The sequence below is a fragment of the Eubalaena glacialis genome, chromosome 10 (assembly GCF_028564815.1).
Source record: "Eubalaena glacialis isolate mEubGla1 chromosome 10, mEubGla1.1.hap2.+ XY, whole genome shotgun sequence".
In the NCBI taxonomy this organism is placed as follows: domain Eukaryota; kingdom Metazoa; phylum Chordata; class Mammalia; order Artiodactyla; family Balaenidae; genus Eubalaena; species Eubalaena glacialis.
The window spans coordinates 39,204,565-39,276,653 of record NC_083725.1 but is presented as its reverse complement, the minus strand read 5'-3'; the positions used below and the strand labels follow the sequence as shown (position 1 = coordinate 39,276,653).

The window sequence follows — 72,089 nt, the reverse complement described above, 5'->3', positions numbered from 1 at the left end:
AACTCTGTATTGCATATGATGAGAGCCAGACGAGTGCGGGACTTTATCTCCTTTATTGGATAGATCTGAAGGAAATTGATATGCAGTGAGTTTGATTTACCTAAATCTCTCCTAAACCCTCATACACCAATCACTGTTGCTTTTAAGGGCTTGCATAGCTGTCCTCTCTCTTATCCTGTACCAGAATACACTATCTTCCTCTCTTTTAGTAATGGATTGAATTGACAATAGAAAGAAGTACAAATTGGAAGGGAATTATTTTTCAAAAGCCCAGACAATGATCCAGATCATATTTGTGATGGTTACTCGAGAATCCTCAGGAGACTAGAACAATTCCTACCTTCTCCTTCTCCTCTTTCTTCTCCACCTAGTCAAATCTTTCTTAACAATCAAGGCTCAGATCAAATTTCATAAAAACCAGGAGATATTTGCCATTGACTCCAGCTAAAAATAAGTACACCAAAGATCCTTTGCCTTGGGTAACATTATTTTGGTACTATTTTAACTTATAATGTTTTGCAGGTGTTAATAATTTTTAACTGGAATGCAAACAATTACTACTCAGCCATGTTATCTTATAAATATTTTGATTCTATGACTACAGCTAAAATTCTAATAAATCCCAAATATATAGGACAACAAATAAATGAAAAAAGTGAGAGACTTGTATTTTGTCATAGGGCTGAAAGAGAATTAGAATCTGTGTGAAGCCATGTGATTTCCTCCTGTTCAAAGCATCTATGAAAAAGGAATCCACTGTCCCCACCCTGCCACTCTGTAACTAATGCTTTAAGAAATTGTGTAATTACTGAAAGCAATTGTTTTTCTCTCTTTCTCTCTTTCATGTACAGAGCACAATACCTCTTCAGCCCTTTCTTTACACAGTTTAAGAAATTCATCATGAGGGCAAAGCTTGAGGGTATCTGTAGTTTCTGCTGACTCATCTGGTCCAGTCACGATTTCCTCAGGAGCTGCAGGATACATCGCATAATATAAATTGTGATATCTGACTCTGTGACCCAGTTATCACCTAAGAAAACTGACAGAAAAGGGATATCCTGGGAAAAAGATTTTTAACATGTTGGGTTATAGTTGAATCTAACCTGTGTGTGAGGAGACAGATGTATTATGACTGGGAAAGAAGGGAGAAATTCTTGGTAGTAAAAGCAGATCCACTCAAAAATGCAATAATAGATTCTGATATTATGAAGGAGACACCTTAATGATTTAAGGTCAAAGTTAGCCTTCCCTTACTCACCAAAACAGTTTGATTTTTCCAGTGGTTTTACTCTAGGGTATTACTCATCTGTGTGGACTTTCTATTGTCTCTGAGCAAGAGTACATTTAGTAAATATTTATCAGAGTGCTATCTACTAGAAATAGTACTGAGTCACACTCACATTGAGTCACTTTTTTTTTTTTTTTTAAGAGTATGCAGCACTTATTACAAAGCCAGGAAATACAAATGTCCCAGGGCAGGAGGAGGATACAGCCACAGCACCTCAGACACAGGACAAGGTGCAAACACAGACAAACCTGTTGGGGGACACCTGACCCCAAACACATAGGTTGTGATAGAGTCTTGCCTCCTCCCTTCATCCCGATCTGATCTATGCACATTGGAGAAAAAACTGGTGGGCAGGAGTCTGTTGGGGTCTGTCCCTCAGGGGTTGGACCACTTGACTTCTTGGGGATGGAGCTGAGGTCAGATCTCACAGGTTTTGCCTTCTTGTGCTTTTAGATGACTGTTGCTCTTTCCTGACTTGGCCTCAGCTGCGGGTGGGGAGGGCACTGCAATTTAAAATTTTCTAATGTCCACATTGAATAAAAATAGACAGAATCAATTAATTTAATAATATATTTTGTTTAACATAATATATCCAAAATAGTATCATTTTAACCTGTTACTAGCCACAATTTATGCACTTAAAAGCCACGTGTGCCCAGTAGCTATCATATTGGGTAATGTTACATCCCAAGTCCACTCCTAATTCACACAACAAACACAGACACATACACACTCAAATACTTAATAGAATCCTAAATCCTGTACCATCCAGGTATTATTTTTTCAGCAACCTCAGCGTGAATTCTTAACCTTTCCAGAGGAGCTAGGCTTCAGTGATTCACCAAGTTGTGAAGTCAGCTATTTTTTTTTTTAAACATCTTTATTGAAGTATAATTGCTTTACAATGGTGTGTTGTTTCTGCTTTATAACAAAGTGAATCAGTTATACATATACATATGTTCCCACATCTCTTCCCTCTTGCATCTCCCTCCCTCCCACCCTCCCTATCCCACCCCTCTATGTGGTCACAAAGCACCGAGCTGATCTCCCTGTGCTATGCGGCTGCTTCCCACTAGCTATCTATTTTACATTTGGTAGTGTATATATGTCCATGACACTCTCTCACCCTGTCACATCTCACCCCTCCTGCTCCCCATATCCTCAAGTCCATTCTCTAGTAGGTCTGTGTCTTTATTCCCGACTTGCCACTAGGTTCTTCATGACCTTTTTTTTTTTCCCTTAGATTCCATACATATGTGTTAGCATACTGTATTTGTTTTTCTCTTTCTGACTTACTTCACTCTGTATGACAGACTCTAACTCCATCCACCTCATTACAAATACATCCATTTCATTTCTTTTTATGGCTGAGTAATATTCCATTGTATATATGTGCCACATCTTCTTTATCCATTCATCCGATGATGGACACCTAGGTTGCTTCCATGTCCTGGCTATTGTAAACAGAGCTGCAATGAATATTTTGGTACATGACTCTTTCTGAATTATGGTTTTCTCAGGGTATATGCCCAGTAGTGGGATTGCTGGGTCGTATGGTAGTTCTACTTTTAGTTTTTTAAGGAACCTCCATACTGTTCTCCATAGTGGCTGTATCAATTTACATTCCCACCAACAGTGCAAGAGTGTTCCCTTTTCCCCACACCCTCTCCAGCATTTATTGTTTCTAGATTTTTTGATGATGGCCATTCTGACCGGTGTGAGATGATACCTCATTGTAGTTTTGATTTGCATTTCTCTAATGATTAATGATGTTGAACATTCTTTCATGTGTCTGTTGGCAATCTGTATATCTTCTTTGGAGAAATGTCTATTTAGGTCTTCTGCCCATTTTTGGATTGGGTTCTTTGTTTTTTTGTTATTGAGCTGCATGAGCTGCTGGTAAATCTTGGAGATTAATCCTTTGTCAGTTGCTTCATTTGCAAATATTTTCTTCCATTCTGAGGGTTGTCTTTTGGTCTTGTTTATGGTTTCCTTTGCTGTGCAAAAGCTTTTAAGTTTCATTAGGTCCCATTTGTTTATTTGTGTTTTTATTTCCATTTCTCTAAGAGCTGGGTCAAAAAGGATCTTGCTGTGATTTATGTCATAGAGTGTTCTGCCTATGTTTTCCTCTAAGAGTTTGATAGTGTCTGCCCTTACACTTAGGTCTTTAATCCATTTTGAGTTTATTTTTGTGTATGGTGTCAGGGAGTGTTCTAAGTTCATACTTTTACATGTACCTGTCCAATTTTCCGAGCACCACTTATTGAAGAGGCTGTCTTTTCTCCACTGTATATGCTTGCCTCCTTTATCAAAGATAAGGTGACCATATGTGCGTGGGCTTATCTCTGGGCTTTCTATCCTGTTCCATTGATCTATATTTCTGTTTTTGTGCCAGTACCAAACTGTCTTGATTACTGTAGCTTTGTAATATAGTCTGAAGTCAGGGAGCCTGATTCCTCCAGCTCCATTTTTCGTTCTCAAGATTGCTTTGGCTACTCGGGGTCTTTTGTGTTTCCATACAAATTGTGAAATTTTTTGTTCTAGTTCTGTGAAAAATGCCAGTGGTAGTTTGATAGGGATTGCATTGAATCTGTAGATTGCTTTGGGTAGCAGAGTCATTTTCACAATGTTGATTCCATCAATCCAAGAACATGGTACATCTCTCCATCTATTTGTATCGTCTTTAATTTCTTTCATCAGTGTCCTATAATTTTCTGCATACAGGTCTTTTGTCTCCTTAGGTAGGTTTATTCCTAGATATTTTATTCTTTTTGTTGCAATGGTAAACGGGAGTGTTTTCTTAATTTCACTTTCAGATTTTTCATCATTAGTATATAGGAATGCAAGAGATTTCTGTGCATTAATTTTGTATCCTGCTACTTTACCAAATTCATTGATTAGCTCTAGTAGTTTTCTGGTAGCCTCTTTAGGATTCTCTATGTATAGTATCATGTCATCTGCAAACAGTGACAGCTTTACTTCTTCTTTTCCATTTCGGATTCCTTTTATTTCTTTTTCTTCTCTGATTGCTGTGGCTAACACTTCCAAAACTATGTTGAATAATAGTGGTGAGAGTGGGCAACCTTGTCTTGTTCCTGATCTTAGTGGAAATGGTTTCAGTTTTTCACCATTGAGGACAATGTTGGCTGTGGGTTTGTCATATATGGCCTTTATTATGTTGAGGAAAGTTCCCTCTATGCCTACTTTCTGCAGGGCTTTTAACATAAATGGGTGTTGAATTTTGTCGAAAGCTTTCTCTGCATCTATTGAGATGATCATATGGTTTTTCTCCTTCAATTTGTTAATATGGTGTATCACGTTGATTGATTTGCATATATTGAAGAATCCTTGCATTCCTGGAATAAACCCCACTTGATCATGGTGTATAATCCTTTTAATGTGCTGTTGGATTCTGTTTGCTAGTATTTTGTTGAGGATTTTTGCATCTATGTTCATCAGTGATATTGGCCTGTAGTTTTCTTTCTTTGTGACATCTTTGTCTGGTTTTGGTATCAGGGTGATGGTGGCCTCGTAGAATGAGTTTGGGAGTGTTCCTCCCTCTGCAATATTTTGGAAGAGTTTGAGAAGGATAGGTGTTAGCTCTTCTCTAAATGTTTGATAGAATTTGCCTGTGAAGCCATCTGGTCCTGGGCTTTTGTGTGTTGGAAGATTTTTAATCACAGTTTCAATTTCAGTGCTTGTGATTGGTCTGTTCATATTTTCTATTTCTTCCTGGTTCAGTCTCAGCAGGTTGTGCATTTCTAAGAATCTGTCCATTTCTTCCAGGTTGTCCATTTTATTGACATAGAGTTGCTTGTAGTAATCTCTCATGATCGTTTGTATTTCTGCAGTGTCAGTGGTTACTTCTCCTTTTTCATTTCTAATTCTATTGATTTGAATCTTCTCCCTTTTTCTCTTGATGAGTCTGGCTAATGGTTTATCAATTTTGTTTATCTTCTCAAAGAACCAGCTTTTAGTTTCATTGATTTTTGCTATTGTTTCCTTCATTTCTTTTTCATTTATTTCTGATCTGATCTTTATGATTTCTTTCCTTCTGCTAGCTTTGGGGTTGTTTTGTTCTTCTTTCTCTAATTGCTTTAGGTGCAAGGTTAGGTTGTTTATTCGAGATGTTTCCTGTTTCTTGAGGTAGGCTTGTATTGCTATAAACTTCCCTCTTAAAACTGCTTTTGCTGCATCCCATAGGTTTTGGGTCGTCGTGTCTCCATTGTCATTTGTTTCTAGGTATTTTTTGATTTCCCGCTTGATTTCTTCAGTGATCACTTCATTATTGAGTAGTGTATTGTGTAGCCTCCATGTGTTTGTATTTTTTACAGATCTTTTCCTGTAATTGATATCTAGTCTCATAGCATTGTGGTCGGAAAAGATACTTGATACGATTTCAATTTTTTAAAATTTACCAAGGCTTGATTTGTGACCCAAGATATGATCTATCCTGGAGAATGTTCCATGAGCACTTGAGAAGAATGTGAATTCTGTTGTTTTTGGGTGGAATGTCCTATAAATATCAATTAAGTCCATCTTGTTTAATGTATCATTTAAAGCTTGTGTTTCCTTATTTATTTTCATTTTGGATGATCTGTCCATTGGTGAAAGTAGGGTGTTAAAGTCCCCTATTATGATTGTGTTACTGTCAATTTCCCCTTTTACAGCTCTTAGTATTTGCCTTATGTATTGAGGTGCTCCTATGTTGGGTGCATAAATATTTACAATTGTTATACCTTCCTCTTGGATCGATCCCTTGATCATTATATAGTGTCCTTCTTTGTCTCTTGTAATAGTCTTTATTTTAAAGTCTATTTTGTCTGATATGAGAATTGCTACCCCAGCTTTCTTTTGATTTCCATTTGCATGGAATATCTTTTTCCATCCCCTCACTTTCAGTCTGTATATGTCTCTAGGTCTGAAGTGGGTCTCTTGTAGACAGCATATATATGGGTCTTGTTTTTGTATCCATTCAGCCAGTCTGTGTCTTTTGGTGGGAGCACTTAATCCATTTACATTTAAGGTAATTATCGATATGTATGTTCCTATTCCCATTTTCTTAAATGTTTTGAGTTTGTTATTGTAGGTGTTTTCCTTCTCTTGTGTTTCTTGCCTAGAGAAGTTCCTTTAGCATTTGTTGTAACGCTGGTTTGGTGGTGCTGAACTCTCTCAACTTTTGCTTGTCTGTAAAGGTTTTAATTTTCCATCAAATCTGAATGAGATCCTTGCTGGGTAGAGTAACCTTGGTTGTAGGTTTTTCTCCTTCATCACTTTAAGTATATCCTGCCACTCCCTTCTGGCTTGCAGAGTTTCTGCTGAAAGATCAGCTGTTAACCTTATGGGGATTCCCTTGTGTGTTATTTGTTGTTTTTCCCTTGCTGCTTTTAATATGTTTTCTTTATATTTAATTTTTGATAGTTTGATTAATATGTGTCTTGGTGTGTTTCTCCTTGGATTTATCCTGTATGGGACTCTCTGTGCTTCCAGGACTTGATTAACTATTTCCTTTCCCATATTAGGGAAGTTTTCAACTATAATCTCTTCAAATATTTTCTCAGTCCCTTTCTTTTTCTTTTCTTCTTCTGGGACCCCTATGATTCTAATGTTGGTGCGTTTAATGTTGTCCCAGAGGTCTCTGAGACTGTCCTCAGTTCTTTTCATTCCTTTTTCTTTATTCTGCTCTGCAGTAGTTATTTCCACTATTTTATCTTCCAGGTCACTTAACCGTTCTTCTGCCTCAGTTATTCTGCTATTGATCCCTTCTAGAGTACTTTTAATTTCATTTATTGTGTTTTTCATCGTTGCTTGGTTCCTCTTTAGTTCTTCTACGTCCTTGTTAAATGTTTCTTGCATTTTGTCTATTCTATTTCCAAGATTTTGGATCATCTTTACTATCATTATTCTGAATTCTTTTTCAGGTAGACTGCCTATTTCCTCTTCATTTGTTAGGTCTGGTGTGTTTTGACCCTGCTCCTTCACCTGCTGTGTGTTTTTTTGTCTTCTCATTTTGCTTATCTTACTGTGTTTGGGGTTTCCTTTTCACAGGCTGCAGGTTCGTAGTTCCCATTGTTTTTGGTATCTGTCCCCAGTGGCTAAGGTTGGTTCAGTGGGTTGTGTAGGCTTCCTGGTGGAGGGGACTAATGCCTGTGTTCTGGTGGATGAGGTTGGATCTTGTCTTTCTGGTGGGCACGTCCATGTCTGGTGGTGTGTTTTGGGGTGTCTGTGGCCTTATTATGATTTTAGGCAGCCTCTCTGTTAATGGATGGGGCTGTGTTCCTGTCTTGTTAGTTGTTTGGCATAGGGTGTCCAGCACTGTAGCTTGCTGGTCATTGAGTGAAGCTGGGTCTTGATGTTGAGATGGAGATCTCTGAGAGATTTTTGCCGTTTGGTATTACGTGGAGCTGGGAGGTCTCTTGTGGACCAGTGTCCTGAAGTTGGCTCTCCCACCTCAGAGGCACAGCCCTGATGCCTGGCTGGAGCACCAAGAGCCTTTCATCCACACGGCTCAGAATAAAAGGGAGAAAAAATAGAAAGAAAGAAAGAGGATAAAATAAAATAAAATAAAGCTATTATAATAAAAAATAAGAAAAAAAATTATTAAGAATAAATTTATTAAGAAAAAAAAATTTTAATTTTTAAAAATAGATTTATTAATTTTTTATAATAAAAGATAAGAAAAAATTATTAAGAAAAAAATTATTAAGAAAAAAATTTTTAATTTTTTAAAATAAAAAATATGAAAAAACCTATTAAAAAAATTTTTAATTTTTTAAAAATAGAAAATAAGGAAAAAATTATTAAGAAAACATTTACTGGGAAAAAAAATTTTTTTTAAGTTAAAAAAAAAAAAAAAAAAAGGACGGACCTAACCCTGGGACTAACGGTGAGAGCAAACCTATACAGACAAAACCTCACCCAGAAGCATACACATATACACTCACAAAAAAAGGAAAAGGGGAAAAATTAATATATCCTGCTCCCAAAGTCCACCTCCTAAATTTGGGATGATTCGTTGTCTATTCAGGTATTCAACAGATGCAGGCACATCAAGTTGTTTGTGGAGCTTTAATCCGCTGCTTCTGAGACTGCTGGGAGAGATTTCCCTTTCTCTTCTTTGTTGGTACAGCTCCCGGGGTTCAGCTTTGGATTTGGACCCGCCTCTGCATGTAGGTCACCTGAGGGCGTCTGTTCCCCGCCCAGACAGAACGGGGTTAAAGGAGCAGCTGATTCGGGGGCTCTGGCTCAGTCAGGCCCGGGGGAGGGAGCGGTACGGAGGAGGCAGGGCGAGCCTGCGGCGGCAGAAGCCGGCGTGACGTTGCAGCAGCCTGAGGCGCGCCGTGCGCTCTCCCGGGGAAGTTGTCACCGGATCACGGGAGCCTGGCCATGGCGGGCTGCACAGGCTCCCGGGAGGGGCGGTGTGGAGAGTGACCTGTGCTCGCACACAGGCTTTTTGGTGGCAGCAGCTGCAGCCTTAGCGTCTCATGCCCGTCTCTGGGGTCTGCGCTGATAGCCACGGCTCGCGCCCATCTCTGGAGTTCGTTTAAGCGGCGCTCTGAATCCCCTCTCCTTGCGTGCCACGAAACAAAGAGGCAAGAAAAAGTCTCCTGCCTCTTCAGCAGCTGCAGACTTTTTCTCGGCCTCCCTCCCGGCTAGCTGTGGTGCGCTAGCCCCTTCAGGCTGTGTTCACGCCGCCAACCCCAGTCCTCTCCCTGCGATCCAACCGAAGCCCGAGCCTCAGCTCCCAGACCCCACCCGCCCCGGCGGGTGAACAGACAAGCCTCTCAGGCTGGTGAGTGCTGCTCAGCGCCGAGCCTCTGTGCGGGAATCTCTCCATTTTTCCCTCTGCGCCCCTGTTGCTGTGGGATCCGCGCTGATAACCACGGCTCGCACCCGTCTCTGGAGCTCGTTTAGGCGGCGCTCTGAATCCCCTCTCCTTGCCCGCCGCAAAACAAAGAGGCAAGAAAAAGTCTCTTGCCTCTTCGGCAGCTGCAGTCTTTTTCCCGGACTCCTTCCTGGCTAGCACCGAAGCCCCAGCCTCAGCTCCCAGCCCCCGCCCGCCCCAGCCGCTGAGCAGACAAGCCTCTCGGGCTGGTGAGTGCTGAAGTCAGCTATTTAAAGGAGAAATGCTATGCATTAATCATAGTATTGCATCCAGTGTCGAAGGGACAATTTTTTTGTCAGAGATTCTACATCACTCTGAATGTCCTTGCCTCCAAAGTGCTGAATAACCAGCCTTAAATTTTCAACCCGTTTTAAAATGTGAGGAAATAACTTCTCCTAGTTGGAAAAGTTTGTTTCTGACTCATCCTGACCTAATCCCTTGAGAAATGTAATATTTTCTGAAACTGTTTGGCCTCATGTGACTAAGATTGTGCAAGAGACTGGGAAAGTCCAGAGCCCTCCCTTGGAGAGGGAAGGAAGAGATTCCTCATAAACAAAAATCAGAAGAGGTTTGTCAAGACCTAACATAACAAGGTTTTTGTCTATGAAAGTAATAAACTTTTATGTTCATTTACATGAACGAACCAAGACAGTCTCTTATTTTATTTTATTTTAATTAGAAAGGCAATAATATCTTCTGCAAATTTTTCAGTTTTTAAACTTTATAATTTTTTCCATTTCACTTATTTGTTTCCATTAGTTTTTAAATAATATTTTTTTATAAATGTCTTTCTAAAAAGTGTGCAAAAAATGTAAGCTCTGGAGATGCAGCAAGTGGTATGTCTTTAAGGCTACCAAACTGTCTTAACATGTATTTCTGTAGATAAAGTACTGACACATACTCTCCTTTCCTACTCCAGAAGATTCTGCCAACGTGAAGAAGTCCAGGATCCTGGGATAGTCCCTGGTCAGAGGGTATGTTTTGTCATTGAAAGTCTCCTGTTTCCAGGTCATTTACAGGTTTGGTGTACTCTTGAATTTAATAAATGTCATCTCCTAATGACAATTATATGTCTATATATAGATACGGTATTTACAGATAAAACTGAAAATTAGACTATCTTACGTCTAATAGTAAAATTAGCATGAAAATGAATCATTTCGTTACAATGTAATAAATATAGTGTAGCCTGCTGTTCAAAAGGAGTACCCATGGGCCTGACAGCACAGAAAAAAGAAATAAGAAAATTAGCAGTTTAGATAAAAACTTTAATATCTGAGTTGTATCTGTTACCTAATGAAATGCTCAAGAAACCCCTTAAACTGAAACAAAACTAAAGATACTGATATTAGATAAGACAAGTCCTTCTCCCTTGGCAAGTAGGAATTTGAGTAATTATCTCTCTGACTAAATAACAGTGCTTGGCACATAGTATGTACATATACTGCTAAATAATTGAAACAAATAGCTTAGGTTCTTCCTATCCCCCACTCCATTTCCTCAGTACCTCGTTAAGAACCCTCTGAATTATATCCATGCCCAAAAGGCCTGGCTAGGGCTTTTACATATTCTAATAGCCCTACTCACCAAGCTTCCTGGTCTCCTGGGCCAGCATACTCGAGGTGTCCTGAGATTCCTCTGGAGGTTCCATGTACAGTAGAACTCAGGGGGCTACTGGATACTTCATGAAACGGTCTATACCTGCCTCCTGCCTGCCACAGACTCTGCTGATGGGATAGGTTATTTCAGTTTAAGGTTCATTCTGGTTCCTGGGGTTGCTAAAATCATTTTGAAGTTCCCCTTATTTCAATTTTGATTCCCATTTGTTGAATTATCTCTGATCTTTTTTTAATTTATTTTATTCTATTCCATTCTATTCCTTTATGGCTTATTTTAGGATACTGAATATAGTTTCCTGTGCTATACAGTAGGACCTTGTTGTTTATCCATTATATATGTAATAGTTTGCATCTGCTTACTCCAAACTCCCAATCTATCCCTCGCCCACACCCCTCCCCCTTGGCAACCACAAGTCTGTTCTCTGATTTTGTTTTTAAATCCAAATTGTTTTTATCCCATCCCAGGTTTAAGAGAAAGTAATAAACCTGCACAAGGACCAATTTAAATGTTAATGATAACATAGATTAAGCCACAATCTTGGACATCTATTAGACTAGTGTGTACTTCCTGCTGGTGGGAGTGTCCCTTCTCCATAGAGAAGGAATTATTGAAAAAGCTTATTTGCTATAGTGAGGTCTCTACAGTTATGTTGCATTTTGTTTATTATTGCTTATTATTATTGATAAACTCTAGTATTCAGGCTGGAATTTTAGGTTAAACCCTATACCAAATTGAGTCCATCACTGGTGAACTTGGATCTGAGGATATTTAGACTTTAGTAATATTCATAATTCAATTAAAGTGAAGTTTTGAAAGATGTTAATATATTGGACAGTTTATATTGAATAGGTATTCTCCTGATCATATTTTGTAACTCACAGAAATGAGTAAGCACAGTAAACATTTAAATATTATAAGCTAAAGAATAATTCTGATAACTAATATTTATTACATGCATGTTCTTCATTTGCCTATTCATCCTATATTCATTACATGCCTGCTATGTCTCTGGCACTCTGCTAAGAGCTATTATTCATTGGTGAAGAAAACAGTTGTGATCTGGATTAAGAAACTCAGTGGATTATAGTCTTGTCTAATGAGATAGACAGGGGATAGAAGTGTAATAGATTTGATGTGGAGAATAAAGAGTTTCATTTTATATATCTTAGCTTTGTGAAGCCAGTGGAACATTCAAGTGGAAATGTTGAATATGCAGCTAGAGCTAAATATATCTGGAGTTCAGAGGAGAGTTCCAGATGGGAGCTAAAATATTAGGAATTATCAGTCTGTGCCTGCCATTATGTTCCTAGCTTTACAAAGCCTGTGATGAAGTGACTGAAATTGTCCCCACTTCACAGATGCTCATACTGATGCTTAAGGAGGTTAAGAAACTTGAATGAAGTCACATAGTGTCCAAAGTGACAAAAATGTGAGTTCAGCTCCAGGTATCCCTTACTACAAAGTCTCTGCAATTAGCTATCTCTATGATCAACCTAAACACAAGGACTCAACTTCTAAGCTAATTGGAAATTAGATGCCCTCCCACAAATGACAAGGTGACCTCTAAAAGGACAATGATAGGTTTAGTGAAAATTATACTTTAGTAATAGGAGGATGGGGGACTTAGAGGACAGTGGAGCAGCCTTGGAGCCAAGTAGATCTGAAAAATTTAAGATATCCCTTGAAAACAATTCCAGTCTTACCTTTTATACTGGTGGAATTTTTTTCTATGTTTAGGAAGGTTTGAACAAAGATTTGACCTGCCTCATGGCGTTTCTGTCGCATAGAGTCCACCAAGACCCGCGCCTTGTCTCCAAGCTTGGCATCATAAATTTTTTTCTTCTCCTCTTCCTCCAATTTCAGGACATCTTTTCCCACCAAGTCATCCAAAACGCCAGTAATGAGTTCTTTGCCCACAGATTCCAAAATCTTAAGTGGGTTTTTGTTGCGTGTGTCTTCTGTCAGAAATACAAAGCTTCCTTTGACTTGATCTTGTCTCAATAAAAAATTCAGAATTGAAAATAATCTGATGACTGATCTTTCAATATGGTAGATCAATATGACACCAGGTTAATATATTACTGTCTGGGATAATTAGAATTTTTGTGGGTGAATAAGGAAGTCAAATTAATAAGTATTTTATTGTAATACCACAGGTATTATTTGAATGGATAGTGCATGGGAAGGCAGGGTATCTCATCAATACTTAATTAAATCTACAATGACAAAGTCCATCTAGATATAAAGATAGTCTTAACACAAAATGACATATTCTAAAAAAATGCACCAAGACATTGAACAAAAACTTTGCCCCAGAAGCACCAGCCTCATTGTTCATGTTATCTTGAAGTATTCTTTCAATAAATGTTTATTGGGCAACTATTATGAGAAAGAAACATGGACATTACAAGGCATGAATAAAACGTTACCCAATATCAGTTCATTTAATAACAGCTAACATCTATTATGCATTTAGGATTAAAAAAGAAATACATATAAAACAATACACAATATTATTATTATTTACAAGTCTCTGTACTAAATACTTTATAAATATTAATATGATGGACCCTCACAATAATCCAATGAGATGGTTAATATTTTCCCTATTTTACAGATCATTTAAATAAAATGCCCAGATCACACAAATTAGGATTTGAATTCTGTTCTTATACCATATTCTATAAAGTTAAACATAGCACAGCTTCAGTAATAATAGTTGATTTTCATTGAGGCCCCATTGGTCTCAAGTGTTTCATGTGAATCTTATCAGTTAAAGTTAATAAAAATTCCATGTAACATATATATTAATATTTCTATTATGTAGTAAAGGAAACAGACACAGAGAAGTTAGTTAAATATTTGATCCAAATTGTGTGAATAGTACACCATGTTTAGTAAGAGGGTAGGAAGGGATTCAAACTCAGGGGTTCAGAATCTAGTCCCCACTCTTAAATCATCAAACTACTTTACATGATACTTGGTAAAGAGTTACTTATGAGAATAGAAAGTGATTCAGGGACTCAGAAAAGACTGGGTAAATTTCTGCAGATGAGGTCACAAAATGCTTCTTCTTAGAAAAGGTGGCAGAAAAACTGGTCTTACACTAGAGTATACACATGTCAGAACAGAGAGATTGAAGAATTATGAACAACATGCAGGTTAATCTATGAAATATTTACTCTGACTGAATTCTGGGTTTCTATTTTATTTATTTCTGCCTTCAACAAGGTTGAGTGTTGACTGAATAAGTGGTACTGGGAGAAATATGGTAAAAAATAAAACCAAAGAGTTTTTACTTTACATCCTCTTATTATCTACACATTCTCATGGCTTCAGTTATTAGCTTTAAATAATAAATAAATTATCCCTGAATTTATAGATTCAGCCCAAAGGTGGATCCCAAAATTGAGGCTCATATATTCATCCCTTCTCTGTATCCCACAAACTCATTAAACTCAACTTTTAAAAGCTGAACTGCTCATTTTTCATCACCTGCTTCATTCCCTATATGTACTAGTTAATGGTATCTTACAGTCAAGTGCACCAAATCAGTAAAAGCTGGTGATACTGAACCTCTTCTGCTTTCTTTATATCTTATTTTCCATCTCACTTCAAACTGTATTGATTTTATGTCCTAAATATTTGCAGAATCTGACTACTTCTCCCTTTCTAACTGTTTGATACTCTAGTTCAGGCCAACATCCTTTCTTGTTTAATTACTCTAAGAGTCTGATAAATCTACTCTTGTCCCCTTCTAATCTGTTCTTCACAATGAAGCAAAGTCAGTGTTCTAAAAATCTAGATGTAACCATGAAATGTCTCAGCTTATTCTAATCTAGGTCTTCTCATTCAGCCGCATCCTCTGCTACTATACCCACCTTGCTCATTACATTTTAAACGCTTTGCCTTTCTTTCAGATTCTACAAAGCCTTGACTTAGGGATCATTATGTGTACAGTTTCTCACACCCAACATTCTTTTCTATTTCTCAACTACTTCCTGTTTATCTTCAGGTCTCAGATGACATGCCATTTTCTTTAGGAAATTCTCCCTGATGCTTAAGACTAGACTGAGTGTCAGAGCAATATGCTCCCAGAGAAACTTGTTTCTCCCTAAGCTAGCATTTTTTTCCTTATAGTTGTTAATTAGTTAACAATGGCAACCAAACTCATTAGTTTATGTTTATTGAGTCACTTTACTTGTTTTGTCTACTGCTTTTCAGTTTATCATATCTATTAACTAATGATTCCCTGATTCCAATTCAATAACAAGTAAGGTCATCCTGCCTAGCTAAAGAGGCAGCCATGAGTGTGAATTTAACGTACTACTCCCCAGTCAAATGCTGTATGAGCGTCATGAAGAAGAAAAGAAAACAGTCAGTCCTTACATTTTAGGAGCTTAAATTAAATGTGTGAGATGAAAGAGAAACCCTGGAAAGAATTACACTACAGGGAAAATGAAAGAAATAAAGAAACACAATAGCAAGAAAGTATGAGTGGGGGGAATGCAAGTAAATGTTTGTTAATGAAGCTGAAATCATGCTTTAGAGAGATTAATGGTAAAGTGAATAAATATATTTTGAAAGGTAGGAAAACCTGTCTGACAAGTTCAGACATTTTTTAAAAGGCAATACAGAGCCATTGTATGTTCCTGAGTAAGAAAATTGCATTTGTAAATACCTAGAAGGTAAGAACTGAAAGATAAGGATCTGATCATCTTTCCTAACAATGCTAATCTGCAGACAAACCTAGTCCAGCTACATAAGAATCATTTGTAGATCTTTAAAAGATTATAAATGTTTACGGTCTATCCATGGTTGAGTAATTTGGGGTTATGAAGGGGGAAATAATCTAAGTTTGTTAATGTCTACAGATTATTTAGATTTGTTGTAAGGTTTAGAAACCACTGATCTAGTTGAACCTCTTCCTTTTCAAATGAAGAAAATGAAGCCAAAGAAGTGATATATACACTAATATGTATAAAATGGATAACTAATAAGAACCTGCTATATTAAAAAAATAAATTAAATAAAATTCTAAATTCAAAAAGAAGTGATATGATATACCTGAATACTAGCTGCATAAATAGCCAATGATTCCATCTCTTATGCTTTCCAGTTTCTGTGTGTAAGATATGTGACCTGAAAACAGTATGCAGGATGGATAGGAGGGTTAAATCCTGGAGAGAGGGAGACCAGTTAAAAACTGTGATAGCAATCCAAGAAATACTGTGTTAGAGTAGTTAGAAAGGGGGGAAAATGTAGTTACTTTATAAAGACAAAGAGCATAATTCAATATAGGATATAGCAAGGGGGGGTGGGAATTCAAAGACTCACTTATCTGATTATGGGGACAATTTTATGGAATCAAGAGGAAGCTGAGAAGATTTCAGAGTGCATTTAGGAATTTTCAGAGTTTTCTCACACATAAATAACTTACTATATTTGTCTTTATCCACCCTTCACTTTGATTACCAGGAGCTGCAAAAAAGGAAATAACTTCTTCCTGGCTCTGAGATAATCTGGACACCATACTCTCCTTCAGCGTCTCCAAGGCAGTGCCCCCCAGTTCAAGTTACACAGAGCTAATAAGGAGAATTTAGCTTGCACAGGATTGGCTCACTTCCCTTTTGTATATTTCTTCCTGTCACAAAGCAATTAATAAGTGTTTTCTAAGACCCAAGTTCCTGACCCTCAGCTAGGAAAGGACCCTTACTCACCAGCCATATGTAACAACCGTAGTCCCTTCCTGATGCCTCGAGAAGAGCACAGGCTTGAAAATGAAAGTTACTGGACACTTCCTCCATTCAGGGGGCGGGGACTCCTAATCATAGATTGGGAAACTGCTGCTCAGAACTTCTGCGTTCACTGTCAGGAAGTTCCCTGTAGTCAGCAAATGGATTTCCCAATCCTTTGGGAAGAATTATTTCTTCTTTTTGGAAGAAAAAAATTGAATTGACAAAACATTTTCCAACCTATGTTGGAATCTCTGACTGTTTTTTCCCTCCTTTTCTTTTTCTTTCCTCATTGCTCCACACCTCGTTCTCTCTGTCCTTCTGCTTCTGATCTCTCAGTATTTCTCCTTTGCTCAGCTACAAGTGCAAATCATGAAGAAGTTAAAACTAACAGGTTCCCTTTCATTTCCGGATAAGGATTACCCAAATAACTTTAGTTTCCTGTTTTAACTGTGCTGATCATGGCGGTATTATCCCTGCTCCATCTCCCTATCATCTTACACTTTTATTGGAAATAAGTTCTGAACCCTTGTCTCCATTCCTTTCATGATTTTCTTTAACTGCCTAAGCTTCCCTTAACATTTAATTTTTACTGAGGGTGACTATTCACCTCCCCTTTTTGTTATATTCTGAACAAAGACTGACCATAGAAGCAGTCTCAGGCTGTAGTAGAATGATTGTGTGATAGTACAAAAGATATATATCCAGAAGAACTGTTAGTGAAAGGAAAAAAAAAAAAGACTCTGAAATGCTAGACTTGAAGGTCTTGAAAAGGTCAGAAATTCTAGGTCCATCAATGTTGCTGCAAATCATACTAAGTGAAGTAAGTCAGACAAGAAAGAAATATCATATGGTATCACTTATATGTGGAATTGAAAAAAAATGGTACAAATGAACTTATTTACAAAACAGAAATAGTCACAGAAGTAGTAAACAAACTTATGGTTACCAAAGGTGAAGGGGGGTGGGAGGGATAAATTAGGAGATTGAGATTAACATATACACACTACTATATATAAAATAGACAACTAATAAGGACCTACTGTATAGCACAGGGTACTCTAGTCAATATTCTGTAATAACCTATATGGGAAAAGAATCTAAAAAAGAGTGGATATATGCATATGTACACCTGATTCACTTTGCTGTACACCTGACACTAACACAACGTCGTAAATCAGCTATGCTCCAAAATATACATATACTCCAATAAAAAAAAAAAAAAAGTGTATTTTTGACAAGTCCAAAAAAAAAAAAAAGAAAGGACAGAAATTCACTTTCACTTTTAACGGGTTAGAATTAGAAAAGGGTCATATTTGCAAGTAAAAGAGTAGTTTTTCCAGTTCTTCCTAAGTCTAACCTTGCTAAGTGAAAATTTCACCCCAAACTCATTGTCTGTGCACCACACAGGGACATTGTTTTGCATACAAGTCACCCTAGCACTTATTCATAGGGTGTCATGTACTGTCTGCTGATTGTTTTATGTTTGTTGACTGTCCCATCTTATCAATGAGACTGTAAACTACTATGTACCTAGAGTTGAATCAAATTACTTTGTATATTGAAGAATCCTTGTATCCCTGGGATAAATCTCACTTGATCATGGTGTATGATCCTTTTAATGTGTTGTTAGATTCTGTTTGTTAGTATTTTGTTGAGGATTTTTGCATATATGTTCATCAGTAATATTGGTCTGTAATTTTATTTTTAGTGTGATATATTTGTCTGGTTTTGGTATCAGGGTAATGGTGGCCTTGTAGAATGAGTTTGGGAGTGTTCCTTCCTCTGCAATTTTTTGGAAGAGTTTGAGAAGGATGGGTGTTAGCTCTTCTCCAAATGTTTGATAGAATTCGTCTGTGCATCCAGCTCGTCCTGGACTTCTGTTTCTTGGAAGGTTTTTAACTGCAGTTTCAATTTCATTACTTGTAATCAGTCTCTTTATATTTTCTGTTTCTTCCTGGTTCAGTCTTGGAAGGTTGTACCTTTCTAAGAATTTGTCCATTTCTTCCAGGTTGTCCATTTTATTGGCTTATTGTTGCTTGTAGTGGTCCCTTATGATCCTTTGTATTTCTGCAGTGTCAGTTGTAATTTCTCCTCTTTCATTTCTAATTTTATTGATTTGAGCTCTCTCCTTTTTTTTTTTTTTTTTCTTGATGAGTCTGGCTAAAGGTCTATCAATTTTGTTTATCTTTCCAAAGAACCAGCTTTTAGTTTCATTGATATTTTCTATTGTGTTCTTTGTTTCTATTTCATTTATTTCTGCTCTGATCTTTATGAATTCTTTCCATCTACTAACTTTGGGTTTTGTTTGTTCTTTTTCTTCTAGCTGCTTCAGGTGTAAAGTTAGGTTGTTTATTTATGATTTTTCTTGTTCCCTGAGGTAAGATTGTATTGCTATAAACTTCCCTGTTAGAAATGCTTTTGCCACATCCAGTAGGTTTTGGGTGGGTGTGCTTTCATTTTCATTTGTCTCTAGGTATTTTTTGATTTGATTTCCTCTTTGATTTTTTCAGTGATCCTTTGGTTGCTTAGTAACATATTGTTTACCCTCCTTGTGTTTTGTTTCTTAAAGTTTTTTTTCTTGTACTGGATTCCTAAGTTCCTTGTGTTTTGGTCATAAAAGATGCTTGATACTCTTTTAATTTTCTTAAATATACTGAGGCTCACTTTGCAGCCCAGCATGTGATCAGTCCTGGAGAATGTTCCATGTGCATTTCAGAAGAATGTGTATTCTGTTGCTTTTGGATGGAATGTCCTATAAATATCAATTAATCCTATCTGCTCTACTGTGTCATTAAAAGTTTTTGTTTCCTTATTTATTTTCTGTCTGCATGACCAATCCATTGGTGTAAGTCAGGTGTTAGAGACCCCCACTAGTATTGTGTTACTGTAGATTTCCCCTTTTATGGCTCTTAGCATTTGCCTTATGTATTGAAGTGCTCCTATGTTGGGTGCATAAATATTTATAATTCTTATGTCTTCTTCTTGGATTGATCCATTGATCATTATGTAGTGTCCTTCCTTGTCTCTTATAACAGTCTTTATTTTAAAGTCTAGTTTATCTGATATGACTATTGCTACTCCAGGTTTCTTTTGATTTCCATTTTCATGGAATATCTTTTTCCATCCCCTCACTTTCAGTCTGTATGTGTCTCTGGGTCCAAAGTGGGATTCTTGTACACAGCATATATATGGGTATTATTTTGGTATCCATTCATCCAGTCTGTGCCTTTTGGTTGGAGCATTTAAGGTATTATCGATATGTATGTTCCCATTACCATTTGTTTTTTGCTGTGGGGTTTTTGTTTTTGTAGGTCTTTTTCTTCTTCTTCTCTTGTGTTTCCAGCCTAGAGAAGTTTCTTCAGCATTTGTTTTAAAGCTGGTTTGGTGGTGCTGAATTTTCTTAGCTTTTGCTTGTCTGCAAAGCTTTTGATTTCTCTGTCAAATATGAGTGACAGCCTTGCTGGGTAGAGTAATCTTGGTTGTAGGATTTTCTCTTCCATCACTTTAAGTATATCCTGCCACTTCCTTCTGGACTGCAGAGTTTCTGCTGAAAAATCAGCTGATAACCTTATGGGGATTCCTTTATATGTTATTTTTTGTTTTTTCCTTGCTGCTTTTAATATTTTTTCTTTGAATTTTATTTTTGTTATTTTGATTAATGTGTGTCTCAACATGTTTCTCCTTGGGTTTATCCTGCATGGGACTCTGCACTTGCTGAACTTGGGTGGCTATTTCCTTTCCCATATTAGGGAAGTTTTCTACTATAATCTCTTTAAATATTTTCTCAGACTGTTTCTTTTTCTCTTCTTCTGGGACCACTATAATTCGAATGTTGGTGCATTTAGTGTTGTCATAGATGTCTCTGAGACTGTCCTTATTTCTTTTCATTCTTTTTTTTCTTTATTCTGTGCCTTGGCAGTTATTTCCATTGTATGTTCCACCTCACTTATTCATTCTTCTGTCTCAAATCAATCAATGTGATACACCATATTGACAAATTAAAGAAGAAAAACCATACAATCATCTTAATAGATGTAGAAAAAGCTTTTGACAGAATTCAACACCCATAATAAAAACTCTTCAGAAAGTGGGCATAGAGGGAACCTACCTTAACATAATAAAGACCATAGACAACAAACCCATAGCAAACATCATTCTCAATGGTGAAACACTGAAAGCATTTCCTCTAAGATCAGGAAAAAGACAAGGATGTCCTCTCTCACGACTCTTATTCAAGATAATCTTGGAAGTCCTAACCATGGCAATCAGAGAAGAAAAAGAAATAAAAGGAATCCAAATTGGAAAAGAAGAAAAACTGTCACTGTTTGCAGATGACATGACATTATTCATAGAAAATCCTAAAGATGCCACCAGAAAACTACTAGAGCTAATCAATGAATTTGGAAAAGTTTCAGGATACAAAATTAATGCACAGAAATATCTTGCATTCTTATACATTAACAATGAAGAATCAGAAAGAGAAGTTAAGGAAACAATCTCATTTACCATTGCAACGAAAACAATAAAATACCCAGGAATAAAGCTGACTAAGTAAGTAAAAGACCAGTATGCAGAAAACTATAAGACATTGATGAAAGAAATCAAAGATGACACAAACAGATGGAGAGATATACCATGTTCTTGGATTGGAAAAATCAATATTGTGAAAATGATTATACTACCCAAAACAACCTACAGATTCAATGCAATCCCTATCAAACCACCAATGGCATTTTTCACAGAACTAGAATAAAAATTTTCACGATTTGTATGGAAACACAAAGACCCTGAATAGCCAAAGCAATGTTGAGAAAGAAAAAGAGAGCTGGAGGAATGAGGTTCCCTGTCTTCAGACTGTACTACAAAGCTACATTAATCAAGAGAGTATGGCACTGGCAGAGAAACAGAAATACAGATCAGTGTAACAGGATAGAAAGCCCAGAGACAAACCCACACACCTATGGCCACCTAATCCACAACAAAGTAGGCAAGAATATACAATAGAGAAAAGACAGTCTCTTCAATAAGTGGTGCCTGGAAAACTGGACAGCTACATGTAAAAGAATGAACTTAGAACACTCCTTAACACCATACACAAAAATAAACTCAAAATGGATTAAGACCTAAATGTAAGATGGGAAACTATAAAACTCTTAGAGGAAAACATAGGAAGAACACTCTTTGACATAAATCACAGCAAGATCATTTTTGACTCACCTCCTAGAGTAATGAAAATAAAAACACACACAAAAAAAAAAACAAAAAATGGGACCTAATAAAACTTAAAACTTTTGCACAGCAAAGAAAACCATAAACGAGACAAAAAGGCAACCCTCAGAATAGGAGAAAATATTTGCAAACAAAGCAACTGACAAGGGATTAATCTTCAAAATATACAAACAGCTCATGCAGCTCAATATCAAAAAAAGCACATGAAAAGATGCTCAACATCACAAATTATTAGAGAAATGCAGATCAAAACTACAATGAGATATCACCTCACACTGGTCAGAATGACCATCATCAAAAAATCTACAAACAATAAATGATGGAGAAGGTGTGGAGAAAAGGGAACACTCTTACACTGTTGATGGGAATGTAAATTGATGCAGCCGCTTTGGAGAATAGTATGGAGATTCCTTAAAAAACCGAAAAATATAACTACCATATGACCCAGTAGTCCCACTACTGAGCATATACCATGAGAAACCCATAATTTAAAAAGACACCTGCACCCCAATGTTCATTGCAGCACTATTTACAATAGCCAGGACATGGAAGCAACCTAAACGTCCATCGGCAGATGAATGGATAAAGAAGATGTGGTACATATACACAATGGCATATCACTCAGCCATAAAAAGGAACAGAATTGGGTCATTTTTAGAGATGTGGATGTACCTAGAGACTGTCATACAGAGTGAAGTAAGTCAGAAAGAGAAAAACAAATATCATATATTAACGCATATATGTGGAATCTAGAAAAGTGGTACAGATGAACCTATTTGCAGGTCAAGAATAAGGATGCAGACATAGAGAACGGACATGTGGACATGGTGAGGGGAGGGGGCGTGGGATGAATTTGGAGATTGGGATTGATGTACGTGCACTGCCATGTGCAAAACAGATAGCTAGTGGAAACCTGCTATACAGTGCAGGGAGCTCCTGTGCTGCGGTGACCTAGATGGGTGGGGGTGGGTGGGTGGGAGGGAGATCCAAGAGGGAGGGAATATATGTATACATATAGCTGATTCACTTCTTTGTACAGCAGAATCTAACACGACATTGTAAAGCGACTATACCCAAATTAAAAAAAGGAAAAAATTACTTTGCATTCCTGAAATTCCTTAAGGAAGGGTTAGAATTATGTAAACTGTAGTCATGACTTTTTCATCCCAAATTCTGGGATTTTGGATAAGTTACTTATCACATTACCTTCTCTTAATCTCTCTTGTTGAGCTCTAAATTCTTTGAAGTCAGGTACCTACTGTGATTTTTTCTGTATTCCTAAAGCAGAAAGTCTAGCAAAATTGTTTCTAGAAGGAAAGAATGGTGTTAGCCAGTTCAGTTCTTATGAAGTCTAAAGACTCCAAATCCATTACTTGCTCCAAATTCCATCCCCTGCCTTCTAGGAGTGGTGAAGAAAAAAAATGACAGCCTTTCATTTTTATTTCAGATTTATTGGAATGTTTAAAGAAATGTCTCTTTTCTGCTGACAGGATCCCAAAACATGTATAGAGTGGCAGAACTCCTGGCTTCCTACAGAAAAGGAAGAGGAAATAAAAGAAAAAAATGAATTCTGCTAAAAGAAATTCAAGTTATAAAATCACTCTACCAAGGGGTCACACAGACTCATAAGAGGGAAGAGCCCATGTTATGTCTAAATATTGCCCTGCTGAGGTAGAGGGAAGGAACATCTAAAACTGAGCTTTCATCATCTCTGGCCACCTCTCAATCTATATCAGCTAACTTTGAGAAAGGGCCATCTATCTCTGCAGAACTTTGAGAGGAGTGCAGTGTGCTCTGCACTAAACAACAGAAAAGCATTCTTTCATTATCCACCGTTTATTATATTAGACCTTGAGATCGATCTTGACCAGGATGTAGTTCAGCACTCTTCCCCCAACCTCGCCCCACTCCTACCACACACACACATCTGTCCCTACAACTTACTTTTTTAATATCCTGGAAAGAGGTAGAAACATCTTGTCAAAGTTACTCTTTCAGCGGTGGGCATCTGTGCCTTACCATCTGGCAGCTCAAATGAAAATCGAACCTAAAAGTAAAAGAAGGTCTGTAGATTTTTTTTTTTTTTTCCTGAGTAGAGGATTTTCACTTATGCTGGAAAAATTGCAAAAAGTATAGCAAAATAAGTGATAAAAACAAAAAGTTTGTGCCTCTGTACAAATCAGCAATATACATATCTAAGGATGAAATGACCATGCTTTTAAAATCTACTGAATCTAATAGATATGGACACAAGCAAATTAAAGTCCACTCATTTGTCTATTCAGAAAAGAGGGGAGTTAAAATAATTGATTGTTTTCTAGGGGGTTTCTAGGTTATAAAACTTGGAACTGGCTTCCAGGTTGGCTGACTCACCAAAGACCCTCAAAACTCATTTGAAATGGAGAGCAGTTTTTAGTAGAAAAACATGTCCAGAGCTTCTCCCTAGGTTTCCAATTAGAACAAACAGGGAAGTAGAGTGTAAGGAGTATCTAGCACCTACCTTTCGGAAAATTTCTTCCAGGTCACAAAACCAGGCATATTCTTGAAAATTTTCAATGAGTTTAATAATAAAAAGAGAACCCAATATGGGATGTCGCCAAGAAACATTATCTGTGAAGAAAACACATTCCAAATTTCATGCAAGGTCTTGCCTGGCCACAAAAATGGAGTCCTAGGATTTCTATTCCAGCTAAGGCAGGCTGTTGAGTTTATGTTGTTTCCTACAGACTGTATGTCATTTTTAAGTGAATATATTCATCATTTAGTGTGTATATTTTCACTGATACTTGACAGTTGTTAAAGTCATATGAAGTATGCTATATAAGGTACAGATGTTAGGGCAGCACAGTCTCTGAGTTCAAGGAAACACAAGTCTAGTAGACAAGCAGAGAAAGGCAGAATGGGGTGGAGGGGAGTGACCGGGCTTTGAGAAAGAAATACCTGAGTGTGGATCCCAGGAGTACAACTTAGTGACTTGATAGTTAATTATATGTTCTGAAATGCAATGGCTTTGACTGCAATGGGTAGGGTAATAATTTCTGCCACAAAGATATATTTTCATATTAGATGTAATGTATCACAAGGATCTGGGAGAATATAGGATATGTAATACCCAGTCTATACAAGGTAATCATATTAATAATATTTCAGTTTATCTACTTTATAATTTAATTAAAATCAAATGATACTGATCATAAGGTATTTAGACAAAGAAAATATTAACTAAATATGAAAATGGTACCAACAGAAAAGAAGTACATACCTAGAAAAAATTTAAGAGGGAAAGATCATATTCTATTGGAGGACAAAACAGTCTTATGGAAAAGGCATTGAAAAAGAATAATTATACAAAATAGTAGGGACATAGAAATTATGAAGCCATTTTAAAATTATGCAAAGGAATATATAAGAAAAGTATCCATAGCTGTGCATTTAACATGGATACATGCTTTAAAAACCTTTTTGCCAATAAACATGGTAATAAAATGTAAAATAGTAATAGATTAATATCCTATCTAAAACTACAACTGTCTTACTAAGCTGGTTCCAGTTAAAGGAAGTAGGTGGGAGAGAGTTGCAGGCTGGTATCTCTGTAAGTTCTTTGTGAAATTAGGTAGGGGACGGTCACTTTTCTTCAGAAGAGCACTATGTAAATGTAATTGGGATTAATACCAGAGAATGTGAAGCTAGGTTTACTTGTGGAAACTGGAGACAACTGAACTGGAGTTTCTATGAATCATCTGGAAAAGAGGGTGAGGAAAGTGAATGAAAAGGAGACAGAAATCACCAAGATGGATTACAAGAAGACAGGGGGCTACAAAGCCTATAACTGCCAGAGGTAAATCGCTTGTGGAAGGCTGGGATCAAAGGATTTTTAAAAAATAGTTATGTCTAATATTAAGTCTGCTAAATATTGTTTTCAATTGTTGAAAAAAAATTGATTTCTACATCAAGATATAGTCAACACACGAAGTGAGAGAGTGGCCTGGACATATATACACTACCAAATGTAGAATAGATAGCTAGTGGGAAGCAGCCGCATGGCACAGGGAGATCAGCTCCGTGCTTTGTGCCCACCTAGAGGCGTGGGATAGGGAGGGTAGGAGGGAGACGCAAGAGGGAGGAGATATGGGGATATATGTACATGTACAGCTGATTCACTTTGTTATAAAGCAGAAACTAACACACCATTGTAAAGCAATTATACTCCAATAAAGATTAAAAAAAAAGTTATGATCAACACAATGCAAAAGCAGGCTATCTCCTGAGAGATGGCACCTTATTATAGAAAATAATCTGGAAATTAAACTATTTGATCAGAGGCAAGTCTTTAAGGTTGGAAGTAATCAAGAGAATGTTAATGTCCAAGAAATTCCAAAGCATAGTGGATGACTTTTATTTAAACCTTTATATGGAAAGTAACTCAAGGTAAAACCTTGAATTAAGTTACAACATAGAAACATCTTTAATAGTAGCCATCAATTAATGTGTACTTTACTCTGTCATGCTCAATATTTCATATTTATTATCTCATTTAACCCTTACAACAATGATATTTGTATTCACATATATTAGCGAGGAATTAAAAGAAAGCCCAGAGAAGCTACATACAGAGTACTAAATGACAGAGTGAAAATATAATTGGCAGTACTCTTAATCTAAAACCTAGACTTAAAATCATTCAGGTTGTTTCTGTTTCATAAACTCCATATTTCTGGTTGAAACAACTTTAACTTAGGGACTCAATATGCTTTGTCTGCTTTTCTCCTTCTCCCTACCCCTTTTATAAATACCACAGTTTTATAATACTTGTCTAGGCAAATTGAACTGTTGAGTGATCCCAACATGTAGACCTTTTTGTATGTGGAGTCAGATTCTAATTTACTTCAGTGTAGATAAGTTTCTATTTATTTCTCAGAGTCCAGGAAAATATTTTGCACCATGGGAGTTTACTAGTTACTAATTTAGTAAAAATATGTGTATATTTGTTTGGTCTCCATGGATAAGGGGAATTGAAAGTGTAACTGAGAGGAAGGCTTGAGTTAATCTTCAAGAGTCTCATGAAAAGTTCAACACAGATATCCACACTCTAATGGATGGTTGTGAGTTTCTGCATTGGTAATGCCCACAAACGTGTCTTACACAGACACCCATTACCTGGTGTTGAAGAGCAGAAAGCAATAAAATCCTTCTCTACGTGGGCTTTCTTAATGGCATCATCCTCAAAATCTTCTGGAGCCAATAAGGAACAGTTTCCAGGAGCTTCTACTGAATCTTTTAGCCATACCACCCCTTGATTCTCTGGAAAGACAAGATTTGGTCCCTTGTTACTATCAATAGTCAAGAGACCTTTCTCCCCTAAACATCTGTTCAACCATATTTACTAATTTATTTGTCATTAGCTTTAATTCACATGCAGATACACACATACCTTTCAGAAACTATCTTTTCAACATCTCTTATCTTAAGAGGCTTATCTTATCTCTCCTAACCCTCAAATGAATATATCCCACCCAAGTATCCCAACCAAGTATCAAAGTCTTAAGATTAAAAGTGGTATCTCAGTTGAAAATGGAACAAATATCTTCCAACCAGTCATACAATTCATAGAAGCTACAATCTTTTTTGTAATGTCAAAGAACATCTACTGTCTCCAAACAAGATTGTAGCCTTTTTTGAGTAGACTCAAAGGAACTGAAAAATACTGGATACATACAGATGATGAGATCAAAATTTCAGCGTCTGTATTCTAACAGACATCAGTACTCACCACCACGGCAGGCCTGGATAATGATCACCTTGGGTTTGTCTTTCAAACTTGGACAATTCCAGGTGTTCAAAATTTGAAAGATGGTGTTGACTTTTAATACATCCGGGACTTCTTCAGAGTATTTCTTCCCACAAATGCCAGTCCGGATTCCATGAGACATGAGCACCAGAAAAGTACTATCAGAGGCCCGGTGCTCTGGGCGAGCAGCAAATGACTTCAGCTCTATAGTCATGTCCTGGAAGAGACATACCACTGATTTTGAACTATGTGATTGGTTATCATGGCACCTCGGAATCCAATAAAGAGACATTAAGGATTTCCTGGATGATATGAAAATCAATGAAATACAAAAAGAAAATTTAAGTTTCAATTCACAGAAAGGTGAAGAAAGTGTTATGGGATGCCATTCAGGGATTTCTAGTAGAATGTAAGGGACTTTATTTATTTATTTATTTGGCTGTGGACATTATTGAATTAATAGAACACTTCCCAGTTAAAAGTTTTTACCAGATTCTTGCTAAAAGACTCTAGGTTAGAAGCATGAAGTACCCTACAAGAACAAATTTAGATTTTAGACTGTCAAGAGATTAAGTTTCTGGTTCTACAACCAATCTTTCTAACATTATTTAGGAATATAAAGGGCATGACCATTGTCTCTACATTATGACAGACTTTACCGAAGCAGTGAGATTTTCTTTCACATCCACACTGTACCCCAGACCTTCTAGTAGCATCTTCATGTTTCTGATATCAACATCAGCTCCATCTCTCCTGGGAAGATTTTCAAACTCTGTGTTGCAGATAATGAGGGCAATACGTGTGCGGATTGACCTTTCCATTATTGGGTAAATCTGTAAGAAATGCAGGTTGGATGAACAGTCTTGTTCTCTCTAATTAAATATTCATCTTGAGGGTATAAGACAGCTTCTCCTCCCTTAGTCCTACCTAGAAACCTAATCTCTTGAACCATAAATAAAAACAGGGAGGGAGAATGAGTCCTACCATAGAAGTGGAATGAAATTTGCAAATGCTCATATGGCAGCTGAGCACTTGATTTAATTACTTTTGAGAGGTAGGGCTGCGTGAGATGAACTGGCTTGGAGACATAATGACTCAATTTTAAAATTTATTCCTTGACTTACTGGTTTAGCCAAAATAGTTAACAATCCATGTCTCAGTTTCCTGATCTCTAAAATGGGTTATTTTGAGGGTTCAAGGTGTTATTACTTGCAACTTCCTTAGAACAGTGTCTGATTCATATTAAGCATTAAATAGATACTATTGTTGTTATTATTATAATTATTTACTCAGGGGATTGGACCAAACTTGGAAATCTCTACATAAACCTAGGAATAGGAATCCTTTATGTAAGGGAAGAGCAGAATGGTTTTCCAGAACCTCTCAAGGAAATTAGCTCTAAGGCAGAACACTGCAGTTTAGAATGGTCTCCAGTGTATATTTCACCCAGATCCTTATGTTCTGAGCACGGCACCTCTGCTGACTTTTCTTTCCATATCCTTTGGGCTGTTTCTAGGGGGCAAAGCTTGAGGTTCCCTCCTGGCCCTGAAGATGCAAGCTTAACTGGGTTGTCCTGCATTGCCTGAGGAGCTGCAAGAGACAAGAAACATTATGAATAATGGCATTCCTGAGTGTTCCATTTGGTGTTCCTCCTAGAATCATCTGTGTGTGAAGCCACAGAGGAGGAAATTAATCTTTAGGAAGACAATCCTGGACTAGTCCTTAGCATCATTAAATACATCTCTGCTAAAGGAATATATTCCAAGCCAGAGATTTCCAGTGGTGTGATACAGTTATCATATCCCTTCATCTCTTAGAATCAGCATTTCACAAATCTTTTTCATTAAAATAATTGAAAGGGAGTTTCTTAAGGCCATGCATGATAAAATTCTCAGAAAACAATATGTTAGATAAAATAGTTAAGATATAAATGTATTTCAAATAATTGAAAGCCTAGGATAATGGAGGTAGACCTTAATGAATCTATTTCAATGATTTTTTTAAAAAATTTATGTTTATGTATCTATTTATTTAGTTATTTATTTGCTTAACAGGCATGATAGTAGACATTAGAGATTTGAAGGAAAGAAAGAAAGAAAGAGAAAAAAAGTAAGAAAGAAAGAAAGTGAGCTTTTGTCCTAACCTTTAAGATCTCTCTACTGTGTGTACATATAGTGAGAAGGAGAAGATATTGAATACGTGAACTAGAATGAATATGAAATAGAATGATAAATACTAAATTCAAGGTGTACTCTTAGAGAGATTTATAGCACTAAGCATTGATTGCACAAATATATGAGGAAGAGTTTTCACAGTGGTTCATGTGAAAAAAGCCTTGGGGGTTTCTTTGATCACAAGTTCAACATCATCGAATAATGTGATGTATTTTCTAAAGAAATTAACATAATATTTGTTTCAAAATAGAAATAAGTTTTCTTGATATTTGGAAGATTCTTTAGAAACTAAACTATTCAAGCAAGAAACATATTCAATTTTGAAGAGGAATTTGAAGAAACTGTTGTATATTCAGGTAAGCCAAGGTAGCATGAAGTGTGTTGACTGTGGAGAAAGCAAGAGATAATTAGAATGGATATATCTGAGAAAACTATAGAAATCATTATTATGTGGAAGAAATGTATTCCTTCATAAAGGAGTCTGAAGAACAATAGACAAAATTAAAGATAAATATTTGGATTTTATTAGAACTAATTTTTCTTATGGCATTTGGTTATATAGTGAGTGTCCCATCCCATGAAATAGCTAAGAAAATATGCACCCTTATCTGATTCACTAGAGTAATTTCTAAACTTGCTGAAATATTTGCTTCTGTGACCTCTAAATTTCTTCCAAATTAAGAGTATTTTTATTTTAAGAGAAAAGGATCACTTTGTGATGAAATCTGCCCACAACTGTGGATGAAATACTGTTCCAGGACAAGTAAAGCAGTGATTATTTGGTAAGCAAGAGGCTGGATTCAGACAAATATAAGGTTTGCTAATAAGAAATCTAATGCATATTGACCTTGATTCAATAAAGCTGAGACCAACATTTTCAGGGTAGAGAAATGAAATATTTTTAAGAACTTCTTTGTGATTTGGAACCTAGGTATTTCTTGTGCTACCTTCAATATTGTGTAGAATGAAAAGTTTTTCATTTAAATTTTGTGGCAGAGACTGGCTAGCTGTTCAACAAGACACTTTATTCTTTTTTTTCCTGGACACATAGCTGATCTATATTGCCAACCAATCCAGTGACTTGGTGTGACCATATAACTAAGTTCTAGACAATGGGATGCAAGCTGAAATACTGTGTAATTCATCCAGGTCAAGCCTAGCAAAATCTCTCACAAATGATCCCACATACTCTTTCCAATGTCATTAACTTGACTGTTATTACCACAGTTATTCTGACATCATATGTTGCAGATATCAGAGCCATATGATGGAAGAGGCCTAGGTATCTGAATTAGCACTTGGAGGGAAGCTGCCTTCTGATGAAAATTGCCCATTTTAGAATTTTTGTGATTTGGGAAAAAAATTTCTATCATATCTGAGCCATTATAAATATATGTCTGTGTTATAACATTCCATATCATCTTAACTGATACAGATATGTGTAGTGTCATTTCCATCCCTAAATTTATGGCTGGCTTTAATTTGATGGTGGAGCTTCTTAAATGCCTATTCATTCACTATTCATATATTCATATAAGTTCAATAAAAGCAAGACCCTTGCTTGTTTAATTCATTGCTCTCTAAATAGTTTATAGAATAGGGTCTGTAACACAGTTGGCACGTGCTAAATATTTTCTAATGGCATAGCAAATAGTAGTGACTCTGGCCACATTATTCAGTGAAATAGTCTTAACAAATATATGTTCATACACATTACAGGCCAACTTCTATTAGATGTTATCTATAAATAAATCAGATATGTTCAATTTCCTCATTAAGCTTAAAGTCCTGTGAGGGAAAAGGATGTATTTACTAAAAAAAAATTACAAGAAAAATATATTGAGAGTTATGACTGGAGAATTATGGAACACTGTAGCAATGGGGGCTCTGAAATCTAATTGTAGAAATAGAAATGCAAGGACAGATCTGAATTTGAGAGAGGAATCAATAAAATCTTGCTGCTGCTTGAATGTTGGAAGTGAGGAAGAAGAAAGAGTCTAAGATAATTTCAGGTTTCTGGTTTGAATAACTGGGTGATGGTGGCACCATTAATCAAGATAGAGGAAAGTGGAAGAGAAGCAAGGTGGGGGAAGGATGGCAGGCTATCTCTGGGCCCATGTAGATTAAATGTGTCTGCAGGAGATATGAGTGCATATGTTCAGTAGACACTTAGTGAAGTGTGGCACTCAAGTGGTTAGTCAGGATTTGAGATACAGATTCAGAATTTGTTGGTATAAACATGACAGTGAAGCTGTAGGAACAGCTCCTGCTAAAGCAGAATAGATTAAGAAGAGAAAAGGGTACAGAATAAATCTGTGAGAATTACTCATAGCCCCCCTCACCCTGGATTCATCCCATTAATCTGTAGTTAATGTCAGGGAAAGTGGGGTTCAAAGAATGTCATTGCCTTGAAAATACCATTACCTGGGAAAGGAGGAACCACTGCTTGGGATTCTTGTGTATTAAAATAATTTGCAGATTGTGAACCTGAGGAAAGATGAAGGACATTAAAATAGTCACAGTCTCTGAAGATTCTTACCCCAATGTGTTAGACACTCAGCCTCTGTAATCTGCATTTGCCTTACTCACTCAAATCTATTCATATCTTCTCTGGGGTCACTATGCATTGTGATTGTCAATTTCAAGGACAAGAATTGAAATTAAATTTATTTAAGGTTTTATAAGGATCTCAATGTAGCAACACACACCTGAGAAACTTATTCCAGAAACTTAAGAATTGGCATGAGCCAACAAATGAAAAATACTCCAAGTTTTTCTCTCATAGTACCTATTGAAGACAAGATTTCCATAGGCAAAATATGGTTCATGTCTCTGTTGTGAATGGAGGAGAGCCATAGGACATCCCACAAAACTTCAAGTCCAAGGCAGCAGGCTGCAGTTTCGCATGTAGATTGCTGGACTAAATTAACCATCAATAAATTCAAGAACATTTTCTGGAGGAGGCCTTGTTATTGCAGTATTGTGTCTGCTAAGAAGTATTTTTATATCTCTCCCTTTACAGTACATTTAAATATTATATCCAATTATCATATACTAGCACCCTGAAACAACTGGCAAATAGATGAGGAGGAAACAAGTCATGACAACCCTGACAGAGGAGGCATCATCTGACAACTAGGGAGGCAGACTCCAGGAATTAGTTATCACGAGTTGTATAAGTACCTCTAGGGTTCAAGGACTATGAGTTGACAGAAATATGACAAGGAAGAAGACACTTTGGCTATTGTACAAATATTCTAGACCCTTACTGTTATTGATTGATTGTCTTTAATTCTTGAGGCAAGGGTTAATGTAAAAGATGTATCAAAGAAAAACACACACACAAAGAAATTCAACACAGAAAACATTTGCTGTGTCACTCAGAGGGACACAGGCTTCTCTCAATCCCTAGGAAAAAAATGGCTTCTTGCTTTCAAATAACATCTTCTTCCCCTGAATGACACCCAGAAGCACAAAAAAAACCAGTAACTGTAAATGCATCAGAGCTCCTGTCTTTTTTTTTTTTTAATGGAGGAACTAGGGAACTACAGAAGTGGCAGCTCAGATGGCTGAACCTGTATTTGGCCCTCAGGAGACTAGAGTAGGGGGGCTGGGCCTCCCAGAATGGTCCCCAGCAGAATGCCATGCTAGTGCACAATCTTATTCAAAAGAAAATGCAAGGGGGCAACTAAAAGAGTCTGCTTAAAATCCTTACTTTTCTGTAAAAGTTGAATTTATTCTCTGAGTGTTCCACTATCCCTGAAATATATTTTATTCCACCTGGAGAGCAAAATTTTGGAGAGAAGTTGGACAAAGTATTTGATTACAGACCTTAAACCTTTGTGTCTGATGACTACATAAGTTCCTAGGGACCTCTAGGCTTAAACTAACTATTTTAACTAACTAACTAGATAAATCAATAGTGCCTTGCTAGGAGGACTAGAGGATACAGTATGAAGCTTTTCAAGACTGTTCTCATGACCTTCAACAAATGAGCTATGACATACTCAGGATAGGAAATGAGCTTTAATCAAAAGAAGACCACTAAGGCCAAAAGAACAGGAACAAAGAAGAAAAGAGACAGAGGGGATGCAAAATGACCACTGATATAGAAATGGGGCCCTGAAGCCAGAGGTAGGGAAGTTGTTTGCAAACTAACACGACCAATGAAGAAATCAGATGTTAAGCATAAAGAAACATGGCCTACATCAACTTCAGTCTGAGTCATTGACCCTTACCTGAGGAGAGCCCCAGTGTTTCTGCAAGGAGGGAGTCATCTTCACTAATATGACTGATGCAAATTTGGCATGCCTGGGACCCTTTCGGAATAACAGAGTCTATCAAAGCTCGGGCCTTATCCTTAACTGTAGCATTTTCATCTCTTACTTTCTCCATCTCCGCCTGGTTCAGCACTCTTTTCTCTAATAGTTCATCCAGCAAGCCATTTATTGTACCCATGTCCACTGAATGGACAAACAGATTTCTCTTCTCCTTCAGGACCTTGTCTGTTGGAAACACAAGGATGTCTCAAGTCACAGAAACAGCCTCATTTTCCTTTCATCTCAGCAACGGAGAATAGCCTCCTTTAGATTTAATCAATAAAATGTCCCTCCCCACACAGTGTGGTAATCCTGAGGACACCCATATCTCTTATTCTTCCCTCAGTATTACCCATATATGCTCACTGAGTGGCTTGAAGACTGAGATTTGCTACCTCCAAGTTAGTACCTGAAAACCAGGGATCATCATAACATGCCTCATGTTTATTCAACTGTGCATAATAAAATAATGAAATAGTGATTGTCCATTTCCTTTGGGGACTACAACTGCTGGTACCCATTCTATGCCAATTCTGCATCCTCTGTCAGACTATGACATTTAAGAATTCAGTTAAGATTGCAAAATGACAGCAGGATACCAGCCAGTGAAGCCCAGTTCCTTTCTGAACCTTGTCTTCCCTTTTTAAAGACTGTGGGGTCTCTGGGCCCCTTCTCTCCTTCCCTTTGCCCCCACCCCTCCCTCTCTTTGCACTCCCTCTGTTCTGCTCACCTAAACATTCACAGAACTTAATTATGGCTTCTGCAAAAGCCAGCCCCTTCCAAAACTATTCTCTCAAGAAAGAAACTCACCGGCCATGGCTTTTCTCTCTTAGCCTTGGTGTGTGGTATGAAACTGAAAGCATGTTCCACCTTCCTTTTCAGCAGGGCGTGTACACATTGCAAAATACCCACAGCACATGCATATATATGCATTTTTTGTTGTTGTTCCAAAGAAATTATCAGATTACTGAAACTTAGACCACATCAGGGAGTGTATCCTTCACCAGAACTTGACTCAGGTCAGGGTAGGAAAGGAATGGGGCTTACAGAATAAGAAAAGAGTGAGAGAGTATATATACAATTAAACTCACATAATAATGAAGTGTGATCTGCAAGAGCAACTCATTCTTTGGTATCTTCATTCATTCAGGCGGTTCTAACAAAATACCACAGACTGTATAAACAAGAGAAATGTATTCCTCCCAGTTCCAGAGGCTGGGGTCTAAGATCAGGGTGCCAGCATGGTTGAGTTGTGGTGAAGTTCCTTTTATGAGTTGCAGACTGCCAACCTCTCACCATTGTCCTCACATGGCAGAAAGGACAAGGTATCTCTCTGGGAATCTCTGTTATAAGTGTTCTGCCCTCATGATCAATTCAACACCCAAAGGTCCCACCTCCTAATACCATCACCTTGGGCATTAGGTCTTGAACATGTGAATCTGGCACAGACATTCAATCTACAGTAAGGGGAGAAGCTGAACCACTGTGATCCATGGTCCCACCCCATGACTCTGGGCTGTGTCCTGGGAGCTGTGTGTCCCTGTGAAGCTTTTAGGAAGGGAACTTCCTAAAAGTTCTACTGAAAGAACTTCCTACATTTTCTATTTTTAGGAAGGAAACATTTCTCACCAGAATCAAATCTAACACTCTTTTATTTCAAGTGGCTCTGTTTTCAGGGGCAATGCAGAGATAAAAGCACAGGCTCCAGACTCAGAATGTTGGACTTAACATTTTAACTATCTGTTCTTGGGCAAGGTATAGAACTTTTCTATGCTTCGCTTCTTCTATCTGTAAAATGCTTTCATTAATAGTACATACATACACAGTTTTGAGCATTAAGTAGGTGAAAATGTGGAAACTGCATAGAACATTTCTTGACACATGATAAACACACAATAAGTGGTGTTATTATTTATAATATAAATATTTTACACTAGAAAAATAGCCAAGGTTAATTATCTGCAGATTTTCCTTTTATCTTTTGAACATCTCATTTATTCATTCATTTAGCAAATATATATGGATGACCTACTCCATACCAGACACTGTTCTAGGTGCCAGGGTTTAGCCAAAACAAACAATGGTTCCCTACCCCCCATGGCCTCACATTCAAAATGAAAAGACAAACATGAAACCCGATATGTGTAACTAGGATATTCAGAATATTAGATGTGGTAAGTGCTATGGAGGAGAAATTAATTAGGGAAGCAGGTTATGAATGTTGGAAGACTCATTAATACTGAAAATAGAGGAGTCCGGGAAGGCACAAGAAGTCTTTGCTTTTTGTAAACTCATGTACAATTAATTATCCCAGAAATAAGCTCGATGTGGCCAATTTATTTTACATATATTTGATATATTTGGTGAAAAATGGGCTAGTAAAAAAATGCAGATATTAAGCCTTCATGCTTATCAATTTACTTACTGAGAATACCTTTGGGGAATGTAAATTGGTACAACCAGTATGGAGAACAGTATGGGGGTTCCTTAAAAAACTAAAAATAGAACTACCATATGATCCAGCAATCCCACTCCTGGACATATATCTGGAAAAAAACATAATTTGAAAAGATACATGCACCTCAGAGTTCATTGCAGCACTATTTACAACAGCCAAGGCATGGACACAACCTAAATGTCCATCAACAGAGGAATGGATAAAGAAGATATGGTACATACATAGAATGGAATATTACTCAGCCATGCAAAAGAATGAAATAATGCCATTTGCAGCAACATGGATGGACCTAGATATTATCGTACTAAGTTAAGTAAATCAGACAAAGACATATCATATGATATCACTTATATGTGGAATCTAAAAAAATGATAAAATGAACTTATTTCCAAAACACAAACAGACTCACAGACTTTGAAAACAAACTTATGGTTACCAAAGGGAACACGTGAGAGAGAGGGATAAATTAGGAGTTTGGGATTAACATATACATACTACCATATATAAAATAGATAATCAGCAAGGACTTACTGTCCATGGGAAACTCTACTCAGTATTCTGTAATAACCTATATGGGAAAAGAAGCTGAAAAAGAATGGATATATGTATATGTATAACTGAATCACTTTGCTGTACACCTGAATCTAACAGAACATTGTAAATCAACTATACTTCAATATAAAATAAAAATTAAATTAAAATTTTCTTAAAAATAAAATTAAAAAATAAAACACTTTGGGCATTATTACCTTATTATCTTAAGACAATAAGGATCCAGAGTTACTAAAATGTTCTGTGTGTGTGTGTGTGTGTGTGTGTGTGTGTGTACATTCACACATGCATGAACTATCTAAATTAAATATTGATAGCTCTATTACTATTGTTTTAAAACTCTGTACAATTACAAATAAACTTGCTTTTGCATGTGGGCACCAGTTTTGCTCCCTGCACTCTAGGCTAAGTGTTAAATTTATTTTAATTAAAAAATTCACTGTGTAGATTTTAATCTAAGGGTTTTCTCAGGGTGTTTTTTTTATCTTTACTACTTTGCTTAATTATCCAATCAAGTTTGCAGCACAATCCTGTGCTCCTTGCCACAGGGAGACTTGTTGCAGGGAAGAAAGCAGAAATTACATGTACGTTTTTTCCTTTCCATTTTTATAATTATTTGTTTAGTTAGTTATTTCCCAAATACCTTAAAGATTTCACATGAGGGTTTCTCCACCAGCCAGGGCCACATAGCACTGAGTTGAAGCATGCTGATGTGGCATCCAAGCCACAGAAGGATGGCTAGGCAGTATACCTGGGGATGTAGAACTCTAAGGACATGATCAATTGATTATCCCATTGATCCCTGGAAGCTAAACAGAGAGGCACTGCATAGCATGGGTCCACTGTTTCCACAAAAATGAAGATGCTAAAAACTGGAAACATCCCAAATGCCCATTATAGGTGCTGGAGTAAACAAACTGTATTATATGCATGCACTGTCATACAACAATAAAAAAGTAACAAATTACTGATACATGCAGAAACACGGATGAAAACATTATGTTTTTATTATAACCAAAAGAACCCATATACAATAGATACATACCTTATGATTTCAATTATATGAAGTTCTAAAATAGGAAAAACAAATGTATTGTGATAGAAATCAAATCACTAATTGCCTGAGGGGAAGACGGAAGGAAATTGAGTGCAAAGGGCACAAGGCGACTTTCTGGGGTGATGGATGGAAATGTTCTGCATCTTAATTGGGGTGATGTTATACTACAGTATACATTTGTCATTAATAATCAAATTGTACACTTAAAAGAGATCCACTTTATTTTTATGTAAATTATACCACAATAATATTGAATTTTAAAAACTGAAATCAATTGTTGTAATGATAGACTGGAAAGGATTTTCTTTTCTTGTTTTTCTGGACATTCTCGATCAAGCTCCACAAATCAGTCAAAACTCTGGTAAAAGGAAGAGGTTCCTATAGTGACTGAAATGGAATTATCTACAGTTGGATGGGGATTTGTAGACAGAATGAAAATAATTTATAGGGATAATTTATAGAGATGATCAGTTTATCAAATAAGATACGTTCCTAGAAAGTAGTAATACATAGATAGAATGTTACATAGATAAAATCGTTGTAAAATAAATTAAGTAGCAGTCCAACTGTAAGTAGTGGTTTAAAGGAAGCATAATGATTTAAAAATCCTCCTGTCAGAATTGCCTGTGATAGTCTGTTTGTTCAAAAGTATCATCTTTTAATAAAGTAGGTAATATGAGAAGCTTTTACACAGAAGGCAAAAGATCCTGTGCTTGTGTTCTGGTTGTGCCATTTTCATCCCTTAGAAATCCACTTACCCTCTAAGTTTATCTATCTCTTATTCTTCTTTATATTTTTAGGACATTGTGATTAATACATCTTAGGAAGACCACTAACATGTTATTTTATCTTTTTCTTTGTCTAAAACCTTCCCTTCTGTACAGCTTATCAAGATGGATTTTGAGATTCAATAGCCTTGGCATCAACTTCCATTTATTAGCTCTTGATCTTGGATATTTATTTAATGTCTCTAAGCTTCTGTTTTCTCATCTGTATGGGGGAGCTCATAATTATTCTTATTTGTAGGATGGCATAGTATGTGTAAAGACCATGCCACAATGCCTCCCATCTATAGTAGTCATGAGCTATATTCCAAAAGCAAGGTAATGTCAAAATATATTTTGTAAAGTACTTCTAAATTTTTCATATGCCTTATTTTATGGCCTGTCATAACAACTGTATAAGTTAGGTTAAATAAGCACTAATTCTATCCTATGAAGAAGAAAACCAGGTAAACAGTTGGTTCAGAGGCTTGGCAAGCACAAGTTGCAGAACTTGGGTGAGAAGCCAGCTTTCCTCCCCACCCAATACTTGCTCTATGTGATGTGCTATGCTTCAGCCTGGACTCCTCAGGAAACATGGAGTGTAAAAATAGAGGATAGAACTATGCACTTGTTCTTATGGAACTGAAGATAATTTGGGGAGATAAAATATAAGCACTGATAAGAATTATAGTGAAGATAAGTGAGGGCATCGGATATATCAGAAAAGGGTCAATTAAATATGACCTATGACCTGGGACAATCAGGGAAGAGCACACATGCTGGCAGGAGGGATAGTTTTCAGATTGGTAATGGAGGAGAGAGAATGTAACTAATTTATTGAGATATTTCTATGTTCTAGGTACTGAGATAAGTCCTTTCACCCACTCAACAATACTGGAAAATTATTACTAGTATCCTAATTTTAAAGATCAGAAATTGAGGTGAGTGGATACATCTCTTTGTCAATAGCAGAGTCCATGAGTACAAGATGTAATTTGATTGCTTAACTCTAAAGTCCATGATTTAAAAAAAAAAAAACAAAAAAAACCTACAGAGAGTAGAAATGTGAGACCAGAGCAATCTGATGGGGAGAATAATATAAACAAAATTTCAAGGCCAAAATCAAGGAAGGAGGGAATTTTTTTTTTTTAATTTTGTTTGAATCAAAGGGCATTTGTTTGAGATCAGTCGGAGGTGTGTTTTGAGAGATAGACTGGATCTAGATTCTGATGATTTACAACAATCAGCCTCAGTGAGGAATTTAAACTGATGTGACAGGCAATAGGGAGTCAATGTAGCTTCTTGAGTAGGAGAGTCACATGAACATGACTCTAAAGTAGCTATTTTGTATTGAGGGTTTAAGGAGAAATAGACATTGAATGAGTACTTAATCTATATTGTACTCTTTACAGAACACAGACACACAGAAGGGAGCCAGCAATATTATACTGAAAGCAAAGATTAGAGTTATGCACCTGTAAACCAAGGAACATCAAGGATTGTCAGAAACAACCAGAAGCTGTCAGAGAGATCATGACCCTGCTGAAACCTTGATTTCAGACTTCTAGGCTCCAGAAGTATAAGAGAATAAATTTCAGTTTTGAATCTCCCTGTTTATGATACTTTGTTATAATAGCCCTAGGAAATGAATACAGACATTGCTGATTCCATTTTGCAGATGCGAAAACAGTCTCAGAGAGATGAACTACTTGGTCACATGAGTGAGGGGCGATATCAGCCACAAGGATTTATAATCTAGTGGTAGAGCAGAGATCACATGAGTTACAACAGAAGTCAAAAATTGGTAGCCCTCACAGACTGCATCATGAGCATCATGTGTTTTTTTGACACTCACAGATGTAATTTTATGGCATTGATTATTTAACAGAAGTTAAAAGTTATGAGATTTCAAATAAAATTTTGGACTATAGTGGTCTCTTGCCTGAATTTCCACATGACAATAATTAGCTGGAACCAAGTCCATAGTGCTACATTTATAGTCTCTCCTATTTTCCCTGTTCCCACCTAACCGGATTATCTCAATTTCTGTTTCTTGCCAAGCCCATGGTCTTGTTTACATTTGTGAACTCTGATTCAGGGATTAAAGGCTAGATTTTGGACTTAGCCATTCTTTTTTTTTTTCTTACTAATTTTTTTTGAATTTTTGAATTTTATTTTATTTATTTTTTTATACAGCAAATTCTTATTAGTTATCCATTTTAGACATATTAATGTATATATATCAATCCCAATCTCCCAATTCATCACACCACTGCTACCACCCCCGCCCCTTCCCCTGCTTGGTGTCCATACATTTGTTCTCTACATCTGTGTCTCAATTTCTGCCCTGCAAACCCATTCATCTGTACCATTTTTCTAGGTTCCACATATATGCAGTAATATGCGATATTTGTTTTTCTCTTTCTGACTTACTTCACTCTGTATGACAGTCTCTAGATTGATCCACATCTCTACAGATGACCCAATTTCGTTCCTTTTTATGGCTGAGTAATATTGCATTGTATATATGTACCACAACTTCTATATCCATTCATCTGTCGATGGGCATTTAGGTTGCTTCCATGACCTGGCTATTGTATATAGTGCTGCAATGAACATTGGGGTGCACGTGTCTTTTTGAATTATGGTTTTCTCTGGGTATATGCCCAGTAGTGGGATTGCTGGGTCATATGGTAATTCTATATTTAGTTTTTAAGGAACCTCCATACTGTTCTCCATAGTGGCTATATCAATTTACATTCCCACCAACAGTGCAAGAGGGTTCCCTTTTCTCCACACCCTCTCCAGCATTTGTTGTTTGTAGATTTTCTGATGATGCCCATTCTAACTGGTGTGAGGTGATACCTCATTGTAGTTTTGATCTGCATTTCTCTAACAATTAGTGATGTTGAGCAGCTTTTCATGTGCTTCTTGGTCATCTGTATGTCTTCTTTGGAGAAATGTCTATTTAGGTCTTCTGTGAATTTTTGGATTGGGCTGTTTGTTTTTTAATACTGAGCTGAATGAGCTGTTTATATATTTTGGAGATGAATCCTTTGTCTGTTGATTCGTTTGCAAATATTTTCTCCCATTCTGAGGGTTGTCTTTTCATCTTGTTTGTACTTTCCTTTGCTTTTCAAAAGCGTTTAAGTTTCAGTATGTCCCATTCATTTATTTTTGTTTTTATTTCCATTACTCTAGGAGGTGGATCAAAAAAGATCTTGCTGTGATTTATGTCAAAGGGCGTTTTCCTATGTCCTCCTCTAAGAGTTTTAAAGTGTCCAGGATTACCTTTAGGTCTTTAATCCATTTTGAGTTTATTTTTGTGTTTTGTGTTAGGGAGTGTTCTAATTTCATTCTTTTACATGTAGCTGTCCAGTTTTCCCAGCACCACTTATTGAAGAGACTGTCTTTTCTCCATTGTATATCCTTGCCTCCTTTGTCATAGATTAGTTGACCATCGGTGCATGGGTTTATCTCGGGACTTTCTATCCGGTACCATTGCTCTATATTTCTGTTTTTGTGCCAGTACCATATTGTTATGATTACTGTAGCTTTGTAGTATATATAGTCTGAAGTCAGGGAGTCTGATTCCTCCAGCTCCGTTTTTTTTCCCTCAAGACTGCATTGGCTATTCGGGGTCTTTTGTGTCTCCATACAAATTTTAAGATTTTTTGTTCTAGTTCTGTAAAAAATGCCATTGGTAATTTGATAGGGATTGCATTGAATCTGTAGATTGCTTTGGGTAGTATAGTCATTTTCACAATATTGATTCTTCCAATCCAAGAACATGGTATATCTCTCCATCTGTTGGTATCATCTTTAATTTCTTTCATCAGTGTCTTATAGTTTTCTGCATACAGGTCTTTTGTCTCCCTAGGTAGGTTTATTCCTAGGTATTTTATTCTTTTTGTTGCAGTGGTAAATGGGAGTGTTTCCATAATTTCTCTTTCAGATTTTTCATCATTAGTGTATAGAAATGCAAGAGATTTCTGTGTATTAATTTTGTATCCTGAAACTTTTCCAAATTCATTGATTAGCTCTAGTAGTTTTCTGGTGGCATCTTTAGGATTCTCTATGTATAGTATCATGTCATCTGCAAAGAGTGACAGTTTTACTTCTTCTTTTCCAATTTGTATTCCTTTTATTTCTTTTTCTTCTCTGATTGCCATGGCTAGGACTTGCAAAACTATGTTGAATAATAGTGGTGAGAGTGGACATCCTTGTCTTGTTCTTGATCTTAGAGGAAATGTTTTCAGTTTTTCACCACTGAGAATGATGTTTGCTGTGGGTTTGCCATATATGGCCTTTATTATGTTGAGGTAGGTTCCCTCTATGCCCACATTCTGGAGAGTTTTTATCATAAATGGGTGTTGAATTTTGTCAAAAGCTTTTCCTGCATCTATTGAGATGATCATATGGTTTTTATTCTTCAATTTGTTAATATTGTGTATCACATTGATTGATTTGCATATACTGAAGAATCCTTGCATCCTTGCGATAAATCCCACTTGATCATGGTGTATGATCCTTTTAATATGTTTTTGGATTCTGTTTGCTAATATTTTGTTGAGGATTTTTGCATCTATATTCATCAGTGATATTGGTCTGTAATTTTCATTTTTTGTACTATCTTTGTCTGGTTTTGGTAACAGGGTGATGGTGGCCCCATAGAATGAGTTTTCTCATTCTATGCAAGGAGTGTTCCTTCCTCTGCAATTTTTTGGAAGACTGTGAGAAGGATGGGTGTTAGCTCTTCTCTAAATGTTTGATAGAGTTCACCTGTGAAGCCATCTGGTCCTGGACTTTTGTTTCTTGGAAGATTTTTAATCATAGTTACAACTTCATTATTTGTGATTGGTCTGTTCATATTTTCTATTTCTTTCTGGTTCATTATTGGAAGGTTATACCTTTCTAAGAATTTGTCCATTTCTTCCAGGTTGTCCATTTTATTGGCATAGAGTTCCTTGTAGTAGTCTCTTAGGATGCTTTGCATTTCTGCAGTGTCTGTTGTAACTTCTTCTTTTTCATTTCTAATATTATTGATTTAAATCCTCTCCCTCTCTTTCTTGATGAGTGTGGCTAATGGTTTATCAATTTTGTTTATCTTCTCAAAGAACCAGCTTTTAGTTTTATTGATCTTTGCTATTCTTTCCTTTGTTTCTATTTCATTTATTTCTGCTCTTATCTTTATGATTTCTTTGCTTCTGCTAACTTTGGGTTTTGTTTGTTCTTCATTCTCTAGTTCTTTTAGGCATAAGGTTAGATTGTTTATTTGAGATTTTTCTTGTTTCTTGAGGTAGGCTTGTATTGCTATAAATTTTCCACTTAGAACTGTTTTTGCTGCATCCCATACGTTTTGGATAGTCGTGTTTTCACTGTCATTTGTCTCTAGGTATTTTTTTGATTTCCTCTTTGATTTCCTCAGTGATCTCTTGGTTATTTAGTAACGTATTGTTTAGCCTCCATGTGTTTGAGTTTTTTACGTTATTTTCCTTGTAATTGGTTTGTAATCTCATAGCATTGTGGTCAGAAAAGATGCTGATATGATTTCAATTTTCTTAAATTTACTGAGGCTTGATTTGTGACCCAAGATGTGATCTATCTTGGTGAATGTTCCATGCGCACTTGAGAAGAAAGTGTAATCTGCTGTTTTTGGATATAATGTCCTAAAAATATCAATTAAATCTATCTGTCCTATAAATATCAATTAAATCTATCAGTGTCTTTAATGCTTGTATTTCCTTATTAATTTTCTGTCTGGATTATCTGTCCATTGGTGTAAGTGAGGTGTTAAAGTCCCCCACTATTATTGTCTTACTGTTGATTTCCTCTTTTATAGCTGTTACCAGTTGCCTTATATTATTGTGGTGCTCCTATGTTGGGTGCATATATATTTATAATTGTTATATCTTCTTCTTGGATTGATCCCTTGACCATTATGTAGTGCCCTTCCTTGTCTCTTGTAACATTCTTTATTTCAAAGTCTATTTTATCTGATATGAGTCTTGATACTCCAGCTTTCTTTCAATTTCCATTTGCATGGAATATCTTTTTCCATCCCCTCACTTTCAGTCTGTATGTGTCTCTAGGTCTGAAGTGGGTGTCTTGTAGACAGCATATATATGAGTCTTGTTTTGTATCCATTCAACGAGCCTGCATCTTTTGGTTGGAGCATTTAATCCATTCACGTTTAAGGTAATTATCGATATGTATGTTCCTATGACCATTTTCTTAATTGTTTTGGGTTTGTTTTTGTAGGTCCTTATCTTCTCTTGTGTTACCCACTTAGAGAAGTTCCTTTAGATTTGCTGTAGAGCTGGTTTGGTGGTGCTGAATTCTCTTAGCTGAATGAGATCCTTGCCAGGTAGAGTAATCTTGGTTGCAAGTTCTTCCCTTTCATCAGTTTAAATATGTCATGCCACTCCCTTCCGGCTTGTAGAGTTTCTGCTGCGAAATCAGCTGTTAACCTTATGGGAGCTCCCTTGTATATTATTTGTAATTTTTCCCTTGCTGCTTTCAATAATTTTTCTTTGTCTTTAATTTTTGCCAATTTGATTACTATGTGTCTTGGCGTGTTTCTCCTTGGGCTTATCCTGTATGGGACTCTCTGTGCTGCCTGGACTTGGGTTGCTATTTCCTTTCGCATGTTAGGGAAGTTTTCAACTATAATCACTTCAAATATTTTCTCGGGTCCTTTCTCTCTTTCTCCTTCTGGGACGCCTGTAATGTGAATGTTGGTGCATTTAATGTTGTCCCAGAGGTCTCTTAGGCTGTCTTCATTTCTTTTCATTCTTTTTTCCTTTTTCTGTTTTGCAGCAGTGAATTCCACCATTCTGTCTTCCAGGTCATTTATCCGTTCTTCTGCCTCAGTTATTCTGCTATTGATTCCTTCTAGTGTATTTTTCATTTCAGTTATTGTATTGTTCATCTCTGTTTGTTTGTTCTTTAATTCTTCTAGGTCTTTGTTAAACATTTCTTGCATCTTCTCAATCTTTGCCTCCATTCTTTTTCCACAGTCCTGGATCATCTTCACTATCATTATTCTGAATTCTTTTTCTGGAAGGTTGCCTATCTCCACTTCATTTAGTTATTTTTATGGGGTTTTATCTTGTTTCTTCATCTGGTACATAGCCCTCTGCCTTTTCATCTTGTCTCTCTTTCTGTGAATGTGATGTTTTTCCACAGGCTGCAAGATTGTATTTCTTCTTGCTTCTGCTGTCTGCCCTCTGGTGGATGAGGCTATCTAAGAGGCTTGTACAAGTTTTCTGATGGGAGAGACTGGTGGTGGGTAGAGCTGGCTGTTGCTCTGGTGGGCAGAGCTCAGTAAAAATTTAATCCACTTGTCTGCTGATAGGTGGGGCTGGGTTCCCTCCCTGTTGGTTGTTTGGCCTGAGGTGACCCAACACTGGAGGCTACCTGGGCTCTTTGGTGGGGTTAATGGCAGACTCTGGGAGGGCTCACTCCGAGGAGTACTTCCCAAAACATCTGCTGCCGGTGTTCTTGTCCTCACAGTGAGACACAGCCACGCCCTACCTCTGCATGACACCCTCCAACACTAGCATGTAGGTCTGGTTCTGTCTCCTATGGGGTCACTGCTCCTTCCCCTGGGTCCCGATGCACACACTACTTTGTGTGTGCTCTCCAAGAGTGAAGTCTCTGTTTCCTGCAGTCCTGTCAAAGTCCTGCAATCAAATCCCGCTAGCCTTCAAAGTCTGATTCTTAAAAATTCCTCCTCCCATTTCCGAACTCCCAGGTTGGGAAGCCTGACATGGGGCTCAGAACCTTCACTCCAGTGCGTGGACTTATGTGGTATAAATGTTCTCCAGTTTGTGAGTCACCCACCCAGCAGGTATGGTATTTGATTTTACTGTAATTGCACCCCTCCTATCATCTCATTGTGGCTTCTCCTTTGTCTTTGGATGTGGGGTATCTTTTTTGGTGAGTTCCGTGTCTTCCTGTTGATGATTGTTCAGCAGTTAGTTGTGATTCCGGTGCTCCCACAAGAGGGAGTGAGAGCACGTCCTTCTCTTAGCCATTCTTAATAATAGGAACACTTCACATTGGTGTAATGATTGGTGTGATAATTACTCAAGTCTCAATTTCCCTGCCTGTAAAATGTCTGCCTTGGAGAAGGTATTGGATTAAATTTAATGCTTGAAAACCAATATCACTTGTTGAATAGTGAACATCCATTAGTGTAATTATTGCCTTTACATAATTCTTCAAGTATCTGTAATGCTAGTAGAAAATGAGAAGTGCCCTAAGACAAAAGTTTTCATAAGAGAAAAACAGTATATTTCTGCAAAGAGTTCAAAAGAGTGAAAAATTGCATGTGTTTCAAGGGTGGAGTAGGGCAGTATAAAGAGACATGGAGATTATATTGATTAAAACAAAAAATATTTAAGGCATAAATAGTATCACATAAGTTTTATAAGCAATGTGGTATGCGATATTAATTTGCACTATGAATTTGAGGAGATAATTATCATCACATGTCATGGCCCTTTAACCCACCTGATTTGAATGCTTTTATGGTGGAGATTTCCTTGCATGTGGCTAGTGTCCCACATCAAGCCACTGTGCATCAGGTTTTTTCTGTTTTGCTGTCTGGAGAGTTTCACCAAAGTACTGAGGGTTGCTCAGCTGTGAGCATGCACACCCAGAAATTTAGGTGTAAGTAAAGGCGTGTCCCCGGCAAACTTCAACTTATGGAGAGCAATAGTCAGTTGATAAATATCTCTAATTTCCCATGTTCTCAGAAGGTAGATTCTACAGGATCCCAGAGGATCCCCAAGGAATATTGAAATCCGGTTGCTCAGAATAGTTATGAATTCATTAATGCAACTTTTCCAGGTGATTTTCTTCCTTTCATCTCCCTTTCCACTCTGCTTCCAGGGGCATCCAAATTGAGAAAATATCTTTATCACCATCACCATCATCATCATCATCATCATTATCACCACCCTTGTTGTTGTTAACATCGTTTTAACTGAGCACTGTCTGTGTGGAAAGCACCATGCTTAATTTCCTACATATTCATCTAATGTAATTCTTACTACACTGATATTAGTAGTATTATCTCTCCTCTTGGATAAAAATCTGTAGCTAAGGTTAATTACACATATAATCACACATCTTATAACAAGTTAGATTTGAATGCATATCTAAATTATTTTAACTCCCTGAAACCAGTCTAAACAGAGTACTAGGTTCATTTATTTTCAATAGCCTGTGCATCAATCTTTTTACCTTAGATTTTAAAGTCTGAAACTATGTTCCTGATGTGTCTTACCAGACTTATTCTCCACTGTTCTCCATGATATGTATTCACTAACTTTAGGCAAAGCAAGCCACTAAATAATCCCTCAAGTATTTGTCTTGTCAGCTTGGTCAGACTACAAGCTTTCTGTTTTTTGAGTTTTGTTTTGTTTTTGTCTGAGGGAGGTCTACATATCCCTCAGTTATTCTTTCACTACTCCACGAAGAGATCATTAAATGACAGGTAAACTACATGTGGCAGGAATGTATAGACTTATTTTCCATGGATAAGTGGAACTGGAGAAAACACAGAGAGGAATACATAAAACAATATGGAAAAATCACTGTAAAAATTAAGACGTATTTCAGCTGTCTAAATTTCTTCACTTAGGCCTGCATATTGCATGGCCACCTACTCTTTCCATTTTTTGATTTATTGAAGTCTGGGAATTGGTGACCTCAACTCATAAAAACTGTCTAGAAAACTATGTCCTTGAGATTGAAGGGTAGAAAGCAAGAAAAATCTTCCTCTCATGGGCTTTGTTAGTGGAATCATCGGGGTCCAGTAAAGAAGTAATCCCAGGTATTCTAGTGATTTCTTCACCCATGCATGTTCTTTCACAGAACGAATTGCATTTATTGCTAGTAGTCACTGAAAAAAATCAAGAAAATGTAATTCTAACATATTTTTTAATCTTATAGCCTCCTTTCCTCTCCATCATTATACCCCACCTCTCCCTCTCTCTCACACACACACACACAAAACACACACTTATTCATTCACAACACACTGCCCCCACCCTCCCACAAATAGTGAAATCTATATATTGCTTCTTTTTAAAAAAAAACCATTTTAGCCCAAAAGGCTTTGAAAACAGATTTAAAAAGAAACCTCTTTTCTTTAGCAATAAAATATTGTATTAAACATTCATCTCCAAGTTGCTCAGTCACTTAATAGCAAGATAAAAGCAGTAAGAATGTAAGGTCCCAAGAGGCACTGAACACATTTTTTGACTTTTACCAGGCTGTTAAGTACCATTGAGTCAAGTGAAAAACACTGGATGACAACAAGAAATTTGAAATTCTATGTCCCTTGTGCTAGCACTCACTCAACAGTAGGCCTAGATGATGATCTTCAGTTTGTCCTTAAACTTAGGAACAGTTCCAGTTGTCCCATAATTGTAAGACAGTAATGCAGCAATATTGGAGTATTCACTAGACCCCTAATAGTTAAAGTCTGTGCTTATTCCAGAAATACTAGAATTACCTGTAGATCATAAGAAATGCAGAATCTCAGTCCTATGCAGACTTGCTGAATTTGAGTTTGCATTGTAATAAGATCACCAGGTAACCACCTTAAATGTATTTAAGTTTGGAATGCATTTAAGTTTGGAAACACTGCTCTAAATGTTTCTTCCCACTGAAACTCTCTGAGCTACTACAAGATATAAACACAAGAAAAGTTACCAGCAGCAATCCAAGGTTCTGAGCAGGCAGCAAAAAATTTAAACTGAAATCATATCCTGAAAAGATTTCAAAGCCACTGAATTTGGATTCAGTTGAAGTACAGCTTACTCATTAAAGAAAATTAATAGTAAATGAATCTTAAATGAACAAATCCTTTGCTTTACTCTCAAAGTAAGTTCCACTTACCTACTTTCTCATTGACAATCAAGTGTATTTCCCATTAACGAACTCAAAAAACAAAGAGTTAATTATTTTTAGAATTTATTGGGATACAACAAGAAATAACAAACGTGGAGGACTGGCAAATTTTCTTTTAGTCCAGAAGGCTAGACTGTCTGACATTTTCTACAGGAAAAAGAAAAAAGAGAGAAGAACAGTTTGGCAAATGCTACCTTAAGCCATTTCCTGAAATAATAGTAGCCTTATCATGTCTACTATTAGTCTCCAATCACCAAGTGTGTCTTTATTTAATCAAGAACGATAAGAAACTGCAAAGAGACGTTGGTAGTGGTGTGCAGCAACATTACTCTCAAATGACTAGGAATGGTCAAAAAATTTGGCGTAAGTGATAATGTGTGCTCTGCTAGACTGATAATTTCTGTGACTGAGTGACTGATGACAGGTACTAAGAGTCAAATATTAGGTGGCTTAGTAATTGTGATACTGAGTTAATTTCATAACAAATTTTAAGAGTGTTGGTAATTCAAAGTGTACTAAAATGTATGTAAGTTTCTTAGATGTAATGGCTACTATTGATATGAATAAATGAATAATTGACTGAACTTAACATACATATTCAAAAAATGATTATGACTGCAAAAAGGTTTGGCTTAGCATAAGAAGTTGAAGAAGTGTTTGAATAGTAATTTAGTGATGAGGTAGTATTTTAAGTACCTGTGTTCTGCACTGGGAGAACATCCTTGAATAGGGAAACAATCAGACCAGTGTCAAAATTAGATATATCCTAGGATACTTCACTATGATTTTAGATCAGAGTCACTAAAAGCTAATTGTGCACTCAGTTAATCACAGACTTGGTTTCTCTATGGTTGACCAACTCTTGTTAAATCGGAGTCTGCTCATTCTCATTGATAGACAATAATGTGTGTGGGTTTGTCACATGGCTATGTATGACTAAATAACTATTTGAATATAATGCCCTTTTCATTACAAAATTATCCTTGCTTTATTTTTTTAAACAGATGTCAGGAGAACACATACAGACAAAAAGCAGAATTTAAATGCTATGACCGCCATACCTCTGGTGGTCCATTAGGAACCAATTTGCCATGAATTGCATCTTGTACTCTGGTTATTTATGTAAGTTGCTAACTGCAGCTATTGAGACCAGAAAGACTTTATGACATATCTAGAAATCAGTTAAGAAGTCATAATACTCAAGGCAAGTGCAAAGTTAAGAAGAGCTATTGTACATTGAAATGGCTAAGAATTTCAAGGAAATGTCACATACCCCAAGCTGAGACACCTCAGTGCGATAGGAAGAAAATGCGCAGCTCACAGATCAGATTCTCTCCCAGATGTGAAAGAGAAGAGTGGAACATATATCTAACATTATGGCTTTCAGGGGCACTCCCAAGGGACTCTTTTCTGTCTTATTTGAGTCGGAGAACTGACAGGGAAACAGCATACTTTGGATGCTTGAGGGTCTTTGAGAATAAAGGAAAGCTCAGCACCGAAGAACCTGCAGTACTGCAGACAGACACCAAAGGGAGGAAGAGATTATGACCTTGAAAAAGAAACCAGTAGTCTCCTCTAACTGGGAAATTATATACATAAGCCCAAAGAAAACACAACCCCAGAAGAGGTAGTGAGACCCCTAGAATTTCTAGTGAGGCTTATTGGTGAATGTCTTCTCTTATCCAAACCCAACCCAGAAAAAGTGAGAGAAACGATTGTTTTTTCAAATACCCAAATCCCAAGGGAAAGAAAATGACGCGTACAAAGAAACAAGGAAACGTGGCCCAATCAAAGGAACAAAATAAATCTCTATAAACTGACTCTAGAAAAAAGGAAATCTATAAATTACCTGATAAAGAATTCAAAATAACTGTCTTAAAGAAACTCAAACACAGATTGAAAACTAAATAAAATCAGGAAAATGATGTATGAATATAATGAGAATATCAACAGATAGAAACTATTAAAAAGAACCAAACAAATTCTGAAGCTAAAGAATACAATAACTGAATAAAGAAATTCACTCAAGGGGTTTAACGGTAGACTTGAAAGAGAAGAAAGAATCAGCAAACTCAAAGATAAGTTATTTGAAATTCTCGAGTCACAGGAGCACAAAGTAAAAGAAAAAAAAAAAAGAAAAATGAAGAAAGCCTAAGGTACTTATGAAAAATCATCAAGTAGACCAATATACACATTATGGGAGTACCAGAAATGAGAGGCAAAGGAGCAGATAATCTATTTGAAGAAATGTGGCTGAAAATTTCCATATCTGAAGAAGGAAATGGACATCCAAATTCAAAAATTTCAATGGATTCTAACTAGGATGTGTCCAAAAAGACCCACACCAAAACACATTATAATCAGATGGTCAAAAGTCAAAAACAAGTAGAAGATCTTGAAAGCAGCAAGATAAAATTGACTCATCATGTACCAGGGAGCTCCCATTAATTATCAGTGGATTTCTCATCACAAACCTTAGAGGTAAGAAGGTAGTAGAATGACATATTTAAAGTGCTGAAAGAAAAATAATTGTCAGACAAAAATGTCCTTCAAAAATGAGGGAAAAATAAAAACTTTCTCAGATAAACCAAAGATGAAGGAGCTCACCATTACTAGACCTGCCTTACAAGAAATGCTAAAGGATGACCTGGGAGACTGGTGTCATGATTTTTCTGTTAGCCTCCTGAAAATCGGAGGTCATTCTGCTCTGACACACCCCAATTTATTGAACTCTGAAAGAGCTTGACAGACTGTTTCCTTTGGGAACAAGAGTGCTGATACCCATCCTGTGCCCAATTTAATTCTCGGGTGATTCATAGGTTCAAATTCAGATAAGATTAGCATCATAATAGCAGAAGGTCAGTAGAGTCCCAGATTCTTCCTGGCCTTTACCTTTTATCTCAAAAATGCTGTGAAAGGCTCTCTGAGCTCCTTCCTTTCTTCCTCCTATTCCCACTTTCACGTCAAGGTTGTTCACATAAATCTTCACCAAGCCTAATGAGGAATGTAGCCCTTTTTGAAACTATTTCTTCCCCATGACTTCTCTTAAACTGAGAAAGACTCACTAGCCATGGCTCCTTCCATTCACCTTTGTTGTGCTGTTGAATGGGAAGCAAGGTGGCCCTATTTTTTAGGTAGGGCGTGTGCACAGATTGAGAAATAATGATTATACCTTCCTATATATATGTTTATAATTATGATTTCCTAAGAAGTTTTTAATTATTGTCATTTCCCAAGACATTTTTGGGTCACTGAACCTTGGATTGTAGCAGGCACTGTGCCCATAAGACATTTGCTTCACCATTCCTTGGGAAGTGAGAAGTAAAAATATAGAACAAATGAGAAAGCACATACAGTTAAGTGTATGCAATTAAAAATCTTCAATTCACTGAGGTTTAACTAGAAGGTAAAACCAGAATATAAGGAAGTTTTGCCACCTAAATCAGGTACTAAGACTTCTTTTTCTAAATTGTGGCTAAAATACACATAACATAAAATTTACCATCTTAACCAATTTTGTGTCCAGTTCAGGGGCATTAAGTACATACATTCACATTGTTGTGCAACTATCATCACCATACATCTCCAGAACTCTTTTCATACTAGAAAACTGAAACTGTACCCATTATACAATAACTCTTCATTTTCCTTTTCTACCAGCACCTGGCAACCACCATCTTACTTTGTGTTTATATGAATTTGACTACTTTAGCTAGTTCATATAAGTAGAATCATAATGTATTTTTCCTTTTATGACTGACATTTCACTCATCATAACATCCTCAGGGTTTATCCATGTTGTAGCATGTGTCAGAATTTCCTTCCTTTTAAGGCTGAATGATATTGCATTATTATTACAATATATATGTAATAATATTACAATATTTTTGCAATATATACATATGTAATAATACAAATATATATATACACACACAATTCGCTTATTCATTTATCCATCAATGGGTACTTGAACTGCTTCTACCTTTTGGCTATTGTGAATAATACTGCTATAAACATGGGTGTACAAAAGCTGTTCAAGACTCTGCTTTCATTCTTGTGGATATATATACCCAGAAGTGGAATTGCCAGATCACAGTATAATTCTTTTTAAATTTTTTGAGGAACAGTTACATTGTTTTCCAAAGTGGCTACACCATTTTACTTTCCCACCAACAGTGCATGATGGTTCCAACTTCTCCACATTCTTGCCAATACTGTTATTTTCTGGCTTTTTGTTTGTTTTGATAGTACACACTCTAACGTGTGTGAGGTCGAGTGAGACTTCTTGTCCTCTTTCCATCATGCTTCATCCAAGCTCTGGGAAGTCTCCAGCCACAGGAATGCTGTGTGTCCCTGTGAAGCAGTTTTGGTTTTAGAAATGATAGTGTTTTCTTATCCAAGGCTCTTCCTCTTAAGTTGGCTCCATTTTAAGGGACAATGTCTGGCAGAGACTGAGGAAGCAGATTCTGAAGAAGCCAGAATGGTTGAATTAACATTTTAATAGCTGACCTCATGTAAAAACTTAACTATGCCTTGGTTTCCCCATCTGTCAAACAGGTTTCATGATAATTCCTATATTGTAGTGTTATTGCATATGAGTATTTAACAAGCCATTAAAATATCAATAGTACCTAGCTTAGGGGAAGTGCTCAAAAAATACTATTATGTGTGTTCATGTAACAACCCCATTCCTCTTATTAATTCATTCAACATAAGTATTCAACATGAATATATATTGAGAATTAATTCTGTGTGCTAGATACTATTATAGATGCTAATGATACATTAAAGCAATAATTAAATTGAAAAAAATTCTGCCCTAAGAGAATGTACGTTACAATGGGAGAGACAGAAATACTTATTAATTACATACAAAATACTTTGTGTTAAGTGTAATACACATAAGGAGAAGAAAATAAATAGGGGGAGGCAAAAATCTTTGGGAGTATTGAATTATATATTGAGGTGCCAAAAAAGGCTGCAACAAGAAAGTCACTGACCTTTATAGCACATGTAATTAGGTATCCCATAAATAAATTCCATGTGGCCAGCTGCTTTACCTTATTTGTTGAAAACTGGAGTAAAATCTAGACACTAATACAGATGTTAGTCCTTAATACTTGGTAAATGTTTTAGCAATTAAAAGTAAAGAAAACAAAATTTGGGAGTTCCCTGGTGGTTCAGTGGTTAAGACTTCGCCTTCCAATACAGGGGTGCAGGTTCGATCCCTGGTTGGGTAGCTAAGATCTCACATGTCTTGTGGCCAAAGAAACCCATAAAACAGAAGCAACATTGTAACAAATTCAATAAAGACTTTAAAAATGGTCCACATCAAAAAAAAAAAAAAAAAAAAAAGGAAAAAAGTTCTTAGAAGGTTTGAGGAATCACATTTTTCACTAGTAGCTTATACGTGTGCCATGATTTAATATATACATAGAATCTGGGCCAGATGCCACAATTTAAGTACCAGTGGACCAAGGAATACACCAATTGAATGAGGCAGGTTGGAGTCAGGAGATCTGTGCCCACCTGGTGAGGTTCCTCAGACCTAGCTGACTTTGCCTAGGAGAATGAAGATCAAGTTTAACTTACATTTGTGTATTCTGTATCTTTAATTAAAAAAATTTTTTTTTCAACTGGTATACTATTGCTTTAAAATACTGTGCAGATTAAACAGAGCCTGTCTTTGGTTCACATTTAACCTGCAGGCCACCTATTTGTCTTCTGTGCTCTTGGCAAAGAATTCCATTTATTTTCTTGGAAATAGGATCCTCTGCCTTAGCAATGTGTAGTAGAAATTTGGGGACTTTTTAACCTATGGCTTTCTTAAAGTATTGTTCTTCTTTCCCTTCGCACTTTCCCAGCCAAGCTTGTAGGAGGCACTGTGTCCTCTCGCCATAGGGAATATTTGTGGCAAGGCAGAAATTAGAAATGACCAGAAAGACACTGGGATCTAGAGAAAGAAAAGAGACAAGACACAAAAAGATTGGGAATGTCACTGTGGAAAACACAGAGAGAAAAATGTCGTCCTCATAAAAATAGAGTTTCCTTCTCATGGACTGGGAGAAGAGGTAGAAGTGTTTGATTTTCCCATCCATCCAGGACAACACACCACTCTGCGGCAGCACCCTGAGGTTGTGTCCTGACCACAGCCAATGGCCAAATCATAGAACAAATATGTAGGTACCAGGATTCCCAAACTCAGCCCTCGTTTTCAGTTTTCTGGAATCCCAGCAGAGAGCTACTAGATATGAGAGTCCATTACTGGCTTTAAAAATGAAAATGTCATTGATTACAATGTTTGAATGGAAAAATAGGATTTTCTTTTCTCATCTTTCTGGACACCACTCAGGCATATGTACATCTAACAAGACTCCAAGAAGAAGACGGGGCTCCTATAATGACTAACACTGGAAATTATCCACCACCCTATTTGGATAAGGATTTGGATTCAGAAGAGAAATCGGATTCAGATATAATGATAATAAAATAAATGAATGAGGGACTAAATGATAAGTAGTGTTTTAAATGACAAGTAATGACTTGAAAATTTAAATCCAGGCCCACTCCAGATTTCTATACTTTGATTTGCTGCTGACAATTCAGATTTGTGATGATAATAATAGTGTGGATGTAGAGGATAGATGTGACTTAGGAGGCAAAAAGTCCCTAGATGAGATATCTACCTGTGTTATTTATAGCTCTTTGGGAGACCCAAGTTTTTATCTACTGTTCCTCTGTCTATTCTTAGGTATAGACAGTCTAGAGTAGATCTAGTGAATACATCTTAGCAGGAACATTAATCAATTATAAGGTTTCATTCGTCTTCCAGAAACTCTAACCTCTCCCAAATTTGGATCAAATCATCCTTGATTCAAGTACACTGTATAGTTGTGTGATGTTGAATGAGCTAGTTAACCTAAGCTTCAGTTGCCTAATATGTACAATTATCTTAACTGTATCATTTCTATTATCTAGATTTGTTTTGGCAATTTAGTATAATAGGTATAACATCATTGGCTGGTCACAAATGAAAGTGATTGCTGTCATATTAGCAATAGTCTTGAAGGAGAGTATCCTGGTAGCTTACATTTCTTTGTAAAGTACTTATCAATCTTGATATCCCTTGTTTAATTCTCTTTTTAAAATTCCCCTTTTAAGACAAAATGTATGTCTGTTTTAGGAAGAAGAATACTAGGTATCAACGGTTCAGAGATTTGCCCAGCGCAAGGGACCCTCTCACTCAATACTGGGCTCTGTGTGGCTTGCTGCTTGCTCCTCATCCTAGCACTGTGGTAAGAAATATGGAGAACATCAGCTGTTGAGATAAGATTCAGACCCCATCCTTTTTTGTTTGTTATATACCTTGCTTTATTTTCATTTTACTGTACATGATGGTGGGTGTTTCCATGGTGAATTTCATGTTATAATGAAAGTTTTTGTCCTGTCCACTTGCCTTTGGAACTTTATTTCTTCTTGCCTTCAAAGGAATTTTAGTTACAAATATTCACACCTTTTTATATGTCATATATGTTGATTATTTTCTAATGGTATCCAGCTTCTGCACCCACTGCTCAGCAATCCAAAGCAGGAATGCACAGTCAGAACACAAAACCCTGATATGTGGAGGACAAGGCTATTACTGCCCATTCTGAATCCAAGAAGTGGCACCATAAATGCCTACCATGGGACTTGGGAGAGGGGTTAACCAATACTGCGCTCAGAGTTGAAATGGACTGAAATTAGCTGAAATTTACCAGTGAGGTGTTCCCTGGAAGCTGCAAGTGTTCAAATAAACTCCAGAGTTCCAAAATAGTAACTTCAGAATGTTTCTGTCAGGAGGAGAGAGATGGATTCTGGCCACTTCCTACTTCACTACCTCCCTGATATCACTCACTTGGACTGGTTATTTTTTACTTGCCATCCCAAGATCCATTCTCTGCTCTTATCTTCCCTGTTTTGTGACTATGGATCATACCCATTGGACTACTATTGTCAACAAATTTGAATTGTGTTTGGCCAATAGGATGCACTACCTGGGGAATGAAGGAAACTGGAGAGTAGTAGAAGACAGAAGTTAAGATAGTCTACACTTCCACATACCTACATGCCCCAGTGTTAGCCAATTCTGTCAGTGGCTGTGTCCCCTATGACTGCGGTGCCTTCTGGATGATCCCCTTCCTCAGCTGTTACCGCATCACCACGGTCTGGAACAAAGTGTGTGTGTGTGTGTATAATTTCTAAGAAAAGTGAGCAGTTTTTGGTTTAATAATAATCAAATAACTACAATAATAATGACAATATTATGGCTGAAATACATACACACATGGGCACACAAATATGTATGTGTCTATATGCGTGTACATATATTTGTATATGTATGTATATACACTGCTCAAAGGAGGTATAGACAATTATAGATACCAGGTTTAAAGTTTTAAAGTTTAAGAAAGCAAGCTCCAGGAAAGTAATTAATGACCTCAAATTACAAAACTATTTAGTCATTAGAGTTATATGGGCATGTAGGTTTATATGTACTGCACAGGGGAGGGACTCTTACCCTTGCTGTGAGATTCTTTTCCACATGCACATTGTAGCCTACAAACTCAAGCAGCCCTTTCACCTAAGTGATGTCATGATTGGACCCATTGTGCCTAGAGAGGTGGATAAAGTCTGGGTTACAGATGATGAGGACTAGTCCTCCTTCTCTCATATTGGATAAGTCTGCAGAATAAAGGCAAGTTAGATGCATTGTGTTTCTTCATACATATCCACATCATAGTCAGAGTTACATTCTAAAAGATATGACAGCTACTTGTTTGTCTGATAGCTTTTCCCAGAAATGTTTCTTCATTCTTCCCTACTAATGGATAGTAGAAGGAGTTTCTGAAATGAAACAGAGGCAATGGGGAAAAAATTCTAACTCAGGGTATGACAAAAAGAGCAAAATGTCAGAGTGGTAAGCAAGAACAGACATGAGTTTTTACTCAATGATTTTGTACAGTTTGCTAGAATATTTTCTCTCCTTGTTTCCCTCCTCTCTTCCATTTAGTCAAAGCTTATCTAATATTCAATATTCATCTCAAATTTTTTGAAGATTGAAGATATTCTCCACCTATATCAATCTACACTAAGTTTCATGCTCCTTATAGGGACATTATTTTTAATACCTATATATTAAAATATACATATTTTAGCATCTATATATAATGTATTGCATCAGTATTATTTCATTATTGCATAAATAATATTCTTTTTTTTTGGAGTAAAATTGCTTTACAATGTTGTGTTAGTTTCTGCTGTACAATGAAGTGAGTCAGTTATATGTATACCTATATCCCCTCCCTCTTGGACCACCCTCCCCCCCATCCCACCCATCTAGGTCATCACAGAGCACCGAGCTGAGCTCCCTGTGCTATACAGCAAGTTCCCACTAGCTATCTATTTTACACATGGCAGTGTATTTATGTCAAACCTAATCTCCCAATTCATCCCACCCTCCCCTTCTATGTCCACATGTCCATTTTCTATGTCTACGTCTCTATTCCTGCCTTACAAATAGGTTCATCTGTACCATTTTCCTAGATTCTACACATATGCATGAAAATATCTACCTGTAATTGTATTTTAACTCCTATAGTGCCTTAAGACAGAATTAGAAAATATAACTTTCAGAACCTCTGCATATTTTGTATCTAGGGAAACTTCCACTTCATTTTACCCTCCATTTCATTCATTGATCAACTTATCCTTCCAGCCTCTTTTTTGTGTAGTTCCAGGAATTTTTCATGAGGACAAAAGCTTAAGTTTTCCTATGAGTTTTCTGCATTCTGACTCTGGTCTTCTAGCAAGAATTTCTGCAAAAGTTTTAAAAGACATGGCATAGAGTTGTGATATCTAGTATATTGGCTCTCTCTTTGGTCCCAATACCCTATATTACCCTAGAAATCATCACAGAGAAGGGGACTTATTCTCTTGAAAGAAAGAAGAAAACTTTGTAAGAAAATGTCTTAGCTTTTAAGAGTTATAGTTTTGTCCAAGAACTTGTTAACAGAGATGAATTGTCAGGCAAGAGACAACTCCTTTGTCAGGAAAGTTATCTGATTTTGAGATCTACACACAAGATTCAGAAATGCATGCATGTGACTCTTTGGTGAAGACTAGAAGGAAATGTGTCTAATAATAATAATCTATTGATCTACCTCAATTCTTGGAATTCACTAAGAATCTCCTTTAAGTCTAGTCTCTGATTCATAAGGATTGTCTGGCTTGTCCCTGGGAATAATAGGGGAAGTGACTTTTGTTTTATATAGGTCCCTCCCTCTCTTCTCCTAGATTAAAAAAAGATCTGGGTTCTTGCTTCAATTGAACAATGGAGGAAATGTTTTGTTTTTGTTGTTGTTGTTGCTGTTGTTTTCCTTTCCTTGCTCAATGGTGGAATAGGTGAGTGACAGGACAACATGAGGCCTGCTGTGGTGTTGGTGGCAGGATTGGGTAGAGGAAATGTCCTTGCTGAAGATCCAGAGCTCAGAACAAAGGTCAGTCTCCTGGAGCAAGTGTGTTGGTGATGATCAGGAAGCCAGGTTCCAGCTGGAGAGTATTGATAATCATTTCTTCCCTGACTAGTCTTTAGCTTATTTTTGGGAGACATGACACCCAAAAGCTCCAAATGAGCTTCCAAAGAAGGGAACAGAACTGGACAGAACAGGTCTTTTGGCTTCACTTACTATAATCCTAGAATAGAGTAATAAAACAATGAGATTAATGGTGTACTTGATGCTGAGTCACAAATAACAGGATTCCCATAGACATCTATTTTATCAGTTTAGCGTCATTTGATAGAAAGCCCTGCTTGTTCAATAATCACTATAGCTTAACAGTCATAAGGATGAACTTTGGAAGCAGGCTTGAATATTCTTTCTACCATCTATTAGCCAAGTCAACTTAGATTTCTTAATGTCTCTGTTCTTCAGTTTCCTCAGTTGAAAAGGGAGGACAAAAATAGCACCTTCCTCATTAGATTTTTGTGAGCATTCAGTGAGTTAATATTGCTACATGAGAAATGCTTAGAGCAGTGCCTGCGTATATTAAGCTTTATTTTAGTGTTAACATCATCATTATTATCTAGCTACTACAAATATAATGTGGACTCAGAAAACAATGGAATCATAATTAGATATTATATACACATGTGTAGTTCATATTGAATCACAAGGAAGCAATGTTCCCTACCTGACATTGCTCCTGCAGATTGAGGTGAGTTAGTTAATCTAGAGTTCAGTACTGTCTTTGATTCCAGGGACTGTGAAACTGTCCTGGTGCTTTATCATAGGCTCCCTTTTTACTTTTTATCTCATTGTGATTTCATCCATTCCCATGATGTTAAACTGAGAGCTCCCAGCTGTATGTCTCCAATTCTTCTGATGTCTAGATTTATGTAATCCACCATCTTTTTAACATCTGCTCTTGGATACATAATAGCATCTTAAATTTAATGCATAAAAACTTTTGATATCTTCAATAATACTAGCTGATTTTCTCTCATGTTTCTGCTTCTTAATAAATAACACTACTCTCAATTCATTTGCCCAAGTTGAAAACCTAGAGATCTTCTTTGACTCCACTATTTCCCTCATCCTCTACCAATTCCATCCTCCTCCAATATACATTTTATTAGCATATCCTGTTAACTCTACCACCAAAATGTATCCTATTTATCAGTTCTTACCTTCTCACTGCTACCCTCCTATTCCCATAACACATAGTCTCCCATACAGATCATTGGAACAGCCTGAAAACTTAACCTCTCTATATCTATTCTTATCCTACTATTTTCCACTGTCCCAATAGTGACCAGAAAAACCTTCTGCCTTTAGTTCAATGTCTTTCAGAACAAAGATCCTACAAAAATACCAGTGTAAATATCCTCGAGTAAAACTTAGATCATAATCATAGACATCCATCAGACAATTTCACAGTGCCTTCTCTAAGGAGAAACAGGGTGTCAGAGATTTCTCTGTCTTCACAATTAAATTTGTCTTCTGAGCAATTATATAGGCACTGAATGAAACACTCCAGTGGCTTCTCATCCTACTTAAAATAATATCCTTGTGACTCTAACATGCTATTTGAAGACCTATATGATCAAGTCCCTGGCTAAACTTTGACTTTATTTCACTCTTGCCTAGCAACATATATAATTTTTCTGTGTGTTTCTCAAACACCCCATGCCTGTTACTGCCTTGAGACCTTTGTACTTATTGTCCTCTACATTTATGGTTTCATTTCCCTAGACCTTTGTAAGACTGGGTTTTATTACTTATATCATTTGAATGACCTAACTGACTACTAATCCAGGTAGCCTTTCAGTCATTTTCCATCCTAACCTATCCCCTTATCATATTCCGTTTTTATTTATAACTCTTTTCAACATCTGAAATGTTTTTTTTAACTTCTAATGGCCACTCCCTCCCCACGCCAGTCTAAAATCCATATGAGTCTTATTTTTAAGTTATGTATGCCCAAGATGAAAAATACTGTTTGTTTGTAGTTACTAAAAGATTTTTTGAGAAAAACGAACCTGCACCAGGTTAAGAGCTGTGGGCTTTGGCCTCAGGAAAGTGGGAAGGCCATGTGTTTTAAATTATGGAAAGACATTCTATTGAGTTCCTTATTTTGTACCTGTTAAGCTGACTATTGACATTAATATTTAGTATCTTTCATGAAGGAAAAACATTTGGGTATCTCACAGTGAAGACTATGAAAAACATTTCTAAGATTTCTAATTGTAAAAAAAAAAGAATGTACCGAAAAGAATAACAATTTGTTTATGCAGAAGGAGTGGCATGTTTGTCCTATCATTTTTGAAAAACATGAGTTGTATATTTTGGTGGGGGGTGGGAATGTTGCTAAAGAAATGGCTTAAAAACATATCTAAATCAACTAAGTACAGAGGAGGGGAGGGGGAAAGTTCTTCTACTTTCAAGAGCTTTCATGGACAACAAGGGCCTACTGTCAATGAACAAAGTAAAGTTCTTTGTCTTTTATTTACTTAGAGAGATTAGAATAAACTCTTCCAAATTATTTCTGTAGGACTGAATTATTATTCTCTAATATCCTCTTCAAACAGAGAGTAAGATATTGTCTAAACATGAAGCAGAGACCTGGAAGGTTTTTCAAGGACAAAGCAAAGGAGAACAGAGAAAGCAGGCCAGCATGGTCTGTGGCACATGAATGGGCACCTGAGGGTGAGAAAATATGAGGGTAAGAGCTCATGAGTCACTTATTAACTGACAAGGGAATAAGAAAGCAGATATTAGGTACAGAGATACAAGGGTAAGTTGAGACATCCCTTGAACAGAATTGAGGAATCTTACCTGAAGAAAATCCCAATTTGTAAGCAAGGGTAGAATCTTTCTTGCAGATTTGGCAATAAATATTTGTCTAGCATAGGACACTTTGAGAATCACAAAGTCACTCAAGTCATGAGTCTCAGCTATAGTTGTAACATTACGCTTTTTCCCTATTTTGATCTCATCTTGGTTCAGCACCTTTTTACTTAGTATGTCATCCGAGTTATTGTGTTCTCATATACTGAGTCAACAAATATTTTTATTTTCTCTGTTAGTCTCTTATCTGTTGGAAGCACAGAAATGTTGAGACTTATAGCCATCTTAAGAAATAACACTCTGTGACCTCAATAACTGAGATTCTCTTTCTTCTATATTCCTTCTTTAATGGCTAGGAGTCCCAGAGAATGGCTTATTTACCGTATCCAAGATCCCTTTCATTCTTTCTAAGCCCATGGATCCCCATGCCCATAATTCTAACCCAGCTAAGTCAAAACAATTCTGTACTTATCCAAACCATTCTTCTTGTTCTGCTTTGGTGAGTTACCAGACAGGGCAGAAGGAGCTTCACCTGTGCTACTGCTTTGATGTATATGGGTATGAAAATCAGAATCACTAATGGTTACATTCATGTCATTTTTATTTATTTTATTTAAGGACAACAGCCCATGGTAATCCTGTCATGTAGATTCTGAACTTCAGTCATATATGAACATTTGAGCATTCAGGAAGACCCACAAAAGAACCTCAGAAAGTGAGGTCACGAAACTTTCTGGCATTTTCCCTCTGAAATGCCAGGAAAGTCCAGCTGAGCACCTGACTTCTCATAACCTGAAGAATATAGGTCAAAGAAGAAGACTCCTTCCTTTCTCCTCTAGCTAAATATTGCTCACACAAACAAGAGAGTCCAGTAAAAAAAAAATTAAATTAGTCAATATCATCCCCCAAATATCTCTCCTAAAGACACAACTTGATAAAACAAAATAAAACCAAACGTTACCAGCCTTTGTGGCTCTCTTTTCTGTTCTTTTTTTTTTTTTTTGGTCATGCCATGAGCCATGTAAGATCTTAGTTCCCTGACAAGGGATGGAACCTGTGCCCCCTGCAATGGAAGAGCAGAGTCTTAACCACTGGACTGCCAGGGAAGTCCCATGTGGCTCTCTTCTTATGAGTCAGAAAAAAAGCAAAGAAAAAAAATCCTTAGAGCAATCAGGTTCTTCCTGTCCAGGCAGGGCACATTCACACCTTGACACATAGCTATTGCATTGCACATGTGGGTGGCTATATATATATATATATATATATATATATATATATATATATATAATTTTTAAATGAGACTCTGTTTTCGTCTCTCAGGATTTCTTCTTATGAAAGAAGGAGGTAGCATTCCATAGGCTGCCTTTCCATTTTTGTAATTTTTTCCTTTGCCATGCAGAAGCTTTTCAGTTTGATGTAGTCCTATGCTATTATTTTGCCTTTGTTGTTTGTGCTTTTGGTGTCATATTCAAAAAGTAATTTGCAATACCCATGTCAAGAACATTTCTCCCTATGTTTTCTCATAGGAGTTTTAAGTCTTACATTTAAGTCTATCCATTGTGAGTTAATTTTTGTGAGTAGTATAAGATAGGAAACCAATTTCATTCTTTTGTACATGAATATACAGTTTTTCCAACACAATTTATTGATGAGATTATCCTAATCTTATTGAGTATTCTTGACCCCCTTGTCAAATATTAGTTGACTGTATATGTATGGGTTTATTTCTGGGTTCTTGATTCTGTTACATTGGTCTATGTCTGTTTTTATGCCAGTGCCATACAGTTTGGTTTGCTATAGATTTGTAATATAGTTTGAAATCAGAACGTGTGATCCCTACAGCTTGGTTTTTCTCAAGGTTGTTTTTGCTACTTGGAGTCTCTTATGGTTCCATATGAATTAAAGGGGTTAATATCCAAAATATATGAGGAACTCATACAGCTCAATAGCAAAAACAAATTGTCTGATTAAGCAATGGCTAGAGGACCTAAATAGATAGTTTTTCCAAAGAAGACATACAAATGGCCAACAGGTACATGAAAAGGTGCTTAAAAACACTAATCATCAGGAGAATAAAAGTCAAAACCTCAATGAGATATCATCTCACATCTGCTGCAATGCCTATTATCAATATAACAAGAGATAACAAGTGTTGGCCAGCATGTGGAGAAAGGGAACCCTCATGCACTGTCGGTGGGAATATAAATTAGCACAGCCACTATGGAAAATGGTATGGAGGTTCCTCAAAATATTAAAAATCAAACTACTTAAAAAAAAAAATCAAACTACTGTGTGATTTATCAATCCCATTTCTGGGTATACATCTGAAGGAAATGAAATCACTATCTTGAAAAGATGTCTTCATCCCCATGTTTATTACAATATTATTCACAACAGGGTGACATGGAAACAACCTAAGTGTCTATCTACAGTTAAATGGATAAGTAAAATGTAATATATATATATATAAAGTGATCTCACTTACATGTGGAATCTAAGAAAGCTGAACTCATAGAAACAAAGAGTAGACTTTGGTTGCCAGGGGCTAAGGGTGGGGGAAATGAGGAGATATTGATCAAATAGTAAAAACTTCCTGTTATAAGAAGAATAAGTCCTGGGGATTTAATGTATAGCATGGTGACTATGGTTAAAATACTGTATCAGGTACTTGAGAATTCTGAGAGTAGACCTTAAAATGTTCTCAACAACAACAGCAACAAATTAACCTATGTGAGCTGATGGATGTGTTAACTAAATGTACTGGGGTAATCATTTTGCAATATATATCAAATCACCACGTTGTACACCTTTACACAATATTTATTATACATCAATTATATCTCAATAAACCTGGGGAGGTGGGGAAGAATGACGTAGTAGAATTAAGCATTGACCTGGGAGATTGCTAAGCTGAAGATTAAATCAATCAGATTTATTGCAAGCTCCCAAGCTCATGGGCACCTCCTCACAGCTCTGGTTGGCCGGTTAGCCAGGCATCACAGATAGAAAGCAGACTCCAAGCAGCACCTACACAGACCCTTTGTGCTCTCATCGTCACCAAAACTGAAGCCTCTTATCTTCCAGAGGCTCCTTTTTACCTAAAAGAAGACTGACCTAAGTGATTTTTCTGGCCAGTTTTAACAGGTTATTGTATCATATGGGGGCCCATGAAACAGTTCTGCTACTCATCTCCTCCACTCATACACATGCTCTGTTTATTATTAGAGATAAATTCCATACTGTCCTTTACTCCCATTTGCAACTTTAATAGAAGAGGGTGTAAAAATATTTTTAAATAATGTTTGTCTTTGTCCTCAGTCTTTATTTAGCAGAGAAACATCAAAACAACTATGAAACCAACTTATAAGATAAGATCTTTAGAAAGACCTGGTACCCAGCACCCCAGTTGACTAGGAAGGCCTGTTACAGTTCCCTCTATAGATGCAAACTAGTTCAGTGGTTCCACTTGTAACACGAAGTCAAATTCAGTAATTTTCTGTCTGTTATTAATCACTTGCTTCTTTTTAATTACAGCCCATGTACTGAACGCCAGATTTCTGAATCAATAAATTAAGGACAGTAAGAGTGTAGTAAAAAGTCATTAGTAAATGAATTATAAGATTCCTGTATCCCAACCTTAGTTTTTCTACTTTCTAGTTCAATGACCATGAACAGGTAAGTTAACCTTTCTTAGTCTCATTTTCGTAACAACAAATAGAGGTATCTCATGTACCACCAATTCACGGAGTTTTTGTGAAGAGTTACTGAGATACTTTCCAGCTAACAATATTTAACAAATAAAAAGACAAGACTCCCAGTTAAATAATGTCCCAAATATGTCATGGGACATATTTATCTAAATATTTAGGACTTATTTATAGTAAAAATACTATGTTATTTAACTGAAATTTAAATTTAACTATTGTCCAGTGTTTTATCTGGAAACATTATCAACATTTTGAGACAGATAATTCTTTATTGTAGGGGGCTGTCTTGTGCACTGTAAGATGTTCAGGAACATTGTTTACTTCTACCCACTAGGTGCCAATAACACTCCCTCAATTGTGACAACCAAAAATGTCTTCAGATATTTCCAAATATCTCTCCTACAATCCTCCCTCCACACTGAGCCTCTCTAAATTTTGAGTTAGGTGTAAGGTCCCTGCTCTTTCACTTACAATTTATATCACCTTGGGCTTAGCTTCAGTTGCTTTAACTATATAATGGGGATAACAATAATATAAAGTTTTTTAGATTGTTATGTGGATTAAATGACAGAGTTTATTTAATGAAACCGTATAGAGTGATAGGTGCTTACACATTTCAATTAGGTACTAATTTAATATACATGATGATCCTGTAAACTAGTCAATATTAAGTTCATTTTATAAATTAGAAAATCAAACTGAGGCACAGAGAAGTTAGACAACTTGCTCAAGGTCATACAACAAGTAAGTGGCAGAGCCAGAATTCAAACCCAGGTGGTCTGGTAGCAGAATCTAGTTCTTCATTATGCCAGACTGCCTCTCAGAAATTGGGTGTGGATTACATGGCAGGCATCTGGCACATAGTAATAGATTAATAGATTATATTGGTTGCTAGGGTTAGACTTGTGTTATTCTTTTATACAACTGTGAATGCTGGTGTTGTGCCATATGGTTTCTTTTGTACTTTTATACACAGTGTCCTTACAACTACTTTGTAAACTAGAGAGGGCAGGCAAGTAGCAGCATTTTTATCTGATGAATAGTGAGCCTACCTACTTGCCGGAGAGATGGGATGAGCCTGAATGAGAATCCAGATTTTCTCATCCCTGGGCCAGCTTTCTTTCATATCAAAAGTCACTTCCCTCTTGAGCATTGTGTCAAGTCCTCTAAGAAGATGAGGAAGGTAATATTAAGGGAGACTGTTTTCAAAAGGCTTAAGACAGGATGGAGGACAAAAGCACAAGAGAAAAATATGTGACAATAGAAGAGAACAGAGAATCCCTAAATGGTAGGACAACCTAAAAACCTACCTGTATTTAAGGGACACCTACTAAGTGTCATGCATTGTGGTGGATGCTTTATATACAATCAGGTATTATTCAGTCACAGTCCTGTGGAGAAATGTTAGTGCTGTATCATAATTATACAGCTGGATTAAAGCTCTAGTTTACAGCTCTTGCGGGAAGTCACATTGTTAATATCTGGTAGAAATCAAATTTAAATTCACTCTTCCAGTTTTAAAACCTGAGCTATTTCATGTGCAAATACAAGAGAGGGAAGGACATTATATACCCACAGAGAAACATAAAAGTTGAAAACACAGAAATCAGAGTGACATAGATGGAAAAAAATGACAGAGGTGGGGAGGAAAATCTATTTCCTTTTAAACAGAGAATGCTTGTTATACAGCAAGGTAAAAACAAAATTATCTAGGTAAATTGTTTTCTTTACAAATTTATCACTAACTGATATTTTCTGTTGTTTATGTATTGTCTGTCTTTTTCTACTACAAAATGAGTCTCCTGGAAAGAATGACCTTTTCCATCTTCTTTGTTTTCTATGTCCACATCACCTAAAATAATGGTTTTGGTCTAGAGGGTAATCAGTATATATTGTAAAATATGAATGTTTTATAGAGTGAAAGGGAGAATAAATGTCAAACATAGCAAATTTGTGAATAAAAATAGTTTTGAAAAATATCTGATAGTGTAGGGCAATTAATTTAAAATACAAAATTAAACATGAAGATAAATGTAGGAAAGATATATATGAATTATTGAATTTAATCATAATACATTCTCCTATTTATTTTGATTCATTAAATACATATTTATCGAGTACATAATCAATGCTGGGCATCTAAGGAGACAAAACAAGAATAAGATATTGTTCTTGTCAAATATTTTTTACTGGCTACTTGGGGAATACCAACATGTGGTATCATTGCTTTTACAAAATTAAAATATGCACATGTGGGGAGGCAATGCATGTGATCAATTGTTCCACTGCTAAGTGAACAAATTTGGCAACAGCTTTTGTGTAGAATAAAAGTCCTGTACTATTTTAGTCTCATAAATTTAATCAGTGCTAGGACAATTCAATAATATCTTAGGCTCTATTAATCTTAATTCACTCAAAAATATGTACTGTGATCCTACTAAATAGTATACACTGTTTTCAGTGAGAATAGCATAAGTTATAGAATCCTGGCTTTATAAAATGTGCATTCTAGTAGGAAGAAGACAGTTAATAAGTTCATGGAATCTTCAATTTTAATAAAATATATATTTCCTTGCTCTGTGAAAAGGGCCTAGAAGCCATAATACTCTAGTAACAATGATCACTTCTGGTGTGCAGATATAATTTCTAAATATTATTTTTTACTAAAAGGAATGAGGGATCCTTGGAAAAATATTTAATAGCTGATTCCAGATCATTGGCAGGAAATGTACAAAATGAATGTGGGATGTCTACTTGAACCAGAAATCAAGGAATCTCTCATGGGGTCATGGGGTCATGCTAAAGAGACATAGGGAGCCAACTCTCACTGGCCAAACACGGAGCAATTTTTCCTTCAGAAATGATGTCTTCAAATGATTAAAAAACATATGATGTATTTAAAAAAACAGTGTGCACTAATTTTTTTTATGGAGTAGGAGAAACAAAAACTCTTCACTGAAAGTTAAAATTGCTAGAATAGTTGTTAATTATTCTGAAATTTGATAATTAAAGAGAAATTAATTAACCTTTTATCTTCTTTTTCCATATGAATTGTATTTTAGGATAACCAAGTTATGCCTAGTACACAAGGGGAAATTCATACTAAGAATAATTCAGAGAGAGGTGGCATCAAGATGGAGGAGTAGGAGAATGCTGAGTTCACCTCCCTTCACGAATACATAAAAACTACAACTACATATAGAGAAACTAATGAAATAAAATTATCTTTAAAGCAGCAGAAGAAACTTTTTAAACATAAAATTGTCTCTATGCCCATTTGAGCAACTACTCCCTTGCCTTTAATGTGCACTGTGCATCTTCATTATACACTAACAAAATCCCCGTAGAAGACATAGGAATGCCTACTCACCAAAAAAAATAAAAGAAAATAAAAAGCAATTAATTTCCTCCTGGGACCAGTAAGGTAACTCCTTAGGAGATAACATTTCTTTCTCAATCCTGTAGGAATCATGATAACCCACTACTTACCTTATTAGATTATATAAACTGTCAATATGTTACTTTGATATATAATCCTTTGTCTCAAAAACTTATATAACTGTGCCTTGACCTCTAACAGGTGGAACAGTCCTCAGAGCTTTCTGAAAGACTGTCTTCCAGGTTATAATCCTCGTGTTGGCTTGAATAAAATTCTCCATTTCTTTCTTTGATTGACTATTTCTTAATTTTTATTGACACAACTGTCACTGAAAATGACCTGATGGCTAACAGAACAGCTTTTCTACAACCAAGGTTGTACAGACAGAACCACATGGTGTCTGTAGGAGGGGAGGAGAAGCCATCTAGTTGGGACTTATGTCCCTAGCAGGTGACCCAGAAAAAGAGGGGGATATCACAGGCTTGGGGATCCTCTCTGTGGAGTGAAGAGTTTGAGCCACCTGAGTCCTGGAGTCTGACACTTGGAAGACAAGCCCCTGTAGCTGGTTTGAAACCTAGTGGGCTTACTGGTGGGTTGTAAGTAACCAAGACTCCACTCTTGAAGCAGCAGACTGAAAACCACCTGGTGCTCTGGCTGGCTTTCCAGGACCACCCCAGCACACCCTCCAGACTGCAACAAGCTTCTGCTCCCGTCCCTCCTGCTCGGGCACTGCTCCCTGCTACTTTGGTGGCTGTCATTGACAATGAAAGTATGTAAACTTGGAGGGAACAGAGCTAGCTCAGGTCCCAGCCCTGTCTCTGACCAGGGCAGAGGCAGCCATTGTCAGCACATGCATTAGTGCACACACACAGGAGGAAGTGAAACCGGCTTCAGGCAGAGGATGCCATTGCTGACTTACAAGTTCATGCACAAACTTAGGAGGGGGTGGAAGAAGCTCCATTGAAGAGATTACCATTGCAGGCACATGTCCATGTGCACATGTGGGAAATGACAGAACCAGCTCAGTTGTTTGGATCCAGATCTCTGACCCCAACCTAGCCTCTATCCAAGGTGTGTATACCAGGGAAACAGTGAAACCAGCTCAGAAGTGCAGCCCCAAGCCTGCAGGCCTGGTCATGGCCTGAACCAAGGCAGAAATTGCCATCACACCCCGAGGAAACCCAACTCCTTCAGAGGTCCTCCTCTAGCACCTTGGGACCCATCTCCATGCTCCAGTAAACAAGTGAGCATAGGAGAAGCCCTGGTTTGCACCTGGCTCTATCCACAGCTCTTCCAAATCCTACCCGCCATCCACCAAGGATGTTGCCAGCACAACACAGGGAAAGATGCAGCCTATGCTCACTTCAGATTCAGCTATGCCACCAAACCATGAGGCACACATATACTGCATAGGGACACTCCAACACAAAAAAACCCTTCAAGAATGGAATAAGTAACTGTTTCGCCTAATTTCATAGAGACAGAGAAAGTTAAACATAATGAGAAGACAGAGGAATATGTTTCAAAAGAAAGAGCAGGAAAAAAACCCTAAAGATACAGAGATAAATAATTTACCTGATAAAGAGTTAAAAGCAATAATAATAAGAATGCTAACTGAATTAGGGAAAAGAATAGACAAGCACAGTGAAAATTTAAGAAAGAACTAGAAAATATAAAAAATAACCAGTCAGAGATGAAGAACACAACAACTAAAACGAAAAATAGAAGAAAATAACAGCAGCTTCGATGATACAGATGAACTCATAAGAGATCTGGAAGATAAAATAGTGGCAGTCACCCAATAAAAATATCAAAAA

At 36.8% G+C, this 72,089-nt stretch overlaps 2 protein-coding genes across 4 annotated transcripts in view; both read right to left on the bottom strand.

Moving 5' to 3' along the window:
• Nucleotides 1–16,597, bottom strand: part of LOC133099141 (caspase-13) — a 24,338-nt gene extending 7,741 nt beyond the window's left edge. Inside the window, exons 1-4 of one of the 3 annotated variants that reach the window (XM_061202616.1) lie at nucleotides 16,514–16,597; nucleotides 12,497–12,751; nucleotides 862–971; nucleotides 1–65 (exon numbers count right to left, since the gene is read on the bottom strand). The exon at nucleotides 1–65 is cut by the window's left edge and continues 109 nt beyond it. In XM_061202616.1, the coding sequence (XP_061058599.1) occupies nucleotides 1–65; nucleotides 862–971; nucleotides 12,497–12,751; nucleotides 16,514–16,520 (437 nt within the window). In that variant the 5' untranslated portion in view covers nucleotides 16,521–16,597. Of the gene's footprint in view, nucleotides 66–861; nucleotides 972–10,760; nucleotides 10,887–12,496; nucleotides 12,752–16,513 lie in introns of those variants that run through there. The other 2 variants (XM_061202617.1, XM_061202618.1) reach the window with 2 other exon arrangements.
• Nucleotides 16,598–23,214: 6,617 nt separating this feature from the next.
• Nucleotides 23,215–34,195, bottom strand: CASP1 (caspase 1). The gene is made up of 9 exons (XM_061202615.1): nucleotides 33,961–34,195; nucleotides 32,147–32,209; nucleotides 29,023–29,138; nucleotides 28,208–28,381; nucleotides 27,531–27,765; nucleotides 26,918–27,061; nucleotides 24,261–24,370; nucleotides 23,705–23,807; nucleotides 23,215–23,290 (listed from the first exon to the last, which is right to left on the bottom strand). Exons 1-8 carry the CDS (start codon nucleotides 34,178–34,180, stop codon nucleotides 23,709–23,711), a joined length of 1,161 nt encoding a protein of 386 aa, XP_061058598.1. The 5' UTR covers nucleotides 34,181–34,195; the 3' UTR covers nucleotides 23,215–23,290; nucleotides 23,705–23,708.
• Nucleotides 34,196–72,089: the final 37,894 nt, after the last annotated feature.

Coding starts and splice junctions, on each gene's coding strand:
- CASP1 (XM_061202615.1), bottom strand. CDS start 34,180: ATGGGTACAATAAATGGCTTGCTGGATGAACTATTAGAGAAAAGAGTG. Junction 29,139..32,146: donor AGTGGTTCCTCCTTTCCCAG/GTAATGGTATTT, acceptor TGTCTCTTGCAG/CTCCTCAGGCAATGCAGGAC. Junction 23,808..24,260: donor TGGAAGAAATTTTCCGAAAG/GTAGGTGCTAGA, acceptor TTTTACTTTTAG/GTTCGATTTTCATTTGAGCT.